This window comes from Coccidioides posadasii, chromosome 4 (genome assembly GCF_018416015.2).
Source record: "Coccidioides posadasii str. Silveira chromosome 4, complete sequence".
In the NCBI taxonomy this organism is placed as follows: domain Eukaryota; kingdom Fungi; phylum Ascomycota; class Eurotiomycetes; order Onygenales; family Onygenaceae; genus Coccidioides; species Coccidioides posadasii.
The window spans coordinates 300,058-372,146 of NC_089410.1; the positions used below are offsets into that span (position 1 = coordinate 300,058).

Below are 72,089 nucleotides of genomic sequence, written 5' to 3' on the forward strand. Positions count from 1 at the left end.
AGCAGCATTTAATTGATTCAATGCCTATCTGCAGAATTACTATAAAAAAGATGAAGTTGATCAAAATAACAACATACTTAAGATCATTAATAGTTATGATATCTTTATTTGGACATTGAAAACCACTTTCAGAGAAGTTGAGAAACAAAATGTGGCAGCCCAGCAGTTATACCATATATGACAAAAAACATCACCACAAGAATATGCCATGAGATTCCAGCAGATCTGTGTCAACACTGATTAGAATGATGAAGCTTTAGCTGACATCTACTATCAAGAACTATTTGATGAGATCAAAGATAAAATAATATGATTGGAGAAATGACCACACATTCTGATCAAGATAATCAAAGTAGCAGTCAGGATTGAGAACCAACTTTACAAATGAAAGATAGAAAAGCAAGGAAAAGCATTATGAAAGTAATCCAGTTTATTAAATCACACTGGAAGTTGAGGCTGGAGCAAACATGCATAACTGGAACCTTATGAACACACACCTATAGAGCTGGATGCAATAAAAGTTAACATGCTTGATGAGAAAGAAAAAGAGTGGAGAAAGAAAGAGAAATTATGCTTCTATTGTGTTAAGCCTGGACATTAAGCAGAGCAGTGCAAGACAAAGAAAGCAGATAAAAGAGACAAGAAACTCAGAGCAATCTTAAAAGGGGGTGAAGAAGACTCTGAAGTCAGATAATATCTCTAAGTAATAACTCAGAAAGAGCAAACTAAAGAAGAACTTCAACAATAGTTCAGAGAGATATTTGAAGAACAAGTTATAAAAGCTTATCTGAAGCTATTCCAGCAGCTGGAAGATGAATCAAAATGCTAAAACCAGCTGGATGATGAAAAATGGAAGTTATGTGAAGAATTATGTGTGAGAATGAGAAGCAAATCAAGTAATAATTGGGGAATTTGACCACTTGATTGTAAATACCACTACAAAAAGAAAATAAATGAAATTCAGGACTTAAAGCACAAGAAACATGCTCAGTACCTGATCTATAAATATTTATATGAGCTTCACCAGAAACAACAAGAAGAGTTTGAATAATGGACACAGGTTGTAGAAGGCTTTATATATCATGGAGACTATGGTTGTGACATTAAAGATTGCCAGCATTGCAAATGTGACACTGAGAAAGAAGAATGAGAAATGTCAGATTCACAGAATATCTTATCTATGGAACACTCAGAACATGCCAGAATTTATTGGAGCTTTTACTATGATAATAATTGCTCTATCTACAGAAATGGAAAGAATGGCAGATACTATCTACAAGTACTGAAAAAGTTGTAAGTAACTCAGAAGCAAGATCACAGTAATAATAAAGAATATTGGTCAAGTGAAGAACAGACAACCACACTAGAGTTGAAGAAAGAACCAAGTTGGGAAATACTAGAGTTTGAGGAACATAAAGAAGATGTCTTGAAGAAACTCAGTCTTATGAAAAGTGTGAAATCTGAAGAGGTAAAATGCTTAATAGTAAAGACACTATAGATTCAAGACAACCAATTGCACTGGACCACATGTGAAGAAGAAAATGGATTACTAGTGATAATGATGTGCAGACAGCACTGGAATGAAAAACAGAAAGAGATGGGAAAACTAAATCACTCATGCCATAATGAATTTGAGTACAAATGCCAATGTGAATTTTATGAAGACAAAAGATTTTGGAAAATGATGAGATCTCTGCATAATTTGAAAGAATGTGAAAACTGTACAGAATGCAGAGATAATAAGTATGTGTGGAAAATACACAAGAAATAGTGTACCAACAGAAATAATTACAAAATACATAAACAGGCACTCAAGACAACTCTTATTAATTCAGAAAACAAGTAAGCTGCTATAAATAAGAGTCTGTAAGCAGTATGAATAGACAAGCAAAACTGTTAGCTATCAATGGACAAATCTGTTATCTTAGAGTTATAGTGACCTTACTTGAATCAAAGTGTGCAACAGTTCTAGTGAACTCAGAAGTGACTGAACTATTTATTGACAGAAGATTTACTGAACAAGCTAGCATTATGAAGCAAATAAAGAAATATCCCTACCAGTTATTGGGACTGGAAGGAGAAACTCTTGACAGAGTTGAGAAAGAGACATACCCCATTGAAATAAGAATAGAATAACATTATAAGAAAGTGTGTTTTGAAGTGACAAACCTAGAGGACTATAATATAGTCTTGAGATACTCTTGATTGAAATGACATAATCCAGAAATTGACTGGTGAGAAGAAAAGATTAGACTGACAAACTATAGATGCTCTCTCAAATCAGTACACCACAATTGAAGACTCACACTCAGAAACAACTTAGACAAGACACTGGCTGTAATAAGTCAGATCAACAGAAAGATACTGCATAAAGAATAATTGATTGATACTGAAGAAATCTATAAAAGCCCAACCCATGATAATGAAGTGGATCAAGCTATAAAGAATTACAATGACTTGGAACAGCTGCAAGTACAAAAGGATGATTAGGATGAAAAGATCAAGAAAACTCTACCAGAAAAATTCTGGAAATATATTAATGTATTCAGAGAAAGAGATCAAAGCAACAGTCTACTGAAGCACAAACCCTGGGACCACAAGATAAAACTACAAGAAGGAAAACAACCAGCAAAATTACTAATATACAGGTTAAATGAGAAAGAATCAGCTGAAGTGAAGAAATACATCAAGAATAATCTTAAGAAAGATTATATCAGAGAGTCAACATCACCAGCAGAATATTCAATACTGTTTGCACCAAAGAAGAACAGAACCTTACAACTATGCATGAATTACAAACAGTTGAACAGCATTATGCTCAAGAACTGCTATCTGATACCACTGATTAAAGAAGTGCAAGATAGATTGAGAGGAGTAACATGGTTTACTCTAATTAATATCAAAGACACCTACCACCAGATATGAATTAAAGAAGACAATGAATGGAAAACAGCATTCAGAAAACAATACAGACTATATAAGTACAACATCATGCTGTTTAGATTAACAAATGCACTGGCAATGTTTCAAGCACTCATCAACAACATACTGCAAGAATATCTAGATGATTTTATCATTGCATATCTTGATGATGTGGTTATATTCACCAAAGAAAACTGAAAGAATCACACTGAAAAAGTCAAGAAAGTACTGGAAAAGCTATAAAGATACAACCTACCAGCAAAACTAAAGAAGTGTGACTTCTTCAAAAAGAAAATTAGATATCTTGGACACATTGTGTCAACAGAAGAGATATGAATGAAGCCAGGAAAAATTGACAAAATACTACAATGATCAATGTCAAAGCAAGTCAAAGGAGTTCAGATGTTCTATGAACTAGTGAATTACTATCAACAGTTCATACACATATTCTTAAAAGAAGCAAAGCTGCTCACACAACTATTTAAGAAAGATAAAGTGTTCAAATGAACAACAGAGTATTAACAAGCATTTGAAGCAATAAAAGACAAGTTGAGAAAAGAAGAAATAAGATGACACTATAATCTGACAAAGAGATGTGTGATTGATATGGATGCATTGGACTGTGTGATAGTGGGAAGATTACAACAACCAGATGAGCAAGGAAGACTACAACTAGTCATATACTATGCAAGAACAATGACATCAGCTGAACAAAACTATAATATCCACAACAAGAAACTACTTGCAATAGTGGCATTACTGAAGAAATGGAAGATTGAACTACAAGAAAATCAACACCAGACAGAAATCATCTCAGATCACAACAACCTATAATACTTTATAATGATCAAAGAACTTATGAGATGACAAGCCAGATGGTACACAGATGTACTGGTACACTATGACTTCAGAATATAACACTGCAAAGGCACAGAAAATGCCTGGGTGGATGTATTAAGTCAAAGACTGAATCTTATGAGAAGAGAACAAGATTCAAGAACACTCTTCAAAAAGATGGAAGAAACAAAGAATATGGTTCTGGACTGACAAATATTGAGAGTAACAAGAATCACCATGGAAGAATTGAATATTGAAGAAAAGATTAAAGAAGCAATGAAGAAAGATGAATATACAAAAAGAATTGACAAAAAGAATGAGAACTTCAAAGAAGAAAATGGAATAATACTATATCATGAACTGATATATATATCTAGAGAGGTCAGAAAGCAAGTGATGATACAAGAACATGATATAATTACTGCAGGACATTTTGAGATTGACAAGATGATGGAGAAAATCACAAGAACCTACTATTGGCCAGGAATGTGGATAAATATTTGACAACATGTCAAAGAATGTGAGACATGTGCACAAAGTAAAGCCAACAAACACTAACTATATGGAAAGCTACAGCTAATACTGCAACTGCAAGGACCATGAAGATCCATAGCAATGAATTTCATCATGAAACTCTCAAATTCAAAAAATATGAAAGAGAAGGAGTACAACTCAATACTAGTGGTTACTGACAGATTGATGAAGTACAGATACTTCATACTATTCAGAGAAGCAACAACAGCACCAGATACAGCACTGATAGTACTATGAAATGTGCTTACCAATCACAGAATGCCAGAAGAGATAATCACAAACTGTGTGAGGATTGTACGTGTGGATCAGCGTGACAATGAATCTCTAGGAGGAATATACATGGAAAAGAGTATGTGAGGTAAAAGGTCTGTATTCTGGCAACTATGTACAACTTGTAAGCAAGATTGCCACTGGCTCCCAGCAAGAGGTTCACACAGTGACAGCCTTTTATGTGTGCTCGCGAGCACATGACTTAGTGCCTTGCAAGGACACATGCAACTTCCAGCAGCTCACAAGCTGAGGCCTCTGGCCTTCACAGGTGCTGTTCATCTGTGTAAGGGGTTCGCGGCGAATCCTTACAAACTGAGACACCAGATTTACAAGCAAATTCTGAATGACACTAATAGCACAACTGGAAATTGAACAGAAGATATCAACAGCCTATCATTTACAGACAGATAGACAGACAGAGTGACTGAACCAAACCTTGAAGCAATATCTATAAGAATATGTCAACTATTAACAGAACAATTAGGTTATGCTACTACCCATAGCATAATTAGCATACAACAGAGCAAGAAACATCACTATAGGAATGACACCATTCTACATGAACTATGGCAGAGAACCAGAAATACAGAAACAATCAAGAATTGCATGATAAAAGGCTCAAGAAGCAGAACTTATGGCAATACAACTATAAGAACTGCAGAACCAGATGAAACTGGACATTGAATTCCTGAATGAGAGAATGAAGCATTACTATAACAGAAGATACCAGAAGGCACCAACCCTGAAAAAAGAGAAAAAAGTATTTCTAATTTGATGGAATATTAAAATCAAACAACCAAGTGAGAAACTTGATTTCAAAAAATTAGGACCATACAAAATCATGAAGCAGATCAGAAAAGTCAACTACAAACTCCAGCTACTCAAGAAAATAAGAGTACACTTAGTATTTCATGTTTCATTATTGGAGAAAGCACCACTACACACTAAAGAAATGCCCATGAAGATTGACAAGAAACAAGAATATGAAGTTGAATGGATACTAGATCATCAGAAGATCAGTGGAAAACTTCACTATCTAGTGAAATGGAAAGAGTATGATACCTTGGAAAACATCTGGGAACCAACAGAAAACCTCAAGAATATCCAGATGATTGTTGAGATGTATCATCAACAACACTCTCACTCAGCAAAGCATTAATGAATGAATTGGAAACAACTGAAAGAGAATTTGAGAAAGAAAAGTCATTTAATAAAGCAAGCAGATTTTGGATTCCTGCCTGCTCAGTCACTCTTTTCTGCTCCTTCTTCTTGAGATATTCCAGGTCTTTCATGGACTTTGATTCAGACTCAAGGAATTTACCAGCCTGATTGTGGAGTAACTTCTTCTGCTTTTGAAGATGGAGAAGATAAGAGAGAGTTTCTTGCTTGGTGTGCTCAAGCTTATTCTGAGTCTCAAACAATTTCTGCCAGTTGGCAGTGGAAGAACTGTTATCATGAATGCAATAATGACCAGCACAAACACACTCACTACACTGAGAAGAATGACTTGATTTTAGACAAGTCTTATCCAGCAAGAAACACCAAGAGCAGGGAGAAAGCATAACAAATCTGGATTGCTTGATGGCAAAAAGAAGATTATTCTTGTGAATATTAGAAGCAGATAACATGGTGAAAGAGAACCATAAAGACACTTACTAAAAACAAGAAACAAAGAGAAAAAAACCTAAAGACCTAAAAAGAATAGGAGAACACTCTTTTATATCTCAGGAAAGGAAGCAGAGTGGTTGGGGACAACATGCTGTGAAAGAAGGGAATGATGTTATAAATCTTGTGGCATGGCAGTCAGAGACACAGAATGATTGAATGGAATCTGTCAAGACAGAGCCATGGACTGTTATGGAGAAACTTTAGGATGGAAAGTCATGTGATCAGCAATAGAACTGATAAGCTGACTGATTACACTGAGTGTGATAGGACTGATTGAAGGACATAGCAAGTGTACTATAATAGAATAGATAGCACAGCTTAGCAGAACTATCACCAGAAGAGCATCATGTATATAAGAATGCTCATTACCAGAGATTCAATGGACTTGTTCATTGTGATCAATCTTCTTATCTATCTTACAGATATCTTTGAATCAGATACTTTTATATCTTGATTACTTTTCATACTACTGAAGTCTTGTGATACTGTATAATTGTATCTGATTCTGCTACTCTTGAGAAGGCATGATAATCTTGCTCTGACTCTGATATATCTATACAGAAACCCTTTGTCATCAGAGCAAGACTGCTTACTTAACTGGAGCACTATTGAATTATTGATTACTACCTCCAATCTGTTGTTGCTCTCTTTGAGCTTTTTGATACTCTCAAGATCCCAAAGAATCCAGGAAGGTTCCCAGTCACAAAGAGCAGAACACAACACTGTGCCAGGGGAAGGCATAGAAATGTGGGAATGAACCACAATTCTCTTGTTCTCACTCTGTGACATAGTTGCATATGATCCTGTAGTACCTTCAGCCATAGTTAATTCTGATTTCAATTTCTTGATTTCTTGATCTTTGGTCATGTCACACAGTATGTTCTGTCTATTAGTCAATATCTTCCAAAAACCTGTTTATTAGGCAAGCTCTAGATAAGAAGCATTCAAATCTAAGCTCCCTAATCTTATTCTTAAATAAAAAACCTGATTAGTACTGTGTTCCTAGTCCATAAGATCTTATCTTAAAATAGTGTATTGCTTCATGTGTCTTAAAATTTGTTTTTCTTTCTTGGCAGTTACCAAATCACTGCATCATCATCTTCAGATCTCAGCTTGGTCACCAAATAGAGTGGGGTACAATAGGATGCCTCATTAAGGTAAGCAAGTTGGTTGATATGGTGAGAGTGCAAGAAAGATAAAAAATCACAATATAGTAAAAGTATGGTCAAGTTGTAAGTGTAGAGATAGGTATGTTCTAACAGATGCCTAAGCTCATAAGGAGTAATGGTACTAAAGAGCTCTGTACTAATGTAAGGATTCGCCGCGAACCCCTTACACGGACGAACAGCACCCATGAGGGCCAGAGGCCTCAGCTCGCGAGCTGCTGGGAGTTGCATGTGTCCTCGCGAGGCACTAAGTCACGTGCTCGCAAGCACACATAAAAGGCTGTCACTGCACAAACCCCTTGCTGGGAGCCAGTGGCAATCTTGTTTACAAGTCATACATAGTTGCCAGAATACAGACCTTTTACCTTGTGTACTCTTTTTCCATGTATATTCCTCCTAGAGATTCATTGTCACGCTGATCCACACATACAATCCTCACATTTTGCCACTCTTCTTTGGTGACGCCCAACAATGGTATCAACACAAAGAAGCCAACCCCCTGAAACTCGTGAACCTGGGACACCAGCCAAAAACCTACCTGAAGAACAAACCCAAGTTCGCGAAGAGACAACCAACCTTGACACCTCACCTCTCTCAACTGTCGATGAAACAAGCACCGTGAACTCAGAGAGAGAGTCTACCCCAACACCAAAAGACAAAATCCAACAGCTTCGCGAGGAGACCAAACTACTAAAGAAAATGGTGAAATGGCAAGAGAAGTTGAATGCTCTCCAGAACACCCAAAAGCACTTGTAAAGTGAATCTCTTGATATGGCCATCTCCAACCCAACACCCGCGAAGTGTCTGTCGATCTTGAGACCACCACAACACACAAAGCACTACCAGACTGGAACCTACACAGAATATCACCAGTTCACCTCAGATATTGAATCCATTTGTGACGCAAGCAAACTGAATGATGAGGATACCCTTGTGTATGCCCTCACAGGACTTGGTTATATCAAGAAAGACCTTTGGGAGGCCCACTGTGAAGGCAATCCATCAAAAAACAACTGGACTGGCCTTAAAGAATTTCTACGCGTGAGGCTAGGAGACCCAGCAAACCACACACAAAACTCTTGGCAAGTAATCTTTGACCTTCACAAAAGTTTGGATGAAACTGATTATGTCTATCACCAATGATTCCTAGAGCTCACAACAGAGATTGGTGAAGAATTTGAAGATTCCATGAAAATGAAGAAGAACCTGTTTATATGGGGCTTGGATAAGCTCATGCAAACCAAACTGGATGAACAGCTGGAGATACCAGATGACATTGATGACATAGTAGCACTGGCCACCCAGCTCTGACCAAGTGTGTCAGTAGCCTATGTAAAGAATGCCTCACACACAAAGTCTACCAATTCAGTTGAAAGTGCTTACAGAGGTATGAAGACCAATGACTCAAGACTGTGAATGAATAAGAGGAGTCAACCCCAGAGGCCTGCTCAGAAGATGGGAAAGAACCTTACCAAGGATCACAAAGCCTTGAAAAAGAATGGGAGGTGCTTTGAGTGTGGCCAAAAGGGCCACCTCACAAAAGACTGTCCCAAGAAGAAGAAGGGTAGCAAATAGAAAGTTGGAGGGCTGTGAGTAGATAGAATCAATATAATGAAGTTGTCCAAGAACAGTCTCCTTGCTCTCCCCCCTATTGTCCTAGGCACGCGAAGCCCAACTGACAGGAGTATTACCTGGTCAGCACTAATAGATTCAGGCTGTCAATCTCTAGTGATCAGTTTGTGATTGGCCGCGAAGCTAGACCTAGAGGTGCACAAGATGTCTATAGAGATTGAAACTGCTATGGATCATGAGAATGTCACTCTTGCAGAAGGGATTGTGAATATATCCTTTAAAGCCTGTGACTCTCAGAGAAACTGGCAGTTGTTCCATGAACAAGTGATGATTGCAAATATAAGAGATGAGATGCTAGTGGGTTTGAGCTGGCTGCAGCAACACAATCCCAAGGTGTGTTTCAAGAAACTAAGGCTAGAGTTCCAAACTGTGTGTTGCAACCCACTCACAAAGATTAAACCAGTTAACCTCTCAGAGCTTGTGGAAGAAGGGAAGCTCATCTATATAATAACCCTCCACAAATCAGAACAGGTGGTGACAGTGGACCTAGACCTCCAGATACTGGAAGCCTACCACAAACTCACAGAAGTGTTTAGTGACAAGAGGACTTGGGAGCTGCCACCACACTGCAAAGATGATTTGGCCATAGATCTTGAACCAGAGAAGCAGCCAGGATTTGGAAGAACATACAGACTTTTGCAAGCTGAGCAAGAGGCTCTTCATGAATATCTGAGCAGTGCTCTAACCCATGGGTTCATCCAGTCTTCCAAGTCATCTGCAGGAGCACCCATCCTGTTTGTGTTCAAGAAGAATGGCAGACTAAGAATGTGTGTGAACTATTGCAACCTGAATTCAAAAACAGTCAAGAATAGATATCCTCTACCACTGATTGAAGATATGTTGTATAAGCTCACAGGAGCTGCAATATTCACTCAGTTGGATGTCAAGAATACCTACCATAGACTGAGGATTCACAAAGGGGATGAGTGGAAGACTGCATTTCAGACTCCACAGGGGCTATTTGAGTACTTGGTAGTGCCCTTTGGACTCGCGAATGCACCGGCAGCTTTCCAATCATATATTGTGAAGGCACTTAGCGAATATCTGGATGTGTTTGCGGTGGCCTACCTTGATGATGTGGTTGTGTACTCAGCTCGCGAGGAGGACCATGAGCAGCATGTGAAATTGGTACTTAAGGCACTCAAGAATGCAGGCCTTTATTGCAAGCTGGCAAAGTGCAAGTTTAATGCTCACAAGATTGACTACCTTGGGTATGTCATAACACCAGAGGGTGTTCTTATGGAGAAGAGCCACATGGACACTATTCTTGACTGGCCAGAGCCAACCAGTAAGAAAGAGGTCCAGGTCTTCTTAGGATTCACAAACTTTTACAAGTGCTTCATCCCAAGATTCTCTAAGATAGCCCGCGGCCTGACTGCTCTCCTAAAGGGAGGAGAAGCAAAGCTAAGCAGACACGCGCGAAGAGAGATGAGGAGAGAAGCCAACACTTTCATGACTGAGGAAGGTTGTGAAGCCTTCATAAGTCTGAAAAGAGCATTCGCGGAAGCTGTTATGCTTCACCATTTTGATATGGAACAGAAGACCAGATTGGAAACAGATGCATCTGGCTTTGTGGTGTGTGGTATCCTATCACAGCTGGCAAAGGATGGCATCTGGGTTCCAGTTGGGTTTTATTCGCGGAAGATGCAACCCACAGAGATGAACTATGGCATTCATGATCAGGAACTGCTTGCGATTGTGGAGTCATTTAGATATTGGCACTGCTGGTTGGAAGGCTTGCAAACACCAGTTCAAGTCCTTACAGACCATGATAGCCTGCGCTACTTCCAGACTGCTCAAGACCTCTCGTGAAGACAGGTCCGCTGGGCGCAAAGGCTGACAGCCTTTTGGTTCACAGTTGACCATGTGAAAGGAACTAAGAACCTGGCAGATGAACCCTTGTGAAGACCTGACTATGCCAAGAAGGCTGGTCTAGATGATAAGAAGGGTTGTGAGACTGCAAACCAACTAAGAGTAATGCTCGCGAAGGAGCAAGAGACTACAGAAAAGTTGGAACTGACAGCTCAAGTTTCTCCCAACCAGAGAGGGGAGGAAGGAGGTGAGAATGCACAACTCACCTCTGTAAAGCTTCAGGCTGAGACCAAGAAACTACTTGTGAAGGTTGTCTTGGGAGGCACGTGCAAAGTGAAGAAGATTGTAATGCAGGTCCAGAAGGCCAAAGACCTGGTCCACAAGGAGGATCCTTATGAAAAGGGCAGCTCCAACCTGTTGGCATCACTGCCAAATCTACTGCAAAGTGATGACTATGCAGCTGAGGTCCGCGAAGGCATTAAGGCAGGCACAAAGAAATTTATGATGTGGAAAGAGGAGAAGAGTATCCTCTATAGGGATAGTTGTGTGTACATCCCTCAGAATGAGGCTCTGTGAATAGAGCTGATTAGGCATCATCATGACCTACCCCTCGCGGGGCATTTTGCTACAGCAAGAATGTATGAGCTTATAGCTCGCAAATACTTTTGGCCAAGAATGAGAGAACTGGTGAAGGAGTGTTGCAAAGCCTGTGGGGTCTGCCAGGGCTCAAGAAGAGTTCGCGGGAAGCCCCAAGGAGAACTATCACCCTTACCAATCCCAAATTACCCTTGGGAATCCATTAGCATGGATGTTATTACAGATCTCCCCGCGAGCCTAAATTTTGAGAAGATGCAGTTTGACTGTATTCTGGTTGTAGTGGACCAGTTCACAAAGATGGCTCACTTTATCCCTACAACAAAGAAGCTGACATCAGAGGAATTGGCCCATCTCTTTATTTGTGAGATAGTGAGATTGCACAGATTACCTGTGAGCATAGTAACAGATCAAGGATCTCTGTTCACAAGTGAATTTTGGGGTGATTTGACTCACATCTTGAAGATCACAAGAGCAATGAGCACAGCATTCCACCTGCAAACTGATGGTCAGACTGAGAGACTGAATAGTGTGCTGGAGCAGTACCTGCAAAGCTATGTCAATTATGATCAGAATGACTGGGTGATGTGGTTGCCAATGGCTGAGTTCGCGTACAATAACTCACAACAGGCTTCCACACAGAAATCACCTTTCCAGCTGACATATGAGCTGAATCCACAAACAGAATTCTTGGACCCTGATGAGTATGGCTATGTGTGCAAGAATTCAAGGGATCAGGCAGAGGCAATGAGATTACTCTGCAAAGAGGCCAAGGAATCACTCACAAAGGCACAAGCCTATCAGAAGAAGTACTACAACCAGAAGCACACCACAAAGGCCTTCCAGGTGGGAGACAAGATGTGGCTTGACCTTCGCAATATCAAGACCGCACGGCCTAACAAAAAACTGGATTTGTTGAGGCATGGGCCTTGTAGGATTGTGGAGAAGATAGGCTCACAAGCCTACAGACTGGAACTGCCTCCAGGTCTGTGAACTCATGATGTCTTTCATGTATCCCTGCTCCGTGAACACAAGACCCGCGAAGGAATTGATAGCTCACCTCATCACAAAGTTCATGAGGTGGATGAGGATGAAAAGGAGTACCGGGTCTGTGAGATAATCAACTCAAAGAGAGAGGGTCGCGAGCTGTGGTACAGAGTACATTGGGAAGAATATGATGATGAGAAGGACAAGACATGGGTTCCCGCAAGCAATGTCCATCCACTGAGAAAGCTACTCCAACAATTCCATAGTAGGAACCTGGACAAGCCTGGTTCGCGAAAGAGATGGATGGAGGTAGTGGAACTAGAAAATGGGTTAGGGAGAGAAAAGGCATAGTCAAACTGAACTGAATTCAATTGATTTCAAAACAAAAGAAAAAAAAAAAAACTAAACTAAGACTATGTAATTAGAGCCTCCAGCTCCTCCCACAAAGACCTGTAACAACTACCCATAACCTCACTGCTGGAAAGAGCAAGCAAGGTGCCCACAGTATAGGCAGTTGTTACATTTTTGACCCAAGCCCACAGAGATGCACTCTGCAAAGACTATATTGCCATAGCCCTGCTGTGCTCTCTTGCAGGCAGAGCACTCCTGTTCTGGTGGCAGCTGGGCCCCAGCTCTAGTCACAAGAATACCCTCATGGAGCTGGGCGCGGACAGCCAACTGATTTGGATTATCCAAACCAGCAATAAGCACAGGCCTTTGGATAGGCTTGTGACACCATGCTCTTTTGTGGGCAGACAAAGCTTGTGCCCCTGTGTGGGAGGGGAGGCCTGGGAGGACCACCAGATTGGCCCACAATGCACCAGCAAAAGTAGCAGCTGGCAGCATTTGAGTGAAGGTGGTCTGGGATCACCATTGTCAGTCTCACAGGGGGGGTGCTGGGTGGTCCCAAGCACTCTGCAGAACCACAGCACCCACAAACCCTGCTGGTGCAGGGGGAACAACAACAACAACCTAAAGAAGGTTAGCCGCGAACTGAAATGTGATAGAGGATACTCACATTTCCAGCCAGGGCCAGAGCAACAACCACAGGGGGGGGAGGCAGAGCGGCAGGACCCTAACTCTATCAGCACACAAACCAATGTCAGCTCGCGAGAAGCACTTACAGCTTGAGCTGGCACGGGGGGGGCGGCAACAACTGGTGAAGGGGGGGGAGGGGGAACAACAACACCCTAGAACTGTTAGTTGTGAACACTTCCCAAACTTCTTGTGACTACTCACCGAAGGCCCAATCTCATCCACAAAAGGAGGGGTGGGGGTCCTCCCGAGGGAGGAAAGCAGAGATGAGTCGCGAGAGGGGGGGGGAGGGGACTGCACACCAGCAGCAACTGCTAGCAAGCATCAGTCTCTCCGCGAACCAAACCCCATGCGAAGATAAAACTGAATGGCCACGTGAAGCAAAGGCACAACCAGGGGTGAACTCACCAGCTTGTGGCCTTTTGGTCAATTGCGCGGAATGTTGAAGTGAAGCCATTTTTCTTCCAGAACATCAGAGACCTCCTGTGAGCCTGCCTCCCATGTGAAGCAGTGCTTGAAGGGTTCACTTACCTTTGTAAAGATGATATAAGCTAGAGAAGGAAGAGAAGAAAAGAAGAGAAAGAGAAAGCAAGAGAAAGCTCTCTCTTAAGCTAGTATTCATTATCTAATAGTGACACAGGGCTAGCAAGAACAATAGAGACTCTCTACACATTGTTGTGTTATTGGGTTCTGTTGTGTTATTAGAGTTGTGTTGATATCACATCTCTAGTGAGGCTGTACTCTTTTCCTTATGAGGAAATTTTTATTTTTCCCAAGAGGTTTTTTGTTTTTCTACTCATGAAGGTTTTTAATGAGACAGCCGCCTTGAGGGACCAAGGCTTACAAGGGGGGGGAATCTGTAAGGATTCGCCGCGAACCCCTTACACGGACGAACAGCACCCGTGAGGGCCAGAGGCCTCAGCTCGCGAGCTGCTGGGAGTTGCATGTGTCCTCGCGAGGCACTAAGTCACGTGCTCGCGAGCACACATAAAAGGCCATCACTGCGCGAACCCCTTGCTGGGAGCCAGTGGCAATCTTGTTTACAAGTCATACATAGTTGCCAGAATACAGACCTTTTACCTCGCGTACTCTTTTTCCATGTATATTCCTCCTAGAGATTCATTGTCACGCTGATCCACACGTACGATCCTCACAACTAACACAGGCAGCTCTAATAAGAAACAGTAGCAAGTTTCATGAACAAGAAATCTTCATATTCTCTAACTAATAACCAAACTGGTAGTAAGGAACAAGTGTGTAGAAAAGAGCAATGGTGTGTGAAGGTAATAAGCAAGATGCAGGGGCTACAGATGGTTTATATAGCTCAAGAATAGTAGCTTTGGAGTGGTTTGCGCCTCGGACCAGAACAACCTTTCTCCTAATGAGATACTGGAATCCCCACTACACTATCTATTGATAACATTGACACATTTCCTGTTTCTTATCTGGATTGAGTAGTGGATTTTGCAGGCTTGCAATCTCTTTCTGTACAATCTCTGAAGTATTTTGATTATCTTGATTATCTTAAATAACTTTCTTGGCCAACTTCTTATGTAATATGAGTGCTTCATTCAGTATATACATCTTATCTCCATGTTTAAGTAGCATGATCTTCTTGATTGTAGATGCATGGAGCTGCAATTATTGATAATAACATGTATTCTGAGCAATATTAAAAACTCATTCTATCTCAATCTCTGTTAAAGATACAGCCAGAATATCTCTTGTCATCTGAGCAACAGTTGAAAAATCAGGCTCTAGCATCCTTCACTGTTCTAGAATTAAAGCTTGAAATGATATCAAATTCTCATTATTTAAATATTGCTGCATTTTATTTTGGAAATTTGCTTGTTTTTAATAGGATCTCTCAAAAATCATTTGCTCAATATTCTAGAAAAGTTAGCAGAGAGGAAATCAGAATAATACTTATAATAAATATACATTATTTACATCAAGTATTACTTCTCTTGACTGTTTACATTTCTCATAATACTTTTTGTAAAACCTCAAAATATGTTGTCAGTATGTTTTATGCTTATCACTGATCTAATTCTCTGAATTATATGCTCTCATGTGATGTGATGAATGGAGAGCAGTAGCTATACCTAGCAGCTCACTTTTTAAATACTCAGTATCACTATAGTATTTCTGGAATTTCAAGCTGGCAGCTTTAATAGTTTCTTTAATGTTCTCTCTTGTTATCAACTGTTGGGTCTTGTCCTTCTCTCTTTCTAAATACTGGAAAAGATGATTGTAGATTGCCTATACTAGATAAATTATTAGGCCTGTTGTTTTGAACAGTATCTTGATAAATTAACTGAATGACTGCAACAGTTTAACTATATACTCTATCTGCTTTCAGTCATCATTTAATAAGTAAAGTCTTTGGTATTTTGGTGATAAGTTCTGGATTCATGAGTTTACAGCTTGTTAAAGCAACAAGATACAAACACACATCTTATAGATGGAATTCCATCTTGTGCAAACATCTTGAATTATCTTGTGCTGGTTCTCTTGTTGATATTCTTAGAAACATGCAGCAAGTTAGGGGGAGGTATTAGTTATATTGGCAACAAGATAAATTTATTATTAAGCAAAGATTAGTAAATTAACTCAAGTATATCAAGACTGTTATCAAATTTTATTATCTTTTTAAGAGTATTTACAAATGTGTCTGTTGATGCTAAATCATCAGTAATTAAGCTCTCATTAAAGATAGTAGATAGAGTATTATTGTTTGGCTGAATCTTGAGATTGCAAACCAGCTCTTGAACTACAAGTTGAATTATATAAGTAAGACAGAGTATTGTTTTACTGTCTGCATTTCAATCAGTTGTCTTATTTAACTGCTGCAATACTGGTCTTAACTGATGTATAAGATGTGCTTGCATGATATTATTGTTTGATGTATTGTTACTTGTAATTACAAGAAGATTGCTCTCAAGTCTTCATACTACTAATAATTATTAGAGAATCTTTATCATATTCTTGCCAGTATAAGCACTCTCTAAACTTTCAAAACTCAGTAAATACTTACAGTACTTCCAATTCTTTGTAATGTAATAATCATTAATTACCATAAAGACAAGATTATTGGAACTTGTCTAATTATTCACTGCCAGAGATACCTTGATTGTTAAGTCATGATCAAAAAAAAGATTTCAGAATAGCTGATTGTATATATTATTCATAACCTGATATAATGTTTCTTGTGTGGGTATCTGTAATGCCATTGCAGGGTTGAGCATGGTTATTAATGTGCAGAATGCTGAATTCTTGATAGCACAAAATAAGAGATTCAAGAATATTAATATTTGCACAAGCTGCTGGAGAAAATTATCTTGATTACATTCAGGAACAGGCAGATCTGAATCTGTTTGAGAATGCTTCAGAAACTATTGCTAAGACACCAGAACTGTTACTAAAATCTGTTATATTTGAGAAATTAGAATTTATAATCTATCATTATATTAACCAGAGTGTTACTCTATCTGTCATCAGTTTTTGTACAGTCTTTGCTGATTAAATACTTCTTCAGACTACTTGTACCATTTCAAGAAAAGCTTGAATAACTGAGAAAGATTTGGCAATGCTTGCAAATCATCTCTGGAGTGCTTTTAGAATACTCTGCCACCTGATCAAATTTTGGTCAAAAATCAGAATGATGTTGCTTTGCCTTTTAGTTAAAGTCACCACATTTCTTATTCTTAATCAACTGAGCAGCTTCAGTAGTTAACTACCAAGTAACAAACAACTTGTGATGCTGCTCCTTCCACAATACAAATTATTTTTTTTCATGTTGAACTATGGTTAATTCTGAAGAAACCTCTGTAGGTTTTGCTTGTTTACTGGCTTTAACCATTAATTAGGTTTTTTTTTTTTTATAATTAAATTGATTTTTCTCTGAGTTCTGTCTTAGTCAAAAAAGTAACAAAATTTGGTAACAGTTCAAGCAAAATTTGATAACCCAGCTAGTTAGGCTCATTCTACTCTGCACAGTAATTAACTACAAAATCATCATCTACAAAATGAAACATTCTTCTTCAGAAAAATAAAATATTTTGCTAATTTAATGGCATCTCATTCTCAAATTAATATAAAAAAAGAACTAAAAACCTAACGTTCTCTTCTAGACATTAATAATCTAATCATCATCTATCTTATTGTTCTTCTTATTGTTCTCATCAGAGAACATCACAATCTCAAAATCATCTTTCTCCATCTTCTCTGGGACAGGTGAGCTGTTGTTATCTTCCATCAGATTCTGTAATTAGCTCAGAAATCCCCTCATCTTCTTCTCAATCCCCTCTCTTGATACACTAACTGCAGCAAGATAATTATGATTATAAGCTATGATCTTGATCTCAAGCTTGACTATCATTTAACAGAACCAGATCTGCTTACATACAGAAATAGAATGCTGTATCTGGCTTGTTTTAGCCTAAATATATCAGAATCATTACTAAATTTTATTACTTTTAAATTCTATCTTCTTGTTCTGCTGAACTTTATTCTCAGTCTCTGTGATCTCTTCTTGATAATACTTCTTCTTCTTCTCTCTCTTCTTTTGCTGAGAGACCATGAGCTGGTACTTATAGTACTACTTTGACTTGCTCTTGACAAATTACTTGATCATTAGCTGTTTAATAACTTTATTCTCAATCATCTTGCAATTCTTTTCACTACTATTCTGCCTGCAATGGATATCAATATGATTCAACACAAATCACTAAGAGTGTATATCACTTATGTTTAGCTTGAATTCTCTTCAGCATATTATAGTGTGTCTTGCAATCTGTTTCTTCTGTCTTAAATATATCTTTTTAATGATCTTTCAAGATCTGGTAGTGCTTCCATGCTGCACAGGTCTTCTTTCTTATTGAATATTACTTTAGCCCCATCTTCACAATTGTATGCAATGAGTTGAATTAAAGGCACTGTATAATAGAATTATAGAGTGTATCAACTACTTGCATAGAATAGTTACTATACATATTATTTACATTCTACAGGCATGTTGCTATAGGCAAGCTCAATGTGTTGTTACTATACTAGCTACAGAATAATAGGAATATGGAGTGTATTGATCAAGTACTTACATAGAATAATTACTATACATATTGTTTACATTCTACAGGCACATTACTATAGACAAGCTCAACACATTGTTACTATACTGCTGCTGAATAATAACATGAGATTAGTTTTTCTTCTCTTCTCTTTCTCTTCCTCTTCTTCTTCTTTCTCTTTAGAGCTAATGTTGACAATTTTCTCTCTCCCCCCCAGTCTCTCTTTTTATTTACTGCTCTTCAACATTCCTCTGTACAACAAACTGCACTGCAACAATGGATTATATTAAGAGGTGAGTGCTTGCAGAATTCTGCTCTGGTGCATATTGTTTACTAACAAGATGTTAGTTTTCTCTGTGTGCATTTATTTCACATAGCTGGAGAGAAGCAGCACAAGACTGTGATAAAAGAATAAGCTCTGAAGAAGAACAATTAATGTAAAGTCAATAAAGACATTAATCTAGTTAACTTTGACCAGGAGAATCTCTGCCCTCACCTCTCAGATCATAATTGGAAGTCCAGCACTCATATATCAAAAGATAACAATTTTTAGTAACAGTCTTGATGCTAATTGGTGAAATAGATGCCATTAAAGAAATCCACCACTTCCAGAGCTCTACAGAGCTAATTCTTCTAGTGGCCCTGTTTTAGTAATTGGTTCAGGAAATTACTTTGTCCTGTTATTAAGAACATGAATATTGCTGGCAACATACTGTTATTGAGTTACTTCAGAAGACTGCTGAAGCAATGCTATTACTACTGGAAGGGGTGTTAACATGATACAAGGATCCTTGACCTTAACTACAGAAGAGCCCAGCAACTGTACAGAAATCTTGCCAGAAATGTATAACCACCTAGAAGATTAGTGGGGACTAGTCAAAGAACAAGACTTATCCACTGATGGCTATATTCACTGCATTAAAGATACAATGTATACCAAAGACAATGAAAGAAAATTTGGTATTAGATGGACCAACATCATTTGCAAGCCTGGTGATGTCCAAATTACAAGCCCTCTGCTACTCTATAGAGCTCATGGTCCATGCAAAAAGGTCTGATGTACTATGCTACTCTGGTATGTGGCAATCCAAGAGAACCATGAACATCTAGAAGTCAATAAAGCTGGTACATGGTCCCAGCTCTCTGCTGCATATAGAGATCTAGTTCCAGGGCCTTTGTCTCCATTCAGCCATTCAAATCATTACACATTGATTCCATATCAATTCCCTACTGCTATTCAATTACAAGACTTAGGAGCTATATCAGATACTCTGGTAGGACAAATTAAGTGGGACAACTCTATGGTAATTGAGGAACTTGATATTCTCTTTGGCCCTGATGACAAAAAAACTCAGGACTTCATTAATAACTAACATCTAAAGGCTATACAAATTGCTCTGGATGCCATTGTCAAGTCTTACTAAATTGAAAAGAAAGCTTTTAGTAATAAATTCTATTGGCATTACATGCACAATAACATTGACCCAGCATCAGTTCAGCCTTCTTCTTCTTCTGAGAACTTGATGAAAGAAGAGGATCATGGTGATTATTATTAAGAATTGCTGCTATCACTCTTCTTATTCTTATTTTCTATGTTTTTTCTTACCAGACTGCTCATTACTATTTATTATTCTCTTATTTTACTAAATTGGTTTTATTTTATTTTATATGTTGTTTGTTGTCAGGGGATGCTAATATTGAAGGTGTGAGAATCATACATGTGGATCAGCATGACAATGAATCTCTAGGAGGAATATACATGGAAAAGAGTACACAAGGTAAAAGGTCTGTATTCTGGCAACTATGTACAACTTGTAAGCAAGATTGCCACTGGCTCCCAGCAAGGGGTTCGCACAGTGACAGCCTTTTATGTGTGCTTGTGAGCACATGACTTAGTGCCTCGCGAGGACACATGCAACTCCCAGCAGCTCGCGAGCTGAGGCCTCTGGCCTTCACAGGTGCTGTTCGTCCGTGTAAGGGGTTCGCGGCGAATCCTTACAGAAGGCCAGAAGAAAATGTAGTAGGGATTCCAGTATTTTATTAGAACAAAGATTATTCTAGTCTAAGGCACAAACCATCTCAAAGCTACTATTCTTAAGCTATATAAACCACCTGTAGTCCCTGCATCTGGCTTATTATCTTTACACACCATTGCTCTTTTCTACACACTCATTTCTTACTACCAGTTTGGTTATTAGTTAGAGAATATGAAGATTTCTTGTTCATGAAATGTGCTACTGTTTCTCATTAGAGCTGCCTGTATTAGTACAGGGCTCTTTAGTACCATTACTCCTTATGAGCTTAGGTGTCTGTTAGAACATACCTATTTCTACACTTACTACTTGACCATACTCTTACTATGTTGTGATTTTTCACCTTTCTTGTGCTCTCACCATATCAACCAACTCACCTACTTTGATGAGGCATCCCATCGTACCCCGTTCCAATAGCACTTGCTAAACAACCATGTTGTTAGATATAGTGACAATTGCACCAAGCTTAGCATTATTTCTCCAACATACCTCATACAACTTCGGCTTACAGACAACAAAGCAGACATATCTTATAGTCTGGAACCACGGTCACCACAAAGGGTGCTTGAGTTTGACAAGGCTTACTACATAGAACAAGAGGCTTGAGTTAGAGGGCAGACATATTTCCTCATGATTTTTTAACATTGATGTGATGTTGTTGGAGAGCTACTTAAATGGAATAATCTCAATTCTTTCAAATAGCTATGCCTTCTGCCTGTTTACAGTGGTCTTGCAGTCAAAATTATCAAATGTTGCATTAAACCAAGGATCTTCTGCTTCCAAGTTAAAGGAGTCCAATCTTGCACCAAACCAGAATTCTGGTCTACAACTTAATTCTTTGCCAGCTTCTGCCTGCATGTTCTCGCTGGGCAGTGTATCTTTTATGGGTCTGCCACCTGCCTGTGGCTGCCCACCATGAGTAAGAGAGAGATTGTTTGATCCGGCCTTACCTGAGGGAGCATGATCTAATATCTCATGGGGTTTTGACGGCAATTGTGGGTTCATACATGATAAGGAATGGTGAACTCTGTTTGCCTTGGCGGGAGGAAATTTCAGTGTCTTGAGGTACTCCACTCCAAAAAGTTCAAAACCTTGTGGTAATTTCTTAATGGCAGGAAAGTCAACATTGAGGACTTCAGCAGTGAATCCAGGTAGAAGTTCAGGATGCTGATCTGAGAGGTGATGTAGTATTGATCTCTTCACCTGTGCATTGCAATGAGGACCGTTGCTGGGATTCAGCTTGTCATACATCGCACGGTGCTTTTTTTTCAAATGGTCATTGAGGTTGGACGATCGAGCGAATGTACTAGAACACTTGGGAAGAGGACATTGATATCTCTTAGTACACTTTTTGGAAGTTTGATCCTGTTTTGAGGTGCTAATGCTGATTTGCTGCTGCACTGGACCTGTCAGTTGCTGGATTGCGGTTGCTGTCAACTTGGTAATGGTAGATAGCTGCCGGGAGTTAATCATTGTCAACTTATTGATGGTGGATTGCTGCTTGGAAGCAATCTCTGTCAACTCTGTGATGGTGGATTGCTGCTGGACAATTTTGGCTTTAAGAAAAGCTAAAGCATCATGCTTCAAGGGAGCATCTCTGAGTGCGTTAATTTTGTGTTGTTTGGACGAGTACGTGAGCAGCGGCATTGTGTATAACTAATAGTATGGAGCCTATTTCAATGATTATTGCAACACTGAAGGGATGCCCAAGGCATTTAACACAGCTGGAGTGATGGGGGAAAGAGAGCTGTTAGGCCAAAGGTAGGGACCAAGGTTAAAGGACAGAGAGGAATGTATGAATCACAGGAAAATCAAAGGATGAACAGGGGGAGTATCTGCGCGGGTCTTAAACTAGCCATATCATTGGCTTAGATGATTCTCCAAAATTGCAGTAGAAAATGGGTATATTTGGTGGACGGGGCTCGGACGGCATGTCAGCAAGCCAAACTATGCCCGCTGGGCCCACAAAAGAGTTGTTCCAGATCAGACTTTTAGGGATTGACCAAGGTCTACGGAGTGCGGAGTACCTCTGTGCTCTGTAGAGGTGACAAGGACCTTGGGCTCCCGCATGTACCTCTTTGCCAAGATTTCCCACACATTCCGGCAGGAGCTCATTAGGTAGAGGAAAACGCACTTCATTGGCTTAAGCCACTCAATCTACAAACGGAGTACAGAGTACTTTCGTACCCAGATGTGCAGAATTAGACCTACCTACTATCTAGCGGATAGATGGGGGGGGTTTAGTGTGGGTGATTACCCAGGTTGCCGCCTGGTTACTGCCAAGCCGCCAAATAACCACTTGGAATAATTCGACCAGTCTCAATCAAGTTGAGCCCAAGCCATTTCTGTGCTAATAACCATAGTATCTTCATAAGCTGTGAAATTTCCATAGCGGCAATATTACAGAGTCTGAAAGCGGTCAAGCAAATTGACTGACTTTTTATATTGGCTTCTTGAGCTATAGCAGCATTTCCAAGCATATCAAATGCTCTTTATGGATGTACAGGGCATCCCCTTTATGGCTGCATATTTGAGCTACCAAGTCTACCTAGAAGAATGCCAGTGCTTATTGCGGCAATTTCTAGAAAAGAAGGTTCTCATTGGAGCCATGCAATTTTCTTTGTGCTCCTTGAAACTGGAAGTTGTGCAATTGGGCCAGAGAGTACGACTGTGAATTGACTATCCAATCTATGAAAGGAATAGCAAGAATAATCTTGTGGGTTTGTATTTGAAAGGCTATTACTGCCGAGGGTATATTGTCTGAGAGCTTTCACAATTTCCCTGCACTTCCTGTTTGCTGCAAATGTATTCTTGTAAAATTGATTTTTTTTTTTTTTTTTTCCAGCACGCCGGTGTCTCTCTTGGGAATTCCCGGCACTTTCCTTCGCAAAATTGATGGCTTGCAGGCCATGTTTATCCCTGAGTCCTTTGTTGGTGCCTCTATGCAAAAGAGCATCCATGTTCTTGACTCTTCCCCAAAGAGCTGCCTCCATAAGAGGCGTTTGACCTTGCCACCAGACCTATTGACCTCAGATCCATGATTCAACAGAAGATTTACCATTACAGTACATCTCAGCAGAAGCCATGGAAAGGGGAGTCTTTCACTTTTCATTTTCACCCTGATTGGAAGATCCTGCGAGAAATGTTTGAGCAGCTGTCTTACTGAAGATGTGCAGTTTGTACCAGCTCTGTCCAACTTCTTCTTGGTCCAAGTGAGAACTGCCCCACTTTCCATTGTGTGGGAAAATTCATTTTCCTCTGTGCCATTGTCCAGTGATGGAATTGGGTTCCGCTCATCTGAAATGTTTAGCCGGCCCTCAAGGGATGACACAAGTGTGTTGACATCCAGGATAACTGCTCTCAGTCATTTCAGGCTCATGGAAGACAGGAATACCCAGCTTATTGGCTTGGATCTTGACCACCATGCTGTGGAGATGTGGTGGGATTGGATGCCAGTAGATATCCTTGAGTGAGGTGAATTCTGCATCAAATGCATCATTATAGAAGGCCATGGCAACTAGATGTGAGAGGAGGTCAAATATTGGCTCTGGGTGGTGTGCAATGACAAAGACCTTCCTGTGATGTGTATCAGTCTCTGCTTAGTTGAATGATGGGAATAGGAACACATATGTTTGGGGCTTCTTGTCCTCCATTTTAGTATGTATCAGGTTCACATGAGCCAGCAATGAATTAGGTTGTCCTGGCGCTTCACCATGGATGATGTAGAAGCGAATATGCTGCCAGAGAAATGGTCCCTTTTTTTGTCTCCCGCATGGTACCCGTCATCGGTGACAGCAGATTCATCATCCCTGATGAGATCGGCTGGGTTAAGGTCATAGTCAAGATCAAACCCGCCACCGGCGGCTTTGCGCACATCGTTAAGCTGCATCACCTCCGAGTAGCTGCTCTGTGTACTGGACCCCAACACCTTGCTGAAGACTATGCTCTTGATGTCGCTCTCAGTAATGGACACGTCTTCCTCGTCGTCGGTCAGATCTTCCTTGGAAGCAATATCCGAGGCGGTGTCATTCATGGAGTCATCACAATCTGCCAGCCAAGATCGCACTCTCGACTGTACACCCGTGGGTTTATTGGGTGAGAGTGGCTGGGTCAAAGGGGACATTGCGTTCGCTCCACACTCCTTGAGCCAGGGCTCCCCTCCGGGTGGTGGTTTCCCCCTCGCGGGGGTATCAAATAGGGAGACCAACCGGCTGCCAGAAAGATAGGAGAGGAGTAACCCTGCTCCATTCTGCACCCGCTGTCTCTTGTCTGCATGTACCATTGTGCACCACTCCCAGTTGGCACACAGGAACAGGTAGATATCATCTTTGTTGCCAGTCACAGGCTCACAGGAATACTGTTGGAGACCCCATTTCTCTTCCCACCTGTCAACCACAACCCATATGTACTGCCATCATCAGCAAGCTGCACACACATAATCAGGTTGGTGAATCATACATTAATACAGTCAGTCCTTGTCTCTTCATCTATCTTGTTACCATTATGCTTTTCTGCATAGAATGACTTAATTCGACGCCAGTAACCCCAGACTGTCTTGTCGGATCCAGAACTTGTGTGTTTCCTCAAGCCAGTCAAGGAATGCTTTGAATCTGTGGGCGCTGAAGTCTATGATGAATTGATGAGAGCTGATTCGGAGCTTTTCTGGACAGAAGCTGGCCATCTTATATTAGCAAATGGTTTTCCCGTTCCAGTAGAGAATGAAAGCCAAAGGGCGATCCTCACATCTCTAGCTTTCTCCAGACCGTCAGCAAGCCTCTCTTGGTGAAATAACTCATAGTCTGAAAAGGATGGCGGAAATCATCTGCTACATGTCTCCAGCCACTGTGATGCTCAGCCACGGCTATACAGCCATCCCCGCCAATCAAAAGACGTTTGTCGGTAGCCATCGTTGGAGATCTCCAACAAGACCCCGCAACTCAAAAGAACTCGGTTTCACCACTCATGGAGGAGGTTTCCTTTGCTCGAAGAGAGGGCGACTCCTGAGAGAGGCTTTCTTTTCTAGTGGAGAAGAGGAAGCCTCCAGAAGTAGTCGTCTCCCTTGAGGAAAATCTCCATAATCAAGTCCTATCTTTCGTAATGTTGCCGGTAACCAAGCTGCGAATGAGAAAATGGAAAAGGGGCGGCATTTTGTTCTTACTAAAGCCAAACCCATGCAGGCTTTGTTACCTAATGGATGACGGCGGCTATGAAGCAAGCCTGGGAGCCACAACAATTGGCGAAGGTGGCAGCCCCAGAGGGAGGAGGCCACGCTGGAGGGGCTTCACCTTTTCTATGGCGTAAATTGATCAATTGAAGGGAGGACTAGGGAGAGCAACCATAGTAATGGTGGCTGGCTCATACAAAGGAAATGTTGATGCCATCAGGGGAGGCCACAAAAAGTCGCAAAGAGGCAGGAATCCGTGGAACAGAGTAGGGAAGCAAACAAGACTGGGGAGAACGGTGAAGAGGCAGGCATCATGGAGGAGAGTAGGGAGAAGCGCAAGTCAGAAATCTGTGGCAAGGAACAGGGAGGCAGTCAAGACTGAGGAGAGCCACCAGTAGACAAAAACCCGTGGAAAGGAGCAGGGAAGGAATTGAGACTGGGGAGCGCCACAAAAAAGCAGAAATCCGTGGAAAGGAGTAGGGACCAATCCGGACCAAGGACAGCCACGCTGAGATTTGGGAAAAATAGGTGGATGGGAGTAGGGACAAAAGGTAGACAGGGATAACCATGAAATCAAGACTATATGGACAGGAGTAGGGCCAAAGCGCGGATTAAGGAGATCCATGATTATACAAAAAGTGCGTGGAAGGCAGTAGGGAGGAAGACTGGAGTAGGGACAACCACAAACATCAGATCATGGAGAGGGATCATGGAGAGGAGTAGGGAGATCCACACGAATATGGTTTAACATGGGCGGCAACAGGGAGAATCACGATGCTGCATGGTTTGTGACCTCTGTTGGTGGAATGTGGAGAGGAGCAGGGATGGCAACAGTTCCAATTGTGTTTGGAAGGAACCTCAATGCCCTCAGGGCAGATCATGATTTGTGGCCTAGATATGTTCAATGTGGCAGCCATCAGGGACACCCATGATTAGGGCTGATGCAATATCAAGGAGCCCCGGAGCAGCCAAAATAGGGACTGCCACGACATTCTAGCTCGTGGATCATGTGTCGTGAATGCTGGTTGGAGTAGGGACAGCAACAAATCTAAGAGGATTTGGCTCATATAGAGGAAGTGTTGATGTCATCAGGGCGGGCCACGAAAGTGAATATTCGTGGAAAGGAATAGGGATATTGGTTGGATGCCGGAAGTTGTGGAAGATAGCAAGGACCACCACGATAATGCTCGTATATATTGGTGCCTGATGCCAAGCCACTTGTCCTGATTCGCTTGTTGCTCCGCATCCGATTGTCGAAAAACAAACCATCTTTCCCCAGCCCCCATGACATTCACCGTCCAATGACGGGCTGCGACAAGCAGGCTTCGTGTAACCAGTGTTTACAGCACCGTAGCCGCACCATTTCTACCCCTAATTTCCAGCCTTAGAAACATATATAGCATCGTTCGTCATCATCATTCGCATCTGCGCTCTTTCGTAGAACATATTTATCGGCCAACGGGCGAAGGGAGCTGTCGTCGGATCTAATAGGGTATATTTTCTTGAGGTAAGGAATAGAATGTGGTTGCTGTGCCTACAAGTGGGAGCCTTCTCTGGTTTATGCTCTCTCCATTCTTGTACGACGCGTTGTTTTCGAATTTGTCGCGTTTCCTGCAATGCGAGCGTTCCAAATTTTCATCGGCCATAAATTAACGATTCAGAGAACCCTAGTGTTTTGGCCTTGGTGTGTATGCCCGCTCTGTTCTGTCAGGCATTCTTTTCGCCAACGGTCCGGGAACTCCAACCTCACGCAAGATGGGACAATACTTTCATGTCATCGCGCCCAAGCTGCGAGAGAAGGCGGATTGGGGCTGGAAACTTGGCGAGATCCTTTTTGATGGAACTCCTGCTTCCCTTGTTTACCTCTTTGCAAGGCCCATCATACCCCCTACTTTCACAGGGCATTGTTGCACCCCAGACTCGGAATCCTTGTCAAAAACAATGACCTCCAGTGCTACAATTAATGCTCCGTCCAAGAAGCGTGCCCGCGATCCCGATCAGCTAGCAGGAGGAGAAAATTATATAATTGAAGAGGCGTGCACTCAACCCGCCAAACGATCTTGTTCCAGCTCGCATCTTCTGACGCTCCCTGCCGAGGTCCATTTAAGCGTGCTCAGGTTACTTAATGTCGCGGATCTATAGGAGGATATCTATTCGGAAACCTTGCCCACTTAACCGATGACACGCTATCTCGTGCCAAACCAGATCACTTCTATGGTGCGCGTCCTGAACAGCTCAATCGTCAAATCCGCAAGGACCTTAGCGACCAGATTATTCCATCAACCCAGGATGACCTTCCCATGGCACCAAACTTCTTTTTGGAGGCAAAAGGCCCTGATGGATCCCTCGCTGTGGCTACGCGGCAAGCTTGCTATGATGGCGCATTAGGAGCCCGAGGCATGCATTCACTTCAGACGTATCGACAAGATAAATTGACCTACGACAACAACGCTTACACTATTACGTCGACTTATCATGGTGGCCAACTCAAGCTATATGTTGAATGAACGCGTGTTGCTTTGGCTGGAGGGGAAATCACAACATGTCAAACAAGATGATCCTCTTGAGGTGGACAAGGTAGAGTAACAGGGAACTCGAAAGCAAAATTAAGGCGACTAACAAGACATGGCCCTTACATGCTCCATAGTATGCTCTCTACCATCTCAATGACGGTGCCTATACCAGTCAAAACTGAATCCAAGATGCTCAGGTTCACCCGAAGAAAGTAGGTCAAGAAGTCCATGCTTCACCAAATCTTCGCAAAAAGCCTTCTTTGAGGAGAAACCCTCTGGTAGAAGGTCATGATCCGGGTTGTCATGGCGATCGTCCTTGGATTCAGTGCGATTGGTTGACTCCTTGCTGCGTCCCGGTCGTACAAACTCCCACCAATCCCCAAGGCTCCACCACAGCCCATCAATGATGCGGCTTATAACCATGCGCCATCCACTGTTGGAAGTAGTTTCGGCGTTGGTTCGTTCTCCGTTGGTCCCATTATCAAGGAGCATCTCTGTGTGTGCAGCCAATTCCGCAACAGTTGCATATTTATTATGCCAACACCTGTCAATAATATCATCAATCACCGGATCACCATCTAGCGTCGGAAATTCCATGTTCTGCAGTAACTTCACGACCTTAGGTCCATGCTGTTTGGGGTTATCTGGAGTAAGACATCGATCTCCATAAACCTCAAAGCCGTAGTTTATTAGGTAGTACAAGGAACCGAGAGCGAACTGCTCTGTTCGAGGGCCTAAGAAGCCGGCACCTCCATGATCACTTTCGCTGCTGTTGAGCACTCTTCCGTATGGAGGTATACAGGCTTCGAAATCTGTCCCAATTTGAGCTGTACAGTCAAAATCGGACAGTTTAAGCCGGTCACCGTCAATGAGGATATTGTCAGGCCGGAGGTCGCCATGAGCAAGGTTGAGCGATTCGAGGAAAGCGACGGCTTGGGCAAGGTCGTTCAGCCATACCTTCCGCAAAGGTAGGGGTTCTAAGTTTTTTACTTTAATAAGAGCGCTGGTTTGCAGGTCCCGAAGTTGATTGTTTTGTATCCTGTAAGAAAGGGACACATCTAGTGATGCCGTTAGTATGTAGATAAACTGGTCAGCTGCCAACAGGGGTCGCACCTCTCATATACTCGAGGAAGATGCCCTTGTCCGTGTAGTAGAAACACTGTATTATAGAAGGACATGGCGGACATTGTGAGAAGATCTCATAGATCTTTAGCTCTTTATCAAACTGCTTTTTCTCAAACTCTCCGGGCTGAGGGACTTTGACCACGATGCGGGGATGGACTTCGTAGACGAACGAGATGGCTCCTTTCCAGATCCAGTGCACATCGGGGAATTGGCGTCGATTACCCATGAGAAGAAAGTGATGTGAGGATCGGAGGTTATGGTAATTCTTGAAGAGCAAAGAAAGAGGAGGTGGGAGGTAAGCACAATGTTAGATACAGCTCACCCCTAGAGCACGTGACCCCAGCCTATACAAGGTGATGGAACCTGTGCTTAGTCAGCCGCTAGATTTTCACTCGTTTAGCTACACTAGCTAGATAGATAGATCAAGACATGCTATTACATCGGCCCTATTATTAGATCCCTAGCGGATTCAACACAAGGCTACATTGCACGACGCATTCTGATTGGTTCATGTTTGCCTTAATCCATCAAGTCCAGTCCGCGAGTGAGGTCGCTACTTGTACTAGGACAAAATTCAATACAAAGTCCAGGAGTGAGCGGCACAGTTCACAATAGACTCTCATTACACTGGTTAACTGTATTCATGAAACCCTCTCACGATTCCAAGCCTCCTAGGTAGTACCAGTACCACAGTATTCATCCACTAGCAGAGGCTCACGCTGCTTTCCATGCTCCATCCCTCTTCACCCAAACACCATTTGCAACACAGTCAGGACATGGATCTCTCTTGGTCGTCTTGCCCAGGTGTGCTGTTTTTTTGACACTGCCGCAATTTTTGCATCCGTCTAGTTCTTTGAGGCTTCCGGGAGAATCAATTCTATGCCCGCATCGATGCTCGATCGTGTGAATAAGTTGCTCACACATGGTTCTTTCTGGCTAGTCACCATGAGTCACAGTAAGGGTTGTTCAGTGATTTTTGTCAACTCACATGACGTTCGCTTTGGAACCAGTTGGAAAAGGATAATACCGAGCGCTCTGCCTTGTCAAACTGAGGTAGTGACTTTGTTGGCGAGATTGATTCTGGGGACAAAATCAGATGAGAGGAGAATAAATGAGGGGATGACAGGCAGTATTTCAATGCGGGGTGTGCCAGCGAAGATGAGGCTGGACTGGTGCACGAATCTCATCGGGGCAGCATTGCCTATTATTTGCAGGCATGTGGATTATGATCCCCCTCAAAAGCGAGTTCCATGGTAAAGGGCAATTCCATATTGGAGAGAAACGCCTGCATGGAGTTTGCTCTAGGCCTAAGAGTTTGAAGCCAGTATTTCGCTGGGGATATTTCTTCATTACCTAGCCCAGACCTCTACGTGCCTTCTCTCATCATATCACTTAGATCAAGAGGATCGGAAATCGATGCCGGCGCGACCCCGCATTATGACGACGGATTCCGTTTGGCAAACGCAGTATTCCTGGGGCTCTGTTGGTAGTTATCCTGCAGCCAATATGCAGCCCACCTGGAAGAGCACCTGAGGCTCTCCAAGTTGTGGTAGTCTCGCTCAGGATCAATGGCTGGGACTGACAGGCCCAGCCTCCTAGCCTTCGCAATGAGGTGTGCCGCCATATGTTTGTGGTAGTTCAAGTTGTCGATCTTGAGCAGGCAGGTGATCCCAAGCTTCATTCTCCAAACAATGCACTTTGTCTGCATGATCCCTGTCTGCCTCATTATTATTTGGCATATGCATGATTCTGTCAACTGATCTGAGTCGCATCCACACCTGGATGCGCAGGCGGTACTTCCACCCCACACAATTCACAATATCACACACAATTGTTGCATGGTCTAGATTCGTGCACTTCCAGACTAGCCAATTGTCAAGTGCCATGCATACCCCACTCGTATTTCAGGGGGCGGGAAGTGATGTGGGTGAGCCTTTAATTTAGTGTCCGGAAGCTGACCAGGGGGAAAAACTCTTTATTTTAATCTCTGCCAATTCCTTATGATCCATAGTTGCCAGTTTCTGGAAACCTACAATATGACAACCAAGCTGACACTTGGCGCTTATGTGATCAAAGTGCTGATGGAACAGGCCAGTAGGTTTGATGCAATGTCTGTGTATCTTGGGAAATTGGCGGATCTTGCAACAAGTCAAGCTGAGGAGATTGCCAAATGGACTTCGAAATTAATTGATGCTGTGACCAAGATTTGACGCTAGACTGAATCCGCAGCTGCAGTGTGTCAGGAATGCCTACAAGATGAACTTCAGATGCTCAAGAGCCAAGGGGATGCAACCAAATGAAAGATCTTAAATACTGCCGAATTGGAATCATCTCGGACCATAGAGGCCAATTTTAGGTTGATATTTGGACTCTCAAGGGAGACTGCATACAAAAGAGGATGGGCTTCAAGACACTGAGTGCTTTGATCCACAAGGTCGAGACCATATGTCCTGCAGCACAATCAACCAAAGTGGCAGCGGAAGACGGCAAAGAAAGCATGGAATAGATGTGCGGGGATTGTCTACAGAACAATATATAAGGAAGGTCGAATTCCCTGGATTTCCTTGAACATTGAACATGTGTTCATGACCTGAAGCCCCTACCAAGTTAAACCTTCAGACTCTTTCACCAAACTCCTCCTGTCATCCCCAAGCAAGCCGGAAATTTTCCTCACGCATTCCATAATGAATGCATTCAATGGTGCTAATACTATGCCAATCCACCCCATCCCGTCCCAAATCTCCATCGTGGACGCATTCTTTCCTGGCTTCACCAGCATATCTGCCACCATACAACAACTCCTCACTGGCAAGCCTCTGTGCCATGAATCGCGAGCTCCATGATCAGCCATAGGGGCCCTGGCATTCCATCCCCACAGACCACGAACCACGACCTTATGTGGCCGGCCTCAATGCCTCCAGCATTTCATCTACACAGGCCATGAACTATGCGGGCTTATGGCGGTCCCTGGCCTTCTCTATTCTCCCTCAATAATCATGGTTGTCCCCAGTTTGGTCTGTGTTTCCCATGGAGACATGGCCGCCCCTAGTCTACTCTGCGTCCCTACTCTTTTCCACATACCTTGTCTTTTTGTGGCCATCCTTAGACTACTCTACTTCCCTACTCCTTTCCAGATTATTTTCCTTTTTTCATGGCCATCCCTAGTCTGCTCTGTGTCCGTAGTGCACTCATCATCCCTACTCCCTTCAACACAACCTGCAGAATCCAAAGGTGACCATCCCTAGTCCGTTCTATGTCCCTAGTGCGCTCAGCGCCCCTACTCCTTTCCATGCTATTCTCTTTCTTTGAGGCCATCCCTAGTCTACTCTACTTCCCTAGTCCTTTTCACACTATCTGTTTTCTTCATGGCCGCCCCTAGTCTTTTCCATTCCTACTTTCCGCCTTTATTGGATGACTATCCCTAGTGCACTCTGTCTCCCTGATTCACTCCTCTTCCCTATTCCTTTCCACCATTCTCTGCTTCCTCATGGCCGTCCCTAGTCCACTCTATATCCCTGCTCCTCTCAATGTTTTCTGATGCATTGTGGCTTCCCCTAGTCCAGTTTTCCTCCTTACTCCTCTCCCTATAATTTGCACTACAGTGGCGGTCCCCAACCCTCTCTACATGCTTTTTTCCCCTTTCCATGTATTTTCTCTTCTCATGGTCAGCCTTGAAGGAACTACACCTTTATACCATGGACTACGTGGCTTGCCTTGATCCTACTAGCATTTTCTTTTATAAATCTGAAATCTGGCGCCTTTATGGCCCTCTCTACACGCCTCCACCTGGAAAAAATCCTATTTATCCCATGGTCATCCCTTATACTTCTCGTTCCAGTTTCACCAGTATTCTCGTGGTGGTATGGCCATCCCTACGCCTCTCCATGTATTTTGATGGATTAGTTCTGTTTCTTCTGTGACTTGAGCAGCATTGACTGTTCACGGAGACACCATGGGCGAAAGATCATCTTATTTATCTGGTATCTTTTGCTCTCTGTTTGTCTTTTACCTTTTTGTTTGTACTCTAAATGAACTATGCCCATTTCAGCATGTGCATCCTTAAGCTTATTTTGGGTTGAAACGGGCAGCCAAGAATGAGAAACAAAAAATGACATCATTCACCATTACTAAGAAGCTCGTGAGAGATCTCTCACGAGCCCCTTGCAAGCCAATTGAAATCAGAGAAGTCTACAGCACACCATCTCACCATGAAATTTCCCCACAATCACTCATTTAACTGGCTGCAGTTTCTGCTTGTAAAAATTTCTGCCAGTTTTGCTCTTCCCAGAATAGGCCTATCAACAGATTGGACCAACAGCGTTGAGTATTGCTGTGGCTGAAGATTGTGGCTGGGGCTGGAAACTCATATATGGACCGTCCTGCCTCTCTGAACCTATTTCAACAGGCAGGACTGACAGGACGGACCAACAGGTTGTCGGAATGTTCTAGAATGAGACCGCCCAATGTTGGCTGGCGGGAGGATCATTGGGCATGTTGAGTTTGATGGTAAGATCTCTCTTGGTCGGTGGGCGGATTGGTTTGATTGATTAATTCTATGCGGGATGCAAGCCATCCAAATGTCCGATTGCTATTAGATGGTCGAAGTTGCCAGGCCACGCAGTGGCAGCTTCTCGGTCATTTCTAAAAGAGGAAAGGAAAGGAATAGGGAGAAAAATGGAGGGAGGCACCTTTGACTATCTGCGAGAAATTAAATGCAGGGCTCGCGAGAGATCTCACAAGCTACCGCAAATCAGCCAGAAATACAGAAGTCCACCGCAAACAGTTTCTCCATGAAATATTCTTCATATACACAGCAAAGTAGGCGTCCCGGCCTATACGTATTGCCCAAAAACGCTTCGGATAAGCTCTTGAGACAGAGTGGCAGGATCATATTCCACCCAGTTCTTATCAATTTCCTGGGGGGTTAGTTTTGGTTCCAACGTTTGACAAGCTCTGTCGTTGATCATCTGCCTTGAAAGCTGTGCTGTGGGGGTTTCCCCAAGTAAGATTTGTTTCACCATGGCATCAAATTCGCGATAAAGTGAAACGGCAGAGGGATGGGCATTAGCAGCATATTTGATAATAAAATCAAGCTTCGGCAGGGAAATTTTGTGGTTGTTGCTAGGTAGGTGAGCGTCGCCGTATGATAGCTGATGATAGCTGATGGGTGCGGCAGGATAGTCAACTTACATCACCTTACTTAAAACATCGCCACAGACAACCAAACACCCAAGGCGTAATACGCTTGCGGCTCGCCACCAGCGACTACCCTGTCTCTTTTCATCTTGAAGTTTTCTTCGGAGTGTCTTCTTTGCTACCGCATCCATTGAGTCCCATGTCTGCGGATGCATGCACCTCAGCAGATGATCGGTTGTGAGGGTTGAAGCACGATGCTGCTCGGGGTTTTCAAAGTTTCCAGAATGCATATCACTTCGCCATTTCTGTGTTAGTGTTTCATAAGTTAGATATAATAACGTGCGTGAGATGCGAAGCCGTAGTTCCTGATTCGAACTCCGGGCTACAAGCATATTGACATATCGAAAGACATGACAGAATTTCTCCAGCGCCGAACAGTTCATCAAGGTAGGAAGCTTGATGGCATCTTCAGACCAGAAATCCTGCTGCCACACACAGGAGTCTTGGTATTCAGACAGATCTTGTCTGATAAGGCCTTCGCCGACTTCAAGGGCCTGTTGAAGACCTGGAACAAGAAGCCCGTGAAGCCCAAGTGACAGACGCACAAGTACTCTGTATTCCTTGGCTGTAGACACGGCCTGTTGCTTCTTCCCTTGACGCTTCCTCAAAGACCGATCCTGCCCGATCGACAATCGGGAGGACTTTATCTGGCCAGCCACAAGTCGCTGTGATTTCGGCCTATGGCCAGGTTTTTTGGAAGCCATTGCGGGTTCCGGGAAGTGGTTAGCAGGCGGTTCAGAGGGAGGTTCTGAGGGCGGCGTGGGAAGGCCCATAATGAGGTCAGTACCGTTTACTTTCTGTGAATTATCCTCTGGAAAACAGTCTGCTGGAGTCGAGGGTTGTCCTCCACCAGCAGTCTCTCGCAGCAAGTGAGCATCATCTGGAGAGGATACAAATGAAGGAGTGTTCTCAGCGCCCGATCCTAACTGGTCTTGGTGGCTTGTCATAGAATAACCATAATTCAGCCAAGCCGCATTATCAAGTATCATCGCATCCCCGTCCTCTGGCAGCTTCAATAGTGCGGGGTTTATCGTATCTGGAGGTGGATCAGGAAATGAAGGGCAATTGGGAGCAGGGAACATTCCTATTAGTGCACAAGTCAGCAACCCAGAATTCAAGTTGGAACCGGAGAAGATTGTCATCGGGGTTACCCTCTCCCTGCGCTACGGCCGGTAGCGCTGGCGGCGCTTTCCTCGAGGAAGCGTTCATTTGCAGGTCTGAGTGATTGTAGCTTCGAAATACAAATGATGGAGGATTTGGTTCGTAGATCTTCACGCTCTCTAACAGTTTCGCAGTTTTCGCAGCCCTAAGGTGCTCGAGAAGACGTAGTAAATCACATACACGTGAAATAATCTGTCTGTCAATGGTGTCGGCAGTATCTGGCATCCCCTCTGCATTCTCTCGCCCCTACAGACACTATAAGCGATCCTACAGCGAAGAAAAGCGAACAACTCACCATGAACGTAATTGAGTAAACACTCATACTGTACCATACGTAAAGTAGGGAGAACGTAGCAGAGAAGCCCAATCAAGAAGTGCAAACTCACTGGTGTGGCAGGACGAAAGAGCATATGACGGCAGACGGCGCCAAAGCAGAGGGGGAAAAATGAGTGACTTGAAGAAGCCGATAGAATTCCCCGAAGAGCGTGGAGCCGCCCGCGTGGAACCGTCATCGTGCTTGCGAGGTACCTTGCGCCAAGGCGGGGATTTAAGCGTCTGCCCCTGAGTTTCCAAAGTAGGAGCACCATCATTTTTGACGCAGCAACCAATTTGAGGTGCGCAGCCTTTGTTGGTTCCACAAGTCTGGGCTTACGTTTTTAATGATAGGCGACGCGAGCCTTTTGGGAAACACGGCGGGAAAAACCGAACATTCGAGTCGCGCGCCGTTTTATTGCCGCGACATGCTTTTCGTGGTCAGAAATCCAGAAATCCAGAAATCCAGTAACTGCAAAAAATGCAGAAATGCCAACCTCATACCAATCAGCCTTCTCGCCAGCTCATGATTTTGTCAAAGGTCTCGCCGTTTATGAGGTAGGGCCACCATTTCTGAGGGCCACTCGTCTTCCCCTGCCATGAATGAACACCTCCATCCTTCATGTTTGCCATCATGCTTCAACCAGTGCATGATGTTTCCGCCCGTCGCAGAGTACAGCAGATGCGGCGGCGACGAATGCCCACGTTGAAAGATATGTTATATCGCTACTCCGCTGAGTGTTATAGCCGTGTGGATCTGGTTGGTGCCGAGTACTCACTACCAAGCAATACTGCAGGACAGGCACGAAAACCAGTGGTCAAATATTTTACAATAAGTTTCACGCCCAAGCAGATGCCAGATCGCGAGCGCTCCAGCCTCCAAAGGATGCGGTATAATTGATCTCGGAGCTTGGGTTAAGTCGGATTGCTAGCCGCCGGCATGGATGGCAAGAGGAAAGTCAAAACTATTCTCTCAACACTAACCCAGAGTCTACCTCTTTTCCACCATCCCAGAAAGATCTGGTAAGTCTCCTGATACAGTCTAGGTTTGAGAAGTACTATAGTAACACACCAATAGGATATCCTCCTGTTGGTCAAACAACGATGGAAAGCTATCAAAACAGCCTCGCTTGGGGACACACAGAGCCGTCAGTCCAGCAATCACGCAAATATGTAGAGGCAAGATCAACCCCAGCGCCTATCTCCACATTATTAACAAGGCCAACTCTGATAGGTGTCAATGCGGACACGGATCAATACCGTACAGCACGCACCGTTAGAACTTCGAAACTAAACAGACGGACGACACTGGATGCAGGCAGGCAAGTCCCCATGCATAGTCAAACATAATTTTGCGCAAGCCGTCAATGGTAGTACAGGCAGCTAAATTATCTTAAGAACAGGACTTTTGGATCAATTCACCCACAGTGCTATCAAGCATACGAGTGTATATACAGACAGAAGTTGAGGCCGCCAGGAAACGCCTAACAAAGCAAACACACGGAACTGGTAGGAAGACTATGAGTATGGAAGCTCCAGGGAAATGAGCTGTTTCTGTAAGGCAACCTGTTTGCATGGGGAGCTTGGAGGAATTGTCATGGTCCAATGTCGGAGATGCCCATGAGCCCGGCCAAAGTCTCAATACGCTTCTTATATTTCTCAAGTTCAGCGATGGCCCGGCGGTTCACTTCCCTCAATTTCTCAATCTCCTTTTGTGCTAATGAGCCATCGCTTCATTTGCTGCTGAAAGTGCTCGGTTTTGAGATTCAAGGGTTGATATCTGCATCTCCGATGTTATTGCACTCTTCCCTTGGCCTATTATCTGTGCTGCCGCCGCCGCTCCCCTGCGCATGCGTTGCGCTGCTTGACGCCCTTCACCAGGCCCATCGGCCTTTGATGTGGACGGTTTACCTGTTGTCAAGGCACGCATGGCGTTGTCATCTCGCGCGGCGTGGGATGTGGTGACTGAGGATGGATTGGCCTCGTACTGTCGGCATCGAGCGCGTTCAAGGTCACGCTGGATAATTGCTAGACCTGCTTTCTCCCTCTGTTGAACAATCTCATCCATAGGAGTTTATTTGTTAAGTTCATCTCGTGTTCCGTATTTCGCATTTGCTTCGCGGCAACTTTATTTTTCTTGCGGAGCGCCGTGTTCGTCTCCATAAGATGATTGACACGAGCCGCAAGCTGTTCCCTTTGGTCACGCATACTTTTTAGCTGGAAAGTCAAACTGTTGACATGCTGCTTCATGTCAACCACGGCCTCCTCAGCTTCAGCTGCCCAAGTTTCGATGGTGTCATTACATTGCTTCTGGTTAGCGAGCTCTTCCTTCAGAGAGCTGATCTCGGCATCGCGTGACTGGGCTCGTTGTTTTGCGCTCTTTTTCCTCAACTTTCCCCTGTTTGTTGCCTTCGCCAATTTCGAACGAATTTCAGAGAGCTCCTTGGCGTGGCCACTCAATGTCGTCTGCCACCCTGCCATCTCATCACAATGTAACTTCTCGAGGTGCTCGATCACTGCCAGCTGTTCGGTGGTGATGTCGTCTTCGACCGTGAATAATTCGGTCTCGCCATGAGGGTGGATTGATGGCACAGACGCCGAACGTCGCAAAACGAATCTCCCTTCCGAGCCAGGCGAATAGTGCTGTCTTGGTTGGTCCAGTGTGAGGTTTTCCTACAGGGCATTAAGGGTTAGCAAAGTGAGAGACTCTCTGATGAGCATGTTTGACGCACCGCAAGGTAGGGAGGTCGGGAGCTTCTCACTGAGGGTGATCACACGAACCTAGGAAGGAAGATGAAGGGCAGGTTGAGGGATGGCCTCATTGATATGCACATGAAAACACAGAAAATGGCGGCGCGACCAGACGTTTCTACGAGCCATGGATTTCAAGGTTACTTGGGCTAGCCGTGGCTGGATCCTCAGCTGTCTTACAATATACGGTAATCTTTCCCCACAGCTTTTTGGCCCTTCTCACCTGCAGTTTGCTCCGAAAGCCATGGAAGCGAACCGGTCCTCTCGCCACAACCCCCTGGGAAACGATGCCACTTCAATAGCGTGTGTGCGATAATTCTCATATAAGCCTAGCAGTATCATGCGAAACACTGCGTGCCGGAAATGCTACCTTCATAGAATCGATTCTCAATCGAAAATCATTGAATCACCTCCCGCGATTGAACACAGAAAAATCAGACGCCATGACGCGGAGTTGCCTGGCTAAGGAAGACTCCGCGTGGATCCCCTGACATAGGAATGAGAGCAATGTAGAGAGTTGGCCGAGAAAAACGAAATGGGCAAACAGTTACAGGCGTTAGGCAAGGAAGCCGAAGACGAAAGTCGGGTTGCCTTGCCACGGACGCCAATATACCACTATACCTGAACCGGCATAGTGGCGCTAGGTCACTCTAGGAAATTAGGACCTCGCACCATCACGATTATCACTACATACAACAGTAAATCTACCTTGTTTCTGATCCCCATTGGCCTGTGATATTCTTTGGCAAATAAGGCTCTCTCATCAGTGATCCTTATGAGCTTGTGCTTGGTAGTTCCTCTTTGTCTAAAGTGGGAAGGTCTTGCAAATCGATAATAGCCGTCGCGCCTCAAAAGCTCCGAGTGTGTACCCCTTTCTATGATCTTGCCGTCACCTACTACAAGTATCTGGTCTGCCTTCTTGATGGTAGAAAGGCGGTGTCTGTGAGAATAGTTAGCAGCAACACAAGCCGCCTTGAGAAATACTTACGCAATGATTATTGTGGTCCGACCGGTCGAGAGCCGCTGCAGACCCTGCTGAACCTGTGATTCTGTCTCACTGTCCAAGCTGGCGGTGACTCCGTCCAGGAGGACAATCTTTGGGTTCTTAAGGATCACCCGTGCTACTGCAACACGCTGCTGTTCCCCGCGTGACAAGCTTGGCTCACCGTCTCCCACGAGAGTATTGTAGCGATCGGGGAAACTCATAATCTTATCATGAATGGCAGCAGCTTTGCATGCATCCATGACCTCCTCATCCGTGGCATCCAGCCTCCCAAAGTGAACATTGGCCATGATCATGTCACCGAAGAGCTCTGGGCTCTGGGGAACAATGCCGAGTGTTGCTATCAGACTATCAAGGGTGACTTCGGAGATATCCTGCCCATCAATGTAGATAGTTCCAGCTGTCGGATCGTAAAATCGGACGAGCAAATCTAGAATTGTTGATTTTCCTTCTCCAGATTTTCCAACAATGGCCGTAATCCGGTTTGGGGAGGCTTCAAAATCCAGGCCCTTTAAGACCTTTCTTCTGGGATCATAAGAAAATTCGACGTCCCGGAATGCTACCTGTCCCTCTTTGTAAACCAGCTCTTGAGCGCCGGGCTCATTGGTGATAGTTGGCTTCTGGCGCAGTACGTCAAACAGAGCCTCAGCATCTATCATACCCTTGACAATATTTCCGAACCCAGCCACGAGCTGATTGAGAGGGCCGGAGAGCTGAGCCCAATAGGTAAAAAGCATTACAAAGTGACCAATCGGCTTAGTACCCGACGCAACCTTGGACGCGGTGATGATGCTGGCGGCCATCGGGCCCAGAAGAAGGATTGAACTATGCTATCCACGATGGATCATATCTTCGACGCGGTTCCAGATGTCAGTTGGCCCCGAACGGCCGAATGGAATTGGGACTTCAGATATGGGATGCGACCATAAGATGATGCGGTTTTCCACTGGTCCAAGGACCCGCTCAGGAAAGCCTGCTCGTCGAACTGTTTTGTATCCCAATCTCTCCAACAATTGCACTTGGTTTGCATAGTCCTGCCAGATGTCCACACAAACATCAGGGCTGCTGTTGCAACTACCAGTGATGTAAAGGGAGGGATCCAAGCAATAGTATAAGACACTGATGGCCAAGGCGAAATCCACAAGTGTTGGGATAACTGAGGTATATATGTGAATGGTGAGATCTTTTGTGTCTAGACAGTGGTATATTTTTTTAGTTATAGTGTTAGAGTGATTTTGTTCATGAAAGTCACATGACAGGGACATGACATGATCATATGCTGCAGTGATGATCACCCCATATGAATAATTGTCTAGGGGCTTGCTCAATAGTGCCTTGAGAGCTGACAATACCATCAGAATTTGCAACAAGATCTGTCAGCAATCCAAACTGTATGGGGATACTTATGTTCACTACCTACGCCACAATCACCCAACCTCCCATAGATAGGTATAGGAGTTGATAACCTGTTTTTCCTGATGGCCAAAGGAAACAAAACATATTCTATTGAACAACATTTAGTGATGCCAACTTGTATATAGTAGAGCATACTATCTTGAGGAATTTTAAAGCATCCAACAAGCTACCTCCAGTAGCAGAGCTATAGATGTCAAGAGTCTCAGAAGAGTGAGATTGACTTTTCTGTAATACTAGAAGAGATATACTCTCTGCATTAAATGCTTTTCTCTTGATTCTCTGGATATGTGAAATAAGAGCAGCTGATACAAGAGCCATGAGAAGTGTGAGTCTGACACTGCAGAATAAAACACTTGCAACTAAATTTGGAACATAATATAAATTAGAGATTCAGAGAAACAGAAACTCAGTAGTTAGATAAATTATCCAGACTCAAAAGAATGAATAGTCAGTGGATGTTCTGGAATCAATAAATCAGAGCAGAATCATTAGCCATACAACTGTAAGGATTTGCTGTGAACCCCTTACATGAATGAACAGCACCTGTGAAGGCCAGAGGCCTCAGCTCACAAGCTGCTGGAAGTTGCATGTGTTCTTGTGAGGCATTAAGTCATGTGCTTACAAGCACACATAAAAGACTGTCACTGTATAAATCTCTTGCTGGAAGACAGTGGCAATCTTGTTTACAAGTCATATATAGTTGCCAGAATACAGATCTTTTATCTTGTGTACTCTTTTTTATATATATTCCTTCTAGAGATTCATTGTTACACTGATCCACATGTATGATCCTCACATTTTGCCACTCTTCTTTAATGACACCTGACAATGATATTAATATAAAGAAGTCAATCTTCTGAAACTTGCAAATCTGGAACATCAGCTGAAAACCTATCTGAAGAACAAACCCAAGTTTACAAAGAGATAATCAATCTTGACATCTCATCTCTCTTAACTGTAGATGAAACAAGCACCACAAACTCAGAAAGAAAGTCTATTCTGACACCAAAAGACAAAATTCAACAGCTTCACAAGAAGACCAAGCTACTAAAGAAAATAATAAAATGACAAGAGAAGTTGAATGCTTTTCAGAACACTCAAAAGCACTTATGAAGTGAATCTCTTGATATGACTATCTCCAACCCAACACCCACAAAGCATCTGTTGATCTTGAGACCACCACAACACACAAAGCACTACCAGACTGAAACCTACATAGAATATCACCAGTTTATCTCAGATATTGAATTCATTCACAACACAAGCAAACTGAATAATGAGAATACCCTTACATATACTCTTACAGAACTTGGTTATATTGAAAAAGATCTTTGAGAGGCCCACTGTAAAGGCAATCCATCAAAAAACAACTGGACTGGCCTTAAAGAATTTCTACATGTGAGGCTAGAAGATCTAGCAAACCATATGTGAAACTCTTGATGAGCAATCTTTGATCTTTGCAAAAGTTTAGATGAAATTAATTATGCCTATTGCCAACAATTTCTAGAGCTTATAACAGAGATTGGTGAAGAACTTGAAGATTCTGTGAAAATGAAGAAGAACCTGTTTATATGGGGCTTGAATAAGCTCATGCAAATCAAACTGGATGAACAGCTGGAGATATCAGATGATATTGATGATATAGTAGCACTGGTCATTCAGCTCTGATCAAGTATGTCAGTAGTCTATACAAAGAATATCTTACATGTGAAGTCTACCAATTCAGTTGGAAGTGCTTACAGAGGTATGAAGACCAATAACTCAAAGCTGTGAATAAATAAGAGAAGTCAATCCCAGAGGCCTGCTCAGAAGATGGAGAAGAATCTTATCAAGAATTATAAAGTCTTGAAAAAGAATGAGAGGTGCTTTGAGTGTGGCCAAAAGAGTCATCTTGCAAAAGACTGTTTCAAGAAGAAGAAGAGTAGCAAATAGAAAGTTGAGAGGTTGTAAGTAGATAGAATCAATATAATGAAGTTGTTCAAGAACAGTCTTCTTGCTCTCTCTTCTATTGTTCTAGGTATGCAAAGCTTAACTGATAGAAGCATTATCTGGTCAGCACTAATAGATTCAGACTGTCAATCTCTAGTGATCAGTTTGTGATTGGCCACAAAGCTAGATCTAGAGATGCACAGGATATCTATAGAGATTGAAACTGCTATGAATCATGAGAATATCACTCTTGCAGAAGGGATTGTGAATATATTCTTTGAAGTCTGTGACTCTCAGAGAAACTAGTAGTTGTTTCATGAACAAGTGATAGTTGTGAATATAAGAGATGAGATGCTAGTGGGTTTGAGCTGGCTGCAGCAACACAATCCCAAGATGTGTGTCAAGAAACTAAGGCTAGAGTTCCAAACTGTGTGTCACAACCCACTTATAAAGATTAAACTAGTTAATCTCTCAGAGCTTGTGGAAGAAGGAAAGCCCATCTATATAATAACTCTCTGTGAATCAGAACAGGTGGTGACAGCAGATCTAGATCTCCAGATACTGGAAGTCTACCACAAACTCACAGAAGTGTTTAGTGACAAGAGAGCTTGAGAGCTGCCACCATACTGTGAAGATGATTTGGCTATAGATCTTAAACTAGAGAAGCAGCCAGAATTTGAAAGAACATACAAACTTTTGCAAGCTGAGCAAGAGACTCTTTATGAATATCTGAGCAGTGCTCTAACCCATGGATTTATCTGATCTTTCAAGTTATCTGCAGGAGCACCCATTCTGTTCACATTCAAGAAGAATAGCAGACTAAGAATATATGTGAACTATCATAATCTGAATTCAAAAACAGTCAAGAATAGATATCCTCTACCACTGATTGAAGATGTGTTATATAAGCTTGCAGGAGCTGCAATATTCACTCAGTTAGATGTCAAGAACATCTACTATAGACTGAGAATTTGTGAAGAAGATGAGTGAAAGACTGCATTTCAGACTTTACAGAGACTATTTGAGTACTTGATAGTGCCTTTTGGACTCACAAACACACCAGCAGCTTTCCAATCATATATCACAAAGGCACTTAGTGAATATCTGAATGTGTTTGCAGTGGCCTATCTTGATGATATGGTTGTGTACTTGACTTGTGAGAAGAACCATGAGAAGCATGTGAAATTAGTACTTAAGATACTCAAGAATACAGATCTTTATTGCAAGCTGGCAAAGTGCAAGTTCAATACTCACAAGATTAACTATCTTGGGTATGTTATAACACCAGATGGTGTTCTTATGAAGAAGAGCTGCATGAACACTATTCTTGACTGGCCAGAGCCAACCAGTAAGAAAGAGATCCAGATCTTCTTAGAATTTACAAACTTTTACAGGTGCTTTATTCCAAGATTCTCTAAGATAGCCTGTGGCCTGACTGCTCTTCTGAAGGAAGAAGAAGCAAAGCTAAGCAGATACACATAAAGAGACATGAGAAGAGAAGGCAACACTTTCATGACTGAGAAAGGTTGTGAAGTCTTTATAAGTCTGAAAAGAGTATTTACAGAAGATGTTATGCTTCACCATTTTGATATAGAACAGAAGACCAGATTGAAAACAGATGCATCTGGCTTCACAATATGTGATATTCTATTACAGCTGATAAAGAATGGCATCTGGGTTCCAGTTGGGTTTTATTCACAGAAGATACAATCTGTGGAGATGAACTACAATATTTATAATCAGGAACTGCTTGCAATTGTGGAGTTATTTAGATATTAGCACTGCTAATTGGAAGGCTTGCAAACACCAGTTCAAGTTCTTACAGATTATGATAGCTTGTGCTACTTTCAGACTGCTCAAGACCTCTCACAAAGACAGATCTGCTGGGTGCAAAGACTGACAGTCTTTTGGTTCACAGTTGACCATGTGAAAGAAACTAAGAATCTGGCAGATAGACTCTCATGAAGACCTGACTATACCAAGAAGACTGATCTAGATGATAAGGAGGATTGTGAGACTGCAAACCAACTAAGAGTAATGCTTATAAAGGAGCAAGAGACCACAGAAAAGTTGAAACTGACAGCTCAAGTTTCTTCAAACCAGAGAGAGAAGAAAGAAGATAAGAATGCATAACTCATCTCTATAAAGCTTCAGATTGAGACCAAGAAACTACTTACAAAGATTGTCTTGAAAGACACATGCAAAGTGAAGAAGATTGTAATGCAGGTTCAGAAGACCAAAGACCTGATCTGTAAGAAGAATTCTTATGAAAAGAGCAGCTTCAATCTGTTGGCATCACTGCCAAATCTACTATAAAGTGATGACTATACAGCTGAGGTCTGCAAAGGCATTAAGATAGATACAAAGAAATTCATGATGTGGAAAGAGAAGAAGAGTATTCTCTATAGAAATAGTTGTGTGTACATCTCTCAGAATGAGGCTCTGTGAATAGAGCTGATTAGGCATTATCATAACCTACCTCTTGTGGGGTATTTTGCTACAGCAAGAATGTATGAGCTTATAGCTTGTAAATACTTTTAATCAAGAATGAGAGAACTGGTGAAGAAGTGTTGTGAAGACTGTAGAGTCTGTCAGAACTCAAGAAGAGTTTGCAGAAAGCTTCAAGAAGAACTATCACTCTTATCAATCTCAAATTACTCTTGAGAATCTATTAACATGGATGTTATTACAGATCTTCCTGCAAGCCTGAATTTTGAGAAGGTGCAGTTTGACTGTATCCTGGTTATAGTGAACCAGTTCACAAAGATAGCTCACTTTATCCCTATAATAAAAAAGCTGACATCAGAGAAATTGGCCCATCTCTTTATTCATAAGATAGTGAGATTGCACAGATTACCTGCAAGCATAGTAACAGATCAAGAATCTCTGTTCACAAGTGAATTTTGGAGTGATTTGGCTTATATCTTGAAGATCATAAGGGCAATGAGCACAGCATTCCACCCACAAACTGATGGTTAGACTGAGAGACTGAATAGTGTGCTGGAACAGTACCTGCAAAGCTATGTCAATTATGATCAAGATAACTAGGTGATGTGGTTGCCAATGACTGAGTTCACATACAATAACTTACAACAGGCTTCTACACAGAAATCATCTTTCCAGCTGATATATGGGTTGAATCCACAAACAGAATTCTTGAACCCTGATGAGTATAGCTATATGTGCAAGAATTCAAGAAATCAGGCAGAGGCAATGAGATTGCTCTATACAGAGATCAAGAAATCACTCATGAAGGCACAAGTCTACCAGAAGAAGTACTACAACCAGAAGCACATTACAAAGATTTTTTAAATGGGAGACAAGATGTAGCTCAACCTTCACAATATCAAGACCACACAGCCTAACAAAAAACTGGATTTGTTGAGGCATGAGCCTTGTAGAATTATGAAGAAGATAGACTTGCAAGTCTACAGACTGGAGCTGCCTCCAGATCTGTAAACTCATAATATCTTTTATGTATCTCTGCTCCACAAACACAAGACCTGTGAAGAAATTGATAGCTCGCCTCATCACAAAGTTTGTAAGACAGACAAGAATGAAAAGAAGTACCAGGTCTGTAAGATAATCAACTTAAAGAGAGAGAGTCATAAGCTGTGGTACAGAGTACATTAGAAAGAATATAATGATAAGAAGAACAAGACATGGTTTCCTGTGAGCAATGTTCATTCACTAAGAAAGCTACTCCAACAATTCTATAGTAGGAACCTGGACAAGCCTGGTTTGTGAAAGAGATGGATGGAGGTAGTGGAACTAGAAAATGGGTTAGAAAGAGAAAAGACATAGTCAAACTGAACTAAATTCAATTGATTTCAAAACAAAAGAAGAAAAAACTAAACTAAGACTATATAATTAGAGCCTCCAGCTTCTTCTACAAAGATCTGTAACAACTATCTATAATCTTACTGCTGGAAAGAGCAAGCAAGGTGCCTACAGTATAGACAGTTGTTATATTTTTGACCCAAGCCTGCAGAAATGCACTCTGTAAAGACTATATTACTATAGTCTTACTAAGCTCTCTTGCAGGTAGAGCACTTCTGTTCAGATAGTGGCTGGGCTCCAGCTCAAGTTACAAGAATTTTCTTGCAGAGCTGAGCATACACAGCCAACTGGTTTGGATTATTCAAACCAGCAATAAGTACAGGTCTTTGAATAGACTTGTAACACCATGCTCTTTCACAGACAGACAAAGCTTGTGCCCCTGTGTGGAGAGAGAGGCCTGAGAGAATCACTGGATTGGCCCACAACACACTAGCAAAAGTAGCAGCTGATTATATTTGAGTGAAGATGGTCTGAGATTATCATTATCAGTCTTACAGAAGGGGTGCTGAGCAGTCCCAAGCACTTTACAGGATCACAGCACTCACAAACCCTGCTGACACAGAGAGAACAACAACAACAATTTAAAGAAGATTAGTCACAAACTGAAATATAATAGAGAATACTCATATTTCTGGCCAGGGCTGGAGCAATAACTACAGAGAAGAGAGACAGAGCAGCAGAACTCTAACTCCATCAGCATGTGAATCAATATCAGCTTGTGAGAAGCACTTACAGCTTGAGCTGGCACAGAAGAAATGATGATAACTAGTAAAGAGAAAAGAGAGAGAACAACAACATTCTAGAACTGTCAGTTGCAAACACTTCCCAAACTTCCCACAACTACTTACTGAAGACTTAATCTTATCTGCAAAAGAGAGAGTGGGGGTTCTCTCAAGAGAGAAAAGCAGAGACAAGTCACAAGAGAGAGAGAGAGAGAACTGTATATCAGCAGCAACTGCTAACAAGCATCAGTCTCTCTACAAACCAAACCCCACATAAAGACAAAATCTAATAACCACACAAAGCAAAGACACAACCAGAGATGAACTCACTAGCTTGTGGTCTTTCAGCCAATTACACAGAACATTAAAGTGAAGCTATTTTTCTTCCAGAACATCAGAAATCTCCTGCAAGCCTGCCTCCCACACAAAGCAGTGCTTGAAGAGTTCACTTATCTTGATAATAGTAATATAGACTAGAGAAGAAAGAGAAGAAAAGAAGAGAAAGAGAAAGCAAGAGAAAGCTCTCTCTTAAGCTAGTGTTTATTATCTAATAGTGACACAGGGCTAGCAAGAACAATAAAGACTCTCTACACATTGTTGTGTTATTGAATTCTGTTGTGTTATTAGAGTTGTGTTGATATCACATCTCTAGTGAGGCTGTACTCTTTTTCTTATAAGGAAATTTTTATTTTTCCCAAGAGATTTTTTGTTTTTCTACTCATAAAGATTTTTAATGAGACAGCTGCCTTGAGGAACCAAGACTTACAAGAGAAGAGAATCTGTAAGAATTCATCACAAACCTCTTATACAGATAAACAGCACCTGTGAAGGCCAGAGATCTCAGCTCACAAGCTACTGGAAGTTGTATATATTCTTACAAGGCACTAAGTCACATGCTTACAAGCACACATAAAAGACTGTCACTGTGCAAATCTCTTGCTGAAAGTCAGTGGCAATCTTGTTTACAAATTATACATAGTTGCCAGAATACAGATCTTTTACCTCACATACTCTTTTCCATATATATTCCTACTAGAGATTCATTGTCACACTGATTCACATGTACGATCCTCACAACAACACTTAAAGCACACAAGTAGAACTGTAAATAGTAAATACTGGTCAGCAAGTTCTAAAGTTTATATCTGATGTTAATATAATTATATACAAGCTTACTGTTTACTATTTGAAGATTGCTACTCTCTTGAGTAAAGTAAGTGAGAACAAGTGCTTTCACTATCTACAAGATCAGTTAGTATATGGCAGTAGACACAAAGACTTGATAAGTAATATATAAAGTCTAGTAACACAGCTGCCATCAAGTACCTAATTATGCATCTTCAACACCATGTGAATCTTTTATTATTTGTGCTACTCTTGGCTACAGCTCTTTGGATGCAGGCAAAGATAAAGAAGACCAATATTAAGAAGAGAGATACTGAGAAGTAGAGAAGATTTACCAGAACCTGGCTGCTCTGAGAAGGTGTGTGATCCATGGAGCTGTGTAGTATTAGAAACTTGAGAATGTGAAGCAGACAGAGCACTGCAAGACCCCAGGTGCCAAGGGACTTCTCCTTATGTACTGTAGGGGCCATGACCAGGCCGGCAGCCAGCCTGGCTGTCTGTCAAGGATATCATTTGTGCGAGGTTAATAGAGGCATATTGGAACTGGAGCTAGGAAGAAACCACATACCCAAACTGGAGAGGAAACAGGGACCTGGGTCTATGCACTTGGTCTGCATTATGATAGAGATTCTATGCATTTTCTTTTCTTCCTTGCCCAATGGCAATGGCTAAGCAAGACTGTAGAAAGAACTGTGGGAGGCCATGAATAGATCAGCCTTGCCTATGTGGATAGCAAGTTTTATAATACACATATATATAAATGTTTATGAGCTTCATAAATCATCTATAGTCTTCTGAATAGCATTTATTATTCTGTTTTTCAGCAATGTACAACTATACATTGTCAATTTATGAATGTGAACACATGAGATGTGTTGTTAAGGCATGGTGCACAGTGTATCAGATAACAAAGAGACAATATTCTTTGAGAATTATTGAGAAGTAAGCTCATCTTTTCTTTGCTCTTTTATGTAATAAGAGAACTAACCTGACTTAGAAAAAACACAAAAAATCAGTGTAGTATATGAAAATAAAACTGAGTTATCTTATTCTAATTGTGCTATTATAGAGAAATGCAGAGAGAACAGTCATTTGTCTCTGATATTGCTTGACAAAATGAAAGAAGTTATCTTGTAGTACTGAAAAGCTGCAGAGACCAAATTAAAGACCAGCTAGCAGACAGGCTGTCTTGTGAACAGAGAAAATACTAGTATATTTATATAAAAGTTTTGCAGTAATGATGGAAGCTGTTTTTGATTATAGTGTCTTAGATATAATTAGGAGCTGTTTTGGAAGTATCAGTATTAAAGACTGGAACAAGATGTGGAATGCAAATATATTACAAATTATAATTAAATTCTGAGCCTGAGCCATTCTCTCTCTTGAAATAGAGTCTAGTTAAATTCAGATTGAGATTTACTGCATCTATTAATAATCTCTTTATCTCTTTGTCTTTATTGTTTTTTCTTGTTGACATTGTTAATACTGTTATAGGTGAATCTTTTAAGAAGTCTCTACTGACTGTAAGAGCTAACTGACAGATTATCTTTTACTATTTGAATGAAAAGATATTATAGCTTCAGAGAGAAAATAATACTGACAAGCTTATTTTTTGTACTTTTTGCAGTAACAGTTATATTCTGATACAGAGATAACTGACTGAGCTTAGTAGCATAATCTTTGAAATTTGTTCTGTAAAGTATATTATCTTCTAGCTCTGGAATAATAGTAAATATTTCAATAAGGGTGTTACGAACGTAGACCTAGACCAACCAAGCATTGGACAATGTCAGATGTTCAGGGGTATTCACGTGACCCCAATGCTGAATGTATAAGGATCACATGATTTGCATGGATTGTGGGAAGCCCAGCATTCAGTCTCTGAGTGAGGGGACCCCTACATTTTACACACAACTCTCTCCCATCAGTTGTGGGCATTGTACCTACTTAGCTCTTTTGTATCCCTAATCCTGGGAAAATCTACATGACCTACAATCAGTTCCCCTAACATTCTGAATGCTCTGACATACAATTGCCTAAGTCAGTACAATGCCACCAAGACCCATGAGATGAACCACAACAACACCCCACATTGCAGACCCAACAGAGATAGACACCAATATGGAGGAGATGAACATTGATGAAGGTGCTGGTAGCAGTGGAGCCACCACCAGTGAGACACCAGCAGACAATACAGGCAACAGAGATACACCCCTCAATACATTGGACAAAACCCAAAGGGAGGAGACCTTGAAGAAAAGAAGGCACATCTGCAAAAGAATCTAGCAGACATACATGAACAAAACAAGATACACAGGCTGCAGAAGCAGATAGAATACAAACAGAGAATAGCAAACAACAATTTCCCTTTAGAGTTCCTCTTACACACAAGACCAATAGAGGAGTCAGACAATTTCAACAATGTGAAGCCACCAAAAGCACCTTACTACCATGGCAAATCACTTGGCAAGTGCAAATTGTGGTTAGCTTCAATAAGACAGCAGTTTCACCTGAGGAAATCATTACAAAAGGCACCAGATGCAGTCAGGATTGATTGGGTGTCCAGTCATTTTCATGACAAACCCCAGATGCATTGGCAGATGTTGGGAATAGAGGAAGAACAACTATCCATATCATGGAACAAATTCAAGATGTGGTGTAAGAACAACATTGAATCTGAGATAACTCATAGTTAAGGCACAATGCAGCATTATCATGACACCATCCAACAAGAGAACCAACCCATACTCTCATTTTTTACATACATTGCCAAACTCAAACAGGACCTGGACAGTTTATCAGATGAATTCTTTTGTGTACCCTTTCTACAGACAAAGCTCAGACCAATCATCCAGGCTGAACTGGATAAACTGCAACATCAACCAAAAACAGTTGCAGAATTACAAGAACAAGCAATGCTTATTGAGTCCATTCTAGAAAAGAAGAAGCAAAGTCAGTGGGACAAGGATCAAAATAAGAAGAAACAGAAAATCTTAATCTCTTAAGAGAAAGGTGCATCCCAACAAGACAACAAAGGAGGTTATCCACAAACAAAGAAGACACCAGTGAAACCACTTCCAAAAATGTCAGAAGAGGAACACAAACAACAAATAGATGAAGGGCTCTGCCTAAGATGTGGCCAACCAGGCCATAGGGCAAAGTTCTGTACAAACAGCTCCAACAAGTTCCAGCAGACAGACAAAAAGAACAAGGATCAGACAAAGGCTAGGGCTGCAAAGCCCATGCAAGACCCAGGTCAAACATTAGAAAGACAGGGTGTTAACCCAATAGAGAAGGCAAGCAGGCGCAGTATGTGCCTGTTGGCCACACTGACTACACTGTCAGGTGGTCTTACAGAGCAAGCTGCACTGTTGGACTCAGGTACCACAGTGGACAGTATCTTCTACAAACTGGCATCCCAATTGAACTGGGATCAACCAGAGACACCCATGGGAGTCATTGAGATGTTGAACAGAGCTGAGGCTGATTGGTACAGCATCTACAAGGCCCAACTCACTATAACAGACTCCATGGGGACCACAAAGGTGGTAAAACATACATTCACAGTGATCAACATGGTCGATGTGAACATAGTTCTAGGCATGCTGTGGTTAGAAGATTTCAACCCAGACATAGACTGGAAGGACAAGACATGGCATTACCAATCCTCAGAGGAAACAGTGGAACTTCTAAATGCAGGTAGATTCCTCCAAGCAGTGTGCATCAAGAACAAACTCTCTTATGTCATTTTCACATCAGATGACAACCAAGTCCTGACAGAAGTGCCTGAGTGGTTGAGGGACTACAAAGACATTTTCTCAGAAGAAAAAGCAGCAGAGTTGCCAGAATTGACAAAGATCAGTCACCCAATTGTTCTTAAAAACAGCTACAAGCCCCCATACATGCTAATCTATAGACTATCACCCAAGCAGACAGAGGTTCTACAAGAGTACATCAAGAACAAGTTATGCAAGAGTTGGATACATCCATCACAAAGTCCAGCAGGGGCTCCAGTGTTGTTTGCACCCAAAGCTGATGGAGGACTCAGACTCTGTGTCAATTATCATGGTCTTAATGCAATCACAGTGAAGGACTGTTACCCCTTGCTGTTGATAGATGAGATGTTAAGCCAGTTGGCGGGAGCATGCTACTTTTCCAAGATAGACCTACATGATGCCTACCACCAGATTAGGATCAAAGAAGGAGACAAGTGGAAGACCACATTTCATACAAAGTTTGGGAGTTTTGAGTACCTTGTCATGCTTTTCAGGTTGTCAAATGCATCAGCAACCTTCCAGTCCTATATCAATAGAGTGCTGGCAGGCCTGGTTGACATATGCTGTGTAGTTTACCTAGATGATATCCTTATTTTCTCAGCCTCAGAGAGAGAGCACAAGAAACACATTAGACTAGTTATAAAGCATCTAAGGGAATACCAGTTGTTTGCAAAGCTTGCTAAGTGTGCTTTCAAAAGGCAAACAATCTCATACCTCAGATATATCATTGATAACAAAGGTATTAAGATGGACCCAAAGCTGGTACAGACAATCATGAAGTGGCCCTTGCCATGAAGTTTTCATGATATCCAGGTATTCCTGGGTTTTGCAAACTTCTATCAGAGGTTCATACAAAAGTACTCAGTTATCATGGTGCCATTGACAGACCTCTTGAAGAACAGTGAAAAGGAAAGAAAGAAAGAACCTTTCCTCCTGACACCCACTGCCAGGAAAGCATTTTGCAAGTTGCAGGCGGCCTTCTCCAGAGAGCCTGTCATCCAGCACTATGATCCAGAACATAGAATACATCTGAAGACAGACACTTCAGAACATGCTGCAGGTACAATATTGCTACAGCTGTTCAAAGATGGGTGGCATCCAGTTGCCTACTAGTCATTCAAGTTTGACCAGACCCAACAAGCCTATGGCACACCAGATAAGGAGATGTTGGCCATCATCCAAGCATTTGTTCATTGGCAGCAGTACTTAGAAGGAACAAAGTACCCTGTAGAGGTCATTACAGACCATGCAAATCTTCATTCATTTATGAAGTCCACAAACAAGATGGCACAACAACAACACATAAGATAGATAGAGGTTCTCAGGGTGTATGACTTTGAGATCCTCTACCACCCTGGGAAGCATAACCCAGCCAACACATTATCACAAAGACCAGATTATATCAAACTAGAAGAAGACATTGGTCTGCCAACATATACACTCAAACAACATTACACAGATGGTGTTCCAGAGTGGGACCCATTTGAAGGAACTTTCTTTGATGAAGAAGGTATCCAAGTACATGCTGCTTGTGCTGTCCAAAGCAGTGGGGTAGAGATGGCACAGGGGAGACCTGGTAGCACCAAGATGGTTGAGTCAGTCCAGGGAGCACCAGCCAAAGATGCTGGGGAGGCTCAACAAAGGAATTGCAGGAGATCCTGGATTCCCCATGTGCACACAAACACAGTGACAAAAAACAAAAAGGCCTATGACAAACCAACTGTGAGTGTGTTGGACCTGCTGCTAGAAGCACAGGGAGACAATCCCTCTGTACAAGCAAGATTCACCAAGGCAGGATCTCAGCAGTCAGAGTGGAAAATAGATGAATAAGGTTTTTTGATGAAGAGCAGCAGGATCTACATCCCTAACAATCCAGCTCTAAGGCAGGAACTACTACAAGTCCACCATGATGACCCATTTGCAGGTCACTTTGGCATGGCAAAGACATTTGTCTTGCTCCAGTGAAAATACAATTGGCAATTGATGAGACAAGATATCCAGACATACATACACAAATGCCAAACCTGCCAACAAGAGAAGACTCCAATGCACAAACCATATGAGTTGCTCACATCATTGCCAACACCCAGTGGTCCCTGGTGTTCAATATCCATGGACTTTATAACAGACCTCCCTCCAAGTGGAGAGGAGAGAAACCCATACAATGCAGTCCTGGTTGTTGTGGATCAATTTACAAAGCTTGCACATTTTCTTGTGTGTAGAAAGAAGATTGACACACCAGAGTTGGCAAACCTTCTGTTCAGAAGGGTGTTTAAAGACTTCAGATTTCCAAACAATATTATTTCAGACTGGGAATCTGTTTTCACAAGTGAATACTGGTCAGAGCTATGTTTTCACATGAAAGTTAGACAAAAACTTAGCACAGCATTCCACCCACAAACAGATGGCCAAACAGAGGCACTGAACAAGATTTTGGAGGGATACCTTCATGCCTATTGTAGCCATAGGCAAGATGACTGGGAGGAGTGGCTTGTGTATGCAGAATTTGCATACAACAGATCAGAATACTCCACAACACACATGTCCCTGTTCAAAGCAATGTACAGCTTTGAACCTAGAGGACCAGACAAGATCCAGAAGTCAGTCAACAACAACAACAATGCACAGATGGCACCTGACAGGAGACTGAGGATGATCTCCACATTAAGAGATAGTCTGGTAGAATGTTTGACAAAAGCAAAAGAGGACCAAGCATGGTTCTATAACCAAAGACATCAAGATAAAGTGTATGCACCTGGTGATGAAGTGATGTTGTCATCAAGGAACCTACAAACAATACATCCTTGCAAGAAGTTAGATGACAAGTACTATGGACCTTTCTCAGTGATAGAGGCCATAGGAAATAACACATATCAACTGAAGCTCCCTCTGAGCTATCAGATCCATGATGTTTTCCATGTCTCATTGTTGGAACTGTACCACACAAGAACAGGTGAGGCACCAATGTGTCCTCCCGCAGTACTGGTAGATGACCATCATGAGTGGGAAGTAGACAAAATCTTGGACAACAAAGCATGCTACTGCAAGAGATGTTACCTAGTGAAGTGGAAAGGATTCCCTATTGAGGAATTGATGTGGGAACCTGAGGAAAATCTCAGAAATGCACAAGAAACCCTTAAGAATTACCTAAAGAAAAGATGAAATTACAAGAAGACAAACAAACCTATATACAGGAAGAAAGGTAAATGTGACACAAAACAAACATAAAGACCACAACACACCTATGAAACCAAGAATTTAATGGTGAGAAGGCATACCGCAAGGGCGCCCAAGACACAGCCACAATGGTGGTGAACCAGCCATAGACAAGCAAGGCTCAGGAGTTGCAGGTATGTTTGGTATGATGATGGATGGGACCACAACAGAAGACACAGTCACAGAGAGAGACATTACAGATAAAGAAGTATGAAGAGAATGAAGTGTTTCTACAATGCCCTGAAAACCAGAAGAAACAATATTGGTTAGACAATCAATAGAAGATGTGAGGTTGGCCTAAGCAGTAGTTAGTCTGAGAACAAGTAAGATAGTACAGAAGACCTATGAGACTGGTTTCTGTGCTGCCTTGAAGAGCTTGGGTTCCACTTGTCAAACAAGTTGTAAGATAGTCAAGTAAGACTCAGACATTTGCAACTTCATTTTCTATCTGAGAGAGAACAGTACAAACTGGGCTTGACAAATAAGAGAACTCAGATAAGCTGTCTTTGATAGATTCTGTCTCAGACACAAGATCCACAGTCTTGGCTACATGGCATGAGGCAGGATGATGATGTTTCATGGAAGATTCTTTGACAGTAGAAGTGGCCTGGTGGCGGCAATGTTTAGCAGCTCCTGAGTTGAGCCCACAAAATTCACACACAAGTATACTCATGCACTTGACATTGTATAGATAATGTGGATCAGCTGCATCAAAACTATGGTATTCTTCTTGAAGTTGCAAGAGCCAACAAACTAGTTCAACAGCAGATTCTGGAACCTACAGCCATGTCAGAACAACAAGAAGAACAGACAAAGACACACTTACATTATGACAGGTACAGGTTTGATGTTCTAAACAATAAGAACAAGATTTCTTCTCAGTGTCCCATAGACAAGACTTGTCTTCATCCAGGTGGTCTGTGAACATCAAGTAAACACAGACAGAGCATGGAAGAGTGTCTTCTTTGTCATGCACAACAGGATCTTTTGATGACAACATCATGACAAGTTATAAAATGAATGAGGAACAACACCTGAGCCCAAACAAAGCAGAAGAAAAGAAGGAAGAAGAGGGCCAGGAACTCTCTATTTATACCTGTCATAATGCACCAAGGTTACTAGTCCCACAACTTGTTGATAAACAACATGACAACAGACAACAGACAACATAGCAATCAGACAAGCAAACAAACAAAGAAACAAGTACATGACAAAATACTGGACTTTCATAATAAAATGATTGCTATCCTACAACAAAGGATGTCTACTGCAACCAGCAGCAATACACATGCAGGATGTCTATATAGACAAGCAGTGAGTAATGCAGAAGCTTACACATCCAAGAACCTACAATGCTCCACCAATGATAGGGGAGCTATGACAACATACAAAAAACCACTTCAGTGGCCTTATGCCTTGGAGTCTGAGGCCTCTGGGGGGGGGGATAGTGTTACAAACATAGATCTAGACCAACCAAGCATTGGACAACATCAGATGTTCAGGAGTATTCACATGACCCCAATGCTGAACATATAAGGATCACATGATTTGCATGGATCATGGGAAGCCCAGCATTCAGTCTCCAAGTGAGGGAACCCCTACATTTTACACATGACTCTCTCCCATCAGTTGCGGGCATTGTACCTACTTAGCTCTTTCGTATCCCTAATCCTGGGAAAATCTATGTGACCTACGACCGGTTCCCCTAACAAAGGGTGCAGAGTAGCATGATGCTTGCATGAATGAATACTAAACTTATTACTTACTTGAGAAGTAAATTCAGTTTTATAAGTTATCTTATCTGTACTTGTCTTGAATTTTATTATCAGATTTATAATCTGATTCTTTACTTTCTTGCCTGTCAATTCAATGTTTTTGAATAAAGCAGAGTTACTCAGAGTACAAGTAAAATCTTTATAATTATAATCTGAGAGATAGTTAAGTTATCTGCATCTCTCTTTCTAGTTACTGTGCTGTTAGAAGATTATATTTATCTCTTTTTAAAGTCTGTAAATAATGAAATAGTTGCATCTGCAGAGAATCAAGCATAGATAAAGCACACTCTGGTATACAGTAGATCTCTTGATCTAAAAAAGCAGTAAGTAGAGAATTCTAGTAATGAATTTAAGAGTGTATACTAGAATAGATCTTATACTGTAAGAATGCTATCTTACTCTAAGATATGCAAGTCTTGCTTTAAGCTCTCTTATTTTCTTCTTGCATCTTTCTCTAACAAGCTTGAGTGACACTATTGAATGTTGAATATTGCTGAGAGTCTCAGATTATAATAAGTTAGTTAGAAAAATTTGAATTCTTTCAACATAATTAGTAACTGCAGGCAGAAAAATGTTGACAACTGCTCTCCAGCACTCAGAATGTTTGATGATATCTTTTTAAATAATATTGTGAATATAATATAGAGTCTTTTCTAGTAAATGCAAACTATCACATAAGCATTTCACAGGTGATTTGGGTGTCTAATGCTCTATTTCATCCAGGGTAGTCATAATCTTCTGCCACTCTACCACCACAGCCTCCAGGTGGTCAATTATCACCACATCTCAAGCCTCACAGATTGATTCAAATTGTTCCCCCATATCTCGGTCACTGATAATCCGCAAATATGCCGTCTCGTCTAAGGATACAGAGCAAGAAAGACCTGGTTTTAGCACCTAGTTCGCAGTGGCAGCGGATAAAGCAAGCTGCTGAAAATGTCCCTGCGTCGAAAAATAGGCCATAATCGACGAGTGAAGTCAGATGAAACCATGATCGATGCGGCCAATTATTGACGCCATTCCGACACCTCGCGTTTTTCTCTCTTCCCTTCGGAAAACGGCCGCCAAGTATCCCGGGGTTAACCTTCCATGGCTCGGACCTTGGTTGGACATTTGATGGTGAAAAAGTCAACCGACTGGAAGAAATTTCCGGCGTTCGAGGTTATGGAAATCTCACGGCCGCCGACGTATGTACCTTCTGAGAAGTCCGCGGACTGGACGACAGAATATCTACGGGAATATACGACATAAAGGCGGTTGCTAGAGTCTGGGGGTTGGGCCGAGGGTGACACTAATCCTCCGACAGACTGAGTTGGCCGTTGCCCTGCAAGCATGATAGAAGTTTTTGTTTGAGAGCCAAAAGCTGCTGTAGAACTGCTTCACAACTCTAAGGGTAGATCTTGTTTCAACCGAAAAGCAAAGGGAACACCCAATCAAGTGTCAAGAGCCACACAAACTGCTGGATAAGGATATGAACCGCGAGAGGAGTTATCCAACCATTGAAGAGCGCCTGCAGATGGCCAGCGAAAGAATACGGAAGAGGATATAGCATTTTTATAATGGTGGTGTACGCACCATTTCAGGCTTCCTGCTAGCGCAATTTCTGTTAACAGGAAATGTTGTAATGAGAATTACTTTGTATACACTGCTTGCTATAAATTGAAGCTAATGCTCCTTAACCTGAACTCTTCATTCCTGGGTGATGATCAGTCATGAGGAAAAATATTATTCTGAAGAACCATCTCTAAATCAATAAACAGTCAACAACAACCAAAGATGCAAATTGAGGGGTGCAATGTTTCCAAGCCAGACAAAAAAGTGCCAGAAGATGAATGATGGAATAAAGATCATGTCTCAGACTTTGGCCTGGAGCTATAACATAATTCAGTAAAAGAACAGCAAATCCCTATCTGAGAAGTAATTTTGTGAACTTGAGAAAGAGATCAACTGTTGTGGATTGAGGAAGCTGTGTTACAGTACTGGTGATTTTTCTGGTGACCAAAAGTCTGTTGAAGAAATGGTGGCAAGAGAGATTCTTGATCATGAAATCAATATGAGTTCATATCTCTACCAATAATAGTGGCTTGATTCTGCTAAAACTAACAGAGACTGCCATTCTATAAATAGTCTCTGTCTAGATTATGGTGGAGTACCCCAGTGTCCCAGTGCCAGTGTTGGGTCTCTCAATAATGGAAATACCAGCATTGAGACCAGTCTGAGCAGTAATGTGAGCTTAGAGATGAAGTAAGCTGGAAACATCTATAGTATTGTCTGATTTCTTCTGTTTCTGTCTTTGAATTCTTACTTGTTTTAGATTCATCTATCTATATCTCTGATGATGAGCAGTGCTTGAGTGACTGGAATTCCACCACTCAGAAAGACTCATTGCAGCTTGATACAGTCTCAGAAGAAACTCCAGACCTCTGTAGTACTTCTATTAAAAATGAGTGAGAATCAGACAGCAGTGATGCCAGTCTTTCATTAAAATGCTGCTGATAATGCCAGCAGAATGATAATCTTGATGATATTGAGATTGTTAACTTAATTACTGCACCTGAAACAACTTCTTAAAGCTCTGAAAAAAAACAAAAGATAATAATACTGCAACTCTTGTCAGTAAATTATTACCCCATTAAAAGTCATTATACTTAAGATAACCAAAATACCTGGCATTGATAATACAGTTGCCTTACTGGTCACAAGTAGAAGAATGAGAAATCATGGGTCTGTATTGTGTGGCATGACAGCTGGAAGCCTGCCAAGAAGTTCTCTTGACACCAGATGGAGAAAACAAGATGTAAAGCTGAAAGAGAGGGCTACAGAGTGTAAATAGATCAAGAAAAGTGTGGAAACAGCAATAGATAATGTATTTATAAATGCTAATATGCAATCTTGTTTCATATAGATATTGTTGATTGTTCTTGAATAGCTAATCAGATCTCTGTTTCTATTATTTGTGAGCAAATCTGATATCTCTGCTTCCACTATCTTGTGCTTCTTGAAGAGGCTTGATGTGAGTATACCAGATGCCAGTTCTGTATGCTTTGGAGCTTTTAAACAGATAATTCAGATGATACTGAGCAGTGTTTGATTCAGCTGTAAACTCATCTTCAATCTTGTGTTTTTGGAGCTTTCTTTTCCTGATCATGTTTGCTGAAATAGCAGACAAAGACTGCTGGATAGAAGTCTGACCAAAATTAACTATTATTAGATGTTTGATGATATCATTTCAGAGAATGTTCTGTGGTTCAGCATCTTCATAATGAACATCTTGCTGATGAATTGTCTGGAGTGAGCTTCTAACTATATCTGATATGGGCAAATTTCTGTTGCTCTGACTATATGTTATAGATCTTCCAGCCCAGCTCAGCATGAGCATATGGGTGTATTTCCCATTATTATAGTAATAAAGGCACTTCTGCTCAAGTCTGATGATCTCAAGACACACAGAAATATGTTGATCTTGAATATCATAAAGCTTATTATATACATTGTACTCACATCTGAGAGCACCTAAATTTTTGCATATTGTGTCTTTAGTAACTAGGGTAAATTCATGTAAAGAGAGTCTGACTTTGAATAGAGTGCTGTAACTTTCCATCTTGTAGAGTGAATGGTAATCAGCATTGTGACTCTGATTAATGGCAAGCTGTTGGCAAACTTTTCTCCAGAAGAAATAAAGGTTGATTCTTTTCTGATGATCTTGAAAGTTGGGGCATGATGGATCAAGAGTTATACCAGCTTGTAGCTCTAGAAGGCATTTTTGAGAACAGTAGAGCTGATCTTGTATTGGAATTTGTGTACCTATTTCTTTTCCCTGTCTACTGCCATGTGGTGAATGCTAGCTTGTGTTATCTTGAGATTCTGTGCCTGATTGGCTCTTGAGAATGTTGGGTATTTTGTGGGCAGGTGAAGAGGAATCAGATAGTGGTGGGCTAGGAAATTGATTGCTGGATGGATTGCTGGGTGGTTGGCATGACCATAACTGCATATGGAACAAGAGAAGGTTGATCTTTTTGCTGTAGTAGATGGATGAAAGAGAATGGTAGTTCTTCAGCTGCTTGTTAGATGGAGTCTGTGCCAGAATTTCTAAGTACTCTACTAGCCAGATGCTAAGTTTGCTAACCACTGCATGCCATGTCTGTAAAGATGGTGGTGAAGCCAGAGCCTGCATGGTAAAAACAATAATTTGCCCAACTGCAGTTAGCTCAAAATCTTTGTTGTGGTTGGTTTGAACATTCTGATTTGGAACACAAATGGCATATTTAATAATTGAAGGGTTTTTAAGAATATAAAGAAAGATAAAACCCTTCTCTGTGCATACATAGCTATATTGCATGTCTTTGGCTACCATGTATGAGAATAACTGTGTAATCACCACAATGACCAGATACTTGAAATAGAACTTGGATGTGTTTTTCTTTCTGTTGATCACATCTCTGGCAGGGTGTATCTCTTCTTTTAATCCAGTTGTGATTTTATCACAAGTGAGCTTGTGTGGTGCTTTGTACTCAATGGTGATAGCAGAGATGTCTTTCTTGGTGCCTTGTTGATAGATATAAGACTGGTCAGCTTGTTCTCTTGAAATGGGAGAATCTTTAGTGGCCCTCTGCTTCTGTTTTCTGATGGTATGATCTTTATGAAAGAATGCGTCTGTGTCAGTAGATAAGTCTTGTGTCTGCTTCTCAGTCACTTGGCTCTGCTTGGAAACTCTCAGATTTGTGTGGCTCTCAAAGATTATTGACCCAGCCAGCCCAAATGCCTGCCTCAAGGTCTCATCTTTGTACATGGTGTTGGCCACCATCTGTACTTGATTCTCAACAGTATCTTGTTTGTAGTACTGAAGATCCATCTCTGCAGTAATAGAGCTGATGGTCTTGAGAATGTAGTCCAGCTGATAGGATGAAGAAAACTGTAACTTTGACAAAAATGAAGAATGCTGGTGGAAGTGACTCCAGATGCAGGCTTGCTCATCTAGTGGAGTGAGGTATGATGGGATGCCTTGTCAAAGTAGGCGAGTTGGTTGATATGGTGAGAGCTCAAGAAAGGTGAAAAATCACCACATAGTAAGAGTATGGTTGAGTAGTAAGTGTAGAGATAGATATGTCCTAACAGACACCTAAGCTTGCAAGGAGTAATAGTACTAAAGAGCCCCATACTAACACAGGCAGCTCTAATGAGAAACAGTAGCAAGTTTCATGAACAAGAAATCTTCATATTCTCTAACTAATAACCAAACTGGTAGTAAGAAATGAGTGTGTAGAAAAGAGCAATGGTGCATGAAGATAATAAGCAAGAAGCAGAGGCTACAGGTGGTTTGTATAGCTCAAGAATAGTAGCTTGGGGTGGTTTGCACCTCGGACTGAAACAACCTTTGTCCTAATGAGGTACTGGAATCCCCACTACAATATATATACAACTATTTCTATAGAGAATATTCTTCTCCTCTTCCCACATTGTGAATTTCTTTGTGCCTGTCTTAATGCTTTTATGGATCTTAGCTGTATAGTCATCACTTTGCAGTAGATTTGGCAGTAATGCTAACAGATTAGAGCTGCTCTTTTTATAAGAATTCTTCTTACAGATCAGATCTTTGATCTTCTGGACCTGTATTGTGATCTTCTTTACTTTACACATGCCTCTCAAGACAATCTTTGCAAGTAGCTTCTTGATCTCAACCTGAAGCTTTATAAAGATAAGTTGCATATTCTCATCTTCTCTCTTCTCTCTCTGGTTGGGAGAAACTTGAACTGTTGATTTCAACTTTTCTGTCATCTCTTGCTTCTTTGCAAGCATTACTCTTAGTTAGTTTGCAGTCTCACAACTCTTCTTATCATTTAGATCAGTCTTTTTAATATAGTCAGGTCTTTACAAGAGTTCATCTGCTGGGTTCTTAGTTTCTTTTACATGGTAAACTGTGAACTAAAAGACTGTCAGTCTTTGCACCCAGCAGACCTATCTTTATAAGAGATCTTAAGCAGTCTGGAAGTAGCACAAGCTATCATAATCTGTAAGAACTTGAACTGATGTTCACAAGTCTTTCAACCAGCAGTGCCAATATTTAAATAACTCCACAATCACAAGCAGTTTCTGATTATAAATGCTATAGTTCATCTCTGTGAATTGCATCTTCTGTGAATAAAACCCAACTGGAACAAGATGCCATTCTTCACCAGCTGTAATAGAATATAACACACTGTGAAGCCAGATGCATCTGTTTCTAATTTGATCTTTCATTTTATATTAAAATGATGAAGTATAACAGCTTTCATAAATGCTCTTTTCAGACTTATAAAGACTTTGCAATCTTCCTCAGTCATAAAAGTGTTGGCTTCTCTTCTCATCTCTCTTCACACATGTCTGCTTAGCTTTGCTTCTTCTTTCTTTAGGAGAGCAGTTAGGCTGCAGACTATCTTAGAGAATCTTGAGATGAAGCATCTGTAAAAGTTTGCAAATTCTAAGAAGATCTGGATCTCTTTCTTACTAATTAGTTATGGTCAGTCAAGAATAGTGTTCATACAGCTCTTCTCCATAAGAACACCCTCTGGTATTATAACATACCCAAGATAGTCAATCTTGCAAGTATTGAACTTGCACTTTGCCAGCTTGTAATAAAAATCTGCATTCTTGAGTATCTTAAGTACTAATTTCACATGCTTCTTATGATCTTTCTTATAAGCTGAGTACATAACCACATCATCAAGATAGGCCACTGTGAACACATCCAGATATTTGCTAAGTATCTTTATAATATATGATTGGAAAGCTGCTGGTGTGTTTGCAAGTTCAAACAGCACTATCAAGTACTTAAATAGTCTCTGTGAAGTCTGAAATACAGTCTTCCACTCATCTTTTTTATGAATTCTTAGTCTATAGTAGATGTTCTTAACATCTAACTAAGTAAATATTGCAGCTCCTGCAGGCTTATATAATATATCTTCAATCAGTAATAGAGAATATCTATTCTTGACTGTTTTTAAATTCAGATTGTGATAGTTCACACACATTCTTAGTCTGTTATTGTTCTTGAATGTAAACAGGATAGGTGCTTCTGCAGATGACTTGAAAGACTGAATGAACTCATAAATTAGAGTACTGCTTAGATATTTGTAAAGAATCTCTTGCTCAGCTTGTAAAAGTCTGTATATTCTTTCAAATTCTGACTGCTTTTCTGATTTAAGATCTATAGTCAAATCATCTTTATAGTATGGTGGCAGCTCTCAAGCTCTCTTGTTGCTAAATACTTCTGTGAGTTTGTAGTAGGCTTTTGGTATCTAGAGATCTAGATCTGCTATCACCATCTGTTCTGATATGGAGAGAATCATTATATAGATGGGCTTCTCTTCTTCCACAAGCTCTGAGAGATTAACTGATTTAATCTTCATGAGTGGGTTGTGACACATGGTTTGGAACTCTAGTCTTAGTTTCTTGAAATATATCTTGGGATTGTATTGCTGCAGTCAGCTCAAACTCACTAGCATCTTATCTCTTATATTTGCAACCATCACTTGTTCATGGAACAACTGCCAGTTTCTCTGAGAGTTACAGACTTTAAAGTATATTCACAATTCCTTCTGTAAGAGTGATATTTTTATAATTCATAGCAGTTTTAATCTCTATAGACATCTTGTGCACCTCTAGATCTAGCTTTGTAACTAATTGTGAACTGATCACTAGAGATTGACAGCCTGAATCTATTAGTACTGACCAGGTAATACTTCTATCAGTTGGGCTTTGCATGCCTAGAACAATAGAGGGGAGAGTAAGAAGACTGTTCTTGAACAACTTCATTATATTGATTCTATCTACTTGTGGTCCTCTAACTTTCTATTTGCTACTCTTCTTTTTCTTGAGATAGTCTTTTGTAAGATGGCTCTTTTGGCCACACTCAAAGCATCTTTCATTCTTTTTCAAGACTTTATAATTCTTGGTAAGATTCTTCCCCATCTTCTGAGCAGGCCTCTGGTGTTGACTTCTCTTATTTATTTGTGATCTTGAATTATTGCTCTTCATATCTCTGTAAGCACTTCCAACTAGATTAATAGACTTCACATGTGATACATTCTTTGTGTAGGCTACTGACATACTTGGTTGAAGCTGAGTGGCCAGTGCTACTATATCATTAATATCATCTGGTATTTCCAGCTGTTCATCCAGTTTGGTTTGCATGAGCTTATTCAAGCTTTATATAAACAGATTCTTCTTCACTTTTGTGAAGTCTTTAAATTCTTTGCCAATCTCTGTTGTGAGCTCTAGAAATTTTTGGTGATAGATATAATTAGTTTCATTTAAACTTTTGCAAAGATCAAAGATTGCTTGCCAAGAGTTTCATATGCAGTTTGCTGGATCTTCTAGTCTTGTGTATAGAAATTCTTTAAGGCCAGTCCAGTTGTTTTTTGATGGATTATCTTTGTGATAGGTCTCCCAAAGATCTTTCTCAATATAATCAAGTTCTGTGAGAGTATACACAAGGGTATTTTCATCATTCAGTTTGCTTGTGTTGTGAATGGATTCAATATTTAAAATAAACTGATGATATTCTGTGTAGGTTCCAGTCTGATAGTGCTTTGTATGTTGTGGTGGTCTCAAGATTAACAGATGCTTTGTGGGTGTTGGGTTGGAGATGATCATATCAAGAAATTTACTTTATGAGTGCTTTTGAGTGTTCTGAAGAGCATTTAACTTCTCTTGCCATTTCATCATTTTCTTTAGTAGTTTGGTCTTCTCACAAAGCTGTTGAATTTTATCTTTTGGTATTGAGGTAGACTCTCTCTCTGAGTTTGTGGTGCTTGTTTCATCAACAGTTAAGAGAGATGAGATATCAAGATTAATTATCTCTTCACAAACTTGGGTTTGTTCTTCAGGTAGATTTTTGGCTGGTGTTCCAGATTTGTGAGTTTCAGAAGATTGGCTTCTTTGTGTTGATACCATTGTCAGATGTCAACAAAGAAGAGTGGCAAAATATGAGAATCATATATGTGGATCAGCATGACAATGAATCTCTAGGAGAAATATACATGGAAAAAAAGTATGTGAGATAAAAGATCTGTATTTTGGCAACTATATATAACTTGTAAACAAGATTGCCACTGGCTTCCAGCAAGAGATTTGCACAGTGATGATCTTTTATGTGTGCTTGCAAGCACATGACTTAGTGTCTTGTGAGAACACATGCAACTCCCAGCAGCTTGCAAGCTAAGGCCTCTGACCCTTGCAGGTGCTGTTTGTTTGTGTAAGGGTTTTTCGGCAAATTCTTACAATTTCTGATCTCCCTAATTCACTAAACCCAGCAGAGGCTCTCAAGACTGAATCACCCACTATCTCATTTAATACTGAACATCTTAATGCTGCAGAATCAGAACAAATGCTCTATTATGCAAAGATTGTTGTGCCTGGAACTGACAGAAATGTCAAGATAAAGATCTTGCTAGAGTGAAGCATCAACTGAGTTTATTAACAAAGCTCTATTGGAAAAGATAGAAGTTAAGTTAATGCCCTCTTGAAAAGCTGTCAAACTACCAAATGGAGAATATATGTGGTTGAATCACAGCACTTATCTCTATCTTGAACTTGGCATCTTCAAATGCTGTATTGCTACTAGAGTGCTCAATAACTTTGATTATAAACTGATCTTGAGAAGGTTGTAGCTAGAAACTTGAGATCTGGACATAAGTTGAAAGTTGGTGTACATGAATATCACCAATAAACAAAAACAAACACACACAATATTGTCTTGTGATATGTGATGGCATATTGATGCTGATGATCTCAAGCTGAACCAAATAATAGATTATCAGTTAGCTCATGCTTTGTGAAAGAAGTTAACAGAGTATTATCTTTATGTTCTAAAGATAAAAGATAGAGGAAAAGAAAAGAAGAAAAGAAAAAATACTTCTGTTGAGAATCTAAAGTTAACAAAGTTGCTTGATAAGTATAAGAATGTCTTCTGAAAGAACTTACTACCAAGACTTTCACCAGATCAACTGTTCAAGTTTGACATTGATACTGGAGATATGTTACTAATAAACATCCACACATACCCACTATTGCAGATGCTTCTTGAGAAATGGAAGCACCAGATCAACAAGATATTAGAATAAGAACTTACACAACCATTTACAATTTCATGAACATTCTCTATTCTTTTCACTAAGAAGCCTAATGGCATCTGGTGATTGTGTGTTGACTACCAAGCACTCAACAAAGTCACCCAGAAAAATACTTATCCACTGCCCAGGATTCAGAAGCTGTTAGACACTATTAGTAATGCTAGAGTTCTATCAAAGATAGACCTTGCTGCTAGTTTCTGGCAGATTCAGATTGATGAACTATCAGTAGAGAAGACTGCATTCAATGCAGAATAGAGCAAGTACAAATTTCTTATAATATCTTTTGGACTTACAAATGCTCTGCTCTTGTTTCAAACAATAATGAATGTCATTCTTTTAAAATATATTGGTAAACTCTGCTTGGTGTATCTTGATAATATTATTGTTTTCTTTCAGTCAAAGAAGAAACATTTTGAGTATTTTTCAAAAGTTTTCAACAAGCTCTGAGTACATATACTCTATGCAAAAGAGAGTAAGTGTATATTTCTAAAGAACAAGCTTGAGTGTTGTGATCATATTATAAGGAAGAGAGTGACACAATTCTTATCTGCTAAAGTAGATGTGATTGCAAAATAGTCTGTACTAAAGAATGTGCATAAAGTTCAACAGTTCTTAGGTTTGGCCACATTCTATAGATAGTTTATCAAGAACTTTTTGTGAATTACTGCTTCTTTATTGAATCTGCTAAGAGAAATTAACAAAAGAATAAGAAAAAAGAAGTTTCACTTAATAGTCTGAAATGCTGTCTCTTACTTGATATTTCTGGAATTATGTGAAGCTGTGACAAAAGATTCTGTCACAATTTAACCAGATAGAAGCAAGCCTTACATAATTGAGACTGATGGTTTGAAATACGCAATTAGTTGTGCTCTTTATCAGTTAGAGAAGGATGAATTTCTTCATTCTGTAGCATTCAATAGCAAGAAGCTTTCAGAGGCTGAGCTCAACTATCCAGTTCACAAGAAGAAGCTGTTAGCAATTAAACATACTCTGAAGGTGTTTGACTGGTACATTAATAATAGAATACAGACAACTATAATCACTAGTTATAAGAGTCTGCAATATCTTCAGACAACTTGCAAATCATTAAAAAAACTTGCTTGTTGGATTACTGACTTCCAGAAATACAATCTTTTGATTCAGTATCATTCTGGCAAGAAAGCTGTTGTTCCTGATGCTATTAGCAGATATCTTAATTTCCTCAGAACCAGCCCAGCCAATATTGCCCAAACTAAAACCCCCCCCGCCCCCATAGTAGCAGGGAGAAAGAATGGTATGATGCCATGGTGGCCTATCTACAATCAAAGAAACTGCTCAACAATCCATCACTTTGTCAAACAGTTTTGAAGATGAGCCACATGTTCTGATATGAGAAATTAAATCTGTCCAATAGACATGAGAATGTGCTTATCAGTGTGTTTGACAAGGATATAAAAGCACCATATATTAAGAAACCCTTTCATAATGACTTGGTCAGATATATGCACAATGAATTTGGTCATTTAGAATGCTCTGAATTGTTGGGAGTCATCCAACCTTACAGGTATTGGTCTAATATGGAGAGGGATATTCAGAATATAATCAAATAATGTCTGAATTGCCAAGTTATCAAAGAATTGAAGAAGGATTTAGAGAGGGGAGAGGCTCAACACATGATTGACATTCACATAAAGTTTTTTGAGAGATGGGGTATTGATCTTATAGAATGGTTACCCACAACATCTAACAAAAATTGGTAGATTATAACTGCTGTTAACTGTGCAACTGGTTGACTGTTAGCAAAGTCTCTAAAAAAGGCAACAGATAAAGAAGTCACAAAGTTCATCCACAATAAGATATATGTTAATTATGGTGTATCTTAAGAGTTGTTGTCTGATAATGGCACCAATCTTCTGTCTGAAGCCATTTATCACTATACTATACAGCTTTAAGTAGAGCACTGCATGACAACACTTTACCATCTATGAATAAATGAGAAGATCAAGAATCTGAATAGCTCTCTTGATAAAATGTTAATAAAATATCTTCTCAAAAAGTCTACATGCTTTTAGAATGAATATCTCTTGCAAGCACTGTTTGCCACACATATTTATCTTCATGCTACAAATAAACAGAGCCTCTTCTATCTCTTATATGGTGTTCACTCATATATTTCTTCTGATAACAATGCTTCCATCTCTGACAATGCATATTTAGAGAATGTGAAAGAGAGGATTCACAATATCACACACATTAGATTAATGGTGAATGAACTTCTTCTCAACTGAGCTATTAAATCAAAGTGTATAAGAGATGATATAATCTGGAAAACAAATTTTGAGGTAGGAACTTGGATCCTCATACAAAATAAAGATTCTGAAAAGTTCCCATCTAGATGGTTTGATCTGTATAGAGTGATCAAAACACATCTGCTAGAAATATATGCTTTAGAGGAATCTAGCAGCAGGGTTCTAAAGAATCTTATCAACAGTACAAGATTGGTGAAGACTTATGTAAAGAATTCTGAAATGTTATGGTCTTTGTCTGCAGTCAGTCACACTTTAAAGAAGAAAGGTCTGTCAGTTGAAAGATCTTTAAAGATAAGATACATTGTGAATATATATAAAGATAATGTTACTTTCTATCAGAAGCTGTCTATAATTATCAAGTGTGAATAAAAGAAGCTTGAGAGTGGATCAGATAACAAGTCAGGGCCTGAGAGAGAGAAGAGAGTAGTTATGTATAGCATCACCAGAAATAAGAGCTGACAGGAAGATAGTAATATATTCAGTAGTAACCAGCTCTCTTATGAGAAGAGTAGTAGATGCAAAGCTTGTTCTTGCAAGAATAAGAATGATGAGTTGGAACATTCATCAGAATCAAAATAAAATAAATCTGATAGTAAGCAGAGAGATGTCCCTAATAGTGTGGGATCTGGCAAGAAAGAAAGTGGATATTAGCCTATCAACTTGTTTGATGCATTCTTTGCTGTTGTAGTTTGGTCAAGACTCATAATTACTATAGGGATTACTAGTTAAATGTTCAGGCTATAATAGATGGTAGGAAGAATGCAAGACACTGGTGATCTTTAAGAAAAATTTCTATTGATTCCTATTGACTAATTACAAATGAATATATTAAAATAGAACTCTGAAGAATATGAAGCAAAGAAGTGACCCTGAAGGGCACAGAAATGAAGAAAACAATTCTGAAAGAGAACAAGAAACAAAATAGTATAATCTACTACTTGTAATTGGATATTGAATCTTTAGACTTTTTCTTTAAAATGTTGCTGAGCTTCTCAAGTTGATTATTAATCTTCTGTAGTATGGTTTGAATGGCAGCATCAGCATTACACAACATCTTGATATTGTCTTTGATGTTGTGCAAGAAAGAAACAAACCCCTGTAGATAGAGATATAGCTTTAGAGAAATCTGCTCAGAGGTGGAAGAAGATTTCAATACTTCTCTATCAGGACTGGAAGCAGTGACAAGTTTAGTTTTTTTGGCCAGGGGGAACATGTAAAAATGTATCAAGAACTTTCTGAAGAGAAGAAGACTGATATCTAGTAATTCTGAAACATAGAGAGCAAGTATGAGAAGAGTTAGATCAGATACAGAACACACAGGCATTCTTCTCCACCACAAGATCAGACATACTTTTGGCAACAACACATTGCAAAGAGGGACCATTATCTTTCATGCAGGTAGTGCAAGAATGGTGCTTGGCATGGCCTCAGGTATAGACTATTATCATGTTCATTTGATACCTTTTTCTGATAGGCTTTACATTTAAGAATCTATTATCAACAGAACTGCTTTGCCATTCTATCAGACAGCAGATGCCCAAGCTACCAGTAGTAGTCTGGGTTGATCCTGAAATAAAGAAGCAACATAAGAGTGAGACCTGACAGATAAGTATCTTATAGACAAGAACTTTCAAGCTGAGTACAGAATGCATTATATTCATAATCAGTTAGCAATAAGAAACTATCAGCAATAAACAAATAAGAGGTTTTTACAATCTGGTAAGATAGCACAAAAGGTCACACTTGGAACCATCAGAATAATATAGTTATTCATAAAGTAACTGAAGATTTCAATAATGAACTTCTTCCCAAGATTAAGTGGGCAAGAGTTCTGTTTCTTTAATCATAACTTTGCACTAACAAAACATGTTGCAACTAATAGATCTGCTCTCTCTGAAAAGTATAAGAACTCAGTTTCAGAGAGAGCTGCAGTTATAGCCTGGGTTATACTTTCAGTATTCTTCTCTAACTCTTTGATATGAAAGGGGTTTGAGATTGGTTTTGGAAGACCTGAAGAGATTCTGGTTATTTCTGAGATGCTCTAGCAGGAGGAGTAGAACCTTCTGCCACACTATTCTTAATAATCTTGGTAAGTGTTAGGAGAACTGG

General features: G+C 41.1%; 9 protein-coding genes across 9 annotated transcripts; 2 read left to right on the top strand and 7 right to left on the bottom strand.

Annotated features, from left to right (window-relative positions):
• Positions 1-21,382: 21,382 nt before the first annotated feature.
• D8B26_007042 (uncharacterized protein) lies at positions 21,383-22,206 on the bottom strand (the record flags this gene model as incomplete). Its single annotated transcript, XM_066125391.1, has 2 exons — positions 21,383-21,459; positions 21,510-22,206. 2 exons carry the CDS (start codon positions 22,204-22,206, stop codon positions 21,383-21,385), a joined length of 774 nt encoding a protein of 257 aa, XP_065981473.1.
• Positions 22,207-24,229: 2,023 nt separating this feature from the next.
• On the bottom strand, positions 24,230-24,841 carry D8B26_007043 (uncharacterized protein; the record flags this gene model as incomplete). Its single annotated transcript, XM_066125392.1, has 1 exon — positions 24,230-24,841. The coding sequence occupies one exon, from the start codon at positions 24,839-24,841 to the stop codon at positions 24,230-24,232; it is 612 nt and encodes a 203-aa protein (XP_065981474.1).
• Positions 24,842-27,478: 2,637 nt separating this feature from the next.
• On the top strand, positions 27,479-28,230 carry D8B26_007044 (uncharacterized protein; the record flags this gene model as incomplete). Its single annotated transcript, XM_066125393.1, has 2 exons — positions 27,479-27,704; positions 27,866-28,230. 2 exons carry the CDS (start codon positions 27,479-27,481, stop codon positions 28,228-28,230), a joined length of 591 nt encoding a protein of 196 aa, XP_065981475.1.
• Positions 28,231-28,386: 156 nt separating this feature from the next.
• On the bottom strand, positions 28,387-29,587 carry D8B26_007045 (uncharacterized protein; the record flags this gene model as incomplete). Its single annotated transcript, XM_003066705.2, has 2 exons — positions 28,387-29,294; positions 29,350-29,587. The coding sequence occupies 2 exons, from the start codon at positions 29,585-29,587 to the stop codon at positions 28,387-28,389; spliced, it is 1,146 nt and encodes a 381-aa protein (XP_003066751.2).
• Positions 29,588-31,397: 1,810 nt separating this feature from the next.
• On the top strand, positions 31,398-31,571 carry D8B26_007046 (uncharacterized protein; the record flags this gene model as incomplete). The annotated part of the gene is made up of 1 exon (XM_066125394.1): positions 31,398-31,571. One exon carries the CDS (start codon positions 31,398-31,400, stop codon positions 31,569-31,571), a length of 174 nt encoding a protein of 57 aa, XP_065981476.1.
• Positions 31,572-34,193: 2,622 nt separating this feature from the next.
• On the bottom strand, positions 34,194-36,040 carry D8B26_007047 (uncharacterized protein; the record flags this gene model as incomplete). Its single annotated transcript, XM_066125395.1, has 4 exons — positions 34,194-34,482; positions 34,552-35,641; positions 35,709-35,964; positions 36,014-36,040. The coding sequence occupies 4 exons, from the start codon at positions 36,038-36,040 to the stop codon at positions 34,194-34,196; spliced, it is 1,662 nt and encodes a 553-aa protein (XP_065981477.1).
• A 2,018-nt stretch (positions 36,041-38,058) lies between these two features.
• Positions 38,059-38,852, bottom strand: D8B26_007048 (uncharacterized protein; the record flags this gene model as incomplete). The annotated part of the gene is made up of 2 exons (XM_066125396.1): positions 38,059-38,703; positions 38,808-38,852. 2 exons carry the CDS (start codon positions 38,850-38,852, stop codon positions 38,059-38,061), a joined length of 690 nt encoding a protein of 229 aa, XP_065981478.1.
• A 913-nt stretch (positions 38,853-39,765) lies between these two features.
• On the bottom strand, positions 39,766-40,587 carry D8B26_007049 (uncharacterized protein; the record flags this gene model as incomplete). Its single annotated transcript, XM_066125397.1, has 1 exon — positions 39,766-40,587. One exon carries the CDS (start codon positions 40,585-40,587, stop codon positions 39,766-39,768), a length of 822 nt encoding a protein of 273 aa, XP_065981479.1.
• Positions 40,588-61,424: 20,837 nt separating this feature from the next.
• On the bottom strand, positions 61,425-62,435 carry D8B26_007050 (uncharacterized protein; the record flags this gene model as incomplete). The annotated part of the gene is made up of 1 exon (XM_066125398.1): positions 61,425-62,435. The coding sequence occupies one exon, from the start codon at positions 62,433-62,435 to the stop codon at positions 61,425-61,427; it is 1,011 nt and encodes a 336-aa protein (XP_065981480.1).
• Between the last annotated feature and the right edge of the window lie 9,654 nt (positions 62,436-72,089).